The sequence below is a fragment of the Rutidosis leptorrhynchoides genome, chromosome 8, assembly GCF_046630445.1.
Source record: "Rutidosis leptorrhynchoides isolate AG116_Rl617_1_P2 chromosome 8, CSIRO_AGI_Rlap_v1, whole genome shotgun sequence".
In the NCBI taxonomy this organism is placed as follows: domain Eukaryota; kingdom Viridiplantae; phylum Streptophyta; class Magnoliopsida; order Asterales; family Asteraceae; genus Rutidosis; species Rutidosis leptorrhynchoides.
The window spans coordinates 371,706,824-371,778,912 of NC_092340.1; positions in this window are offsets into that span (position 1 = coordinate 371,706,824).

Below are 72,089 nucleotides of genomic sequence, written 5' to 3' on the forward strand. Positions count from 1 at the left end.
GAGAATACTAATCAACGATATTCTTGTGTTTTGAAGGAACAATGCCTCCTCGCCATGTATCTTGCCATGAAACACCCGAACAAGCTCTACAACGAATGATAGCCACCGCTGTGGATGTGTTCATGGCCGGTCACTCATCCAACAACAATAACAATAACAACAACCACAACAACAACAACAATGGAGCCGGTAATTCAAATGAGGGATGCTCCTATAAAGCTTTCATGGGGTGCAAACCTCACACCTTTGATGGAACCGGGGGACCGGTTGTGCTCACCCGATGGTTTGAGCAAACGGAAGCCGTCTTTAGCATAAGCGGTTGTCGAGACCAAGACAAGGTCAAGTACTCCACTCACACTTTCGCCGGTGTCGCGCTCACTTAGTGGAACACCTATGTACAATAGGTGGGTACCGATGAAGCCCACGCCCTCTCTTGGGCCGATTTAAGGGAAAAGATGAATATCGAATATTTTCCTCGTGAAAAAACCCGAAGGCTCGAACAAGAGCTAAGAACTTTAAAAGCGGTCGGAAACGATCTCGAGGCCTACAATCAACGATTTTTCGAACTAGCCTTGATGTGCCCCAACCTTGTGAACCCCGAGTCTCTAAGGGTTGAACTTTACATGGATGGTCTTCCAAAGAGCATCAAACACGGGGTAATGTCATTCAAACCCGCTAATCATCAAGAAGCTTTGAAGATGGCCCACAAATTGATAGAAACGGTAGACAAAATTGTAGTACCGGCACCTAAGGTCGAGGATAAAGCGGGTGGCAACAAAAGAAAGTGGGAAGCCCCCCAATCAAGCAACAACAACAACTTCGCCAAGAAGTCTTTCACCTCCGACAGCAAGAAGGGTTATGCCAGAAACCTACCTCTTTGCAACAAATGCAACAAGCATCACTTTGGTGAATGAGGCAAGCTAAATTGCCATCGGTGCAAAGGAATTGGTCATAAGGCCAATGATTGTAAAAGTGTCGCCCCCGTCTCTCGAAAGGGGCCCAATATGTAGTGACCCGAACTTTTCCATGTTTATTTATATTAATTGAATTTGATAATTACATGATTAAGTGTTTCCAACATGTTAAGTAATCAAACTTGTTAAGACGTGATTAATTGAAATAGGTTTCATATAGACAATTGACCACCCAAGTTAACCGGTGATTCACGAACGTTAAAACTTGTAAAAACTATATGATGACATATATATGGTTACATATATAGTTAACATGATATTATGATAAGTAAGTATCTCATTAGGTATTTTAACAATGAGTTATATACATAAAATTGAGTTTATTGAATTAAGAAACTCGAAACGATATATATAACGATTATCGTTATAAAAACGTCTTACTAAATACATATGAATCATATTAAGATATTGATACACTATGTTTAATCATGATAAATGATAAGTAAACATGTCATTAAGTGTATTAACAATGAACTACATATGTAAAAATAAGACTACTAACTTAATGATTTCGAAACGAGACATATATGTAACGATTATCGTTGTAACAACATTGAACTGTATATATATCATACTAAGATATATTAATATATCATAATATCATGATAATGTAATAATTTAACATTTATTTAGATATAATAAACAATGGGTTAACAACATTTAACAAGATCGTTAATCTAAAGGTTTCAAAACAACATTTACATGTAACGATTAATGATGACTTAACGACTCAGTTAAAATGTATATACATGTAGTATTTTAATATGTATTCATACACTTTTGAAAGACTTCAAGATACTTATCAAAATACTTCTACTTAACAAAAATGCTTACAATTACATCCTCGTTCAGTTTCATCAACAATTCTACACGTATGCACCCGTATTCGTACTCGTACAATACACAGCTTTTAGATGTATGTACTATTGGTATATACACTCCAATTATCAGCTCTTAGTAGTCCGTGTGAGTCACCTAACACATGTGGGAACCATCATTTGGCAACTAGCATGAAATATCTCATAAAATTACAAAAATATTAGTAATCATTCATGACTTATTTACATGTAAACAAAATTACACATCCTTTATATCTAATCCATATACCAACGACCAAAAACACCTACAAACACTTTCATTCTTCAATTTTCTTCATCTAATTGATCTCTCTCAAGTTCTATCTTCAAGTTCTAAGTGTTCTTCATAAATTCTATAAGTTCTAGTTTCATAAAATCAAGAATACTTCCAAGTTTGCTAGCTTACTTCCAATCTTGTAAAGTGATCATCCAACCTCAAGAAATCTTTCTTATTTACTATAAGATATCTTTATAATACAAGGTAATACTCATATTCAAACTTTGATTCAATTTCTATAACTATAACAATCTTATTTCAAGTGGAAATCTTACTTGAACTTGTTTTCGTGTCATGAATGTGCTTCAAGAACTTTCAAGCCATCCAAGGATCCTTTGAAGCTAGATCTATTTTTATTATTTCCAGTAGGTTTATCCACAAAACCTGAGGTAGTAATGATGTTCATAACATCATTCGATTCATATATATAAAACTACCTTATTCGAAGGTTTAAACTTGAAATCACTAGAACATAGTTTAGTTAATTCTAAACTTGTTCTCAAACAAAAGTTAATCCTTCTAACTTGACTTTTAAAATCAACTAAACACATGTTCTATATCTATATGATATGCTAACTTAATGATTTAAAACCTGGAAACACGAAAAACACCGTAAAACTGGACATACGCCATCGTAGTAACACCGCGGGCTGTTTTGGGTTTGATAATTAAAAACTATGATAAACTTTGATTTAAAAGTTGTTATTCTATGAAAATGATTTTTCTTATGAACATGAAACTATATCCAAAAATCATGGTTAAACTCAAAGTGGAAATATGTTTTTCAAAATGGTCATCAAGACGTCGTTCTTTCGACTGAAATGACTACCTCTTAAAAAAACGACTTGTAACTTATATTTCCGACTATAAACCTATACTTTTTCTGTTTAGAATCATAAAATAGAGTTCAATATGAAACCATAGCAATTTGATTCACTCAAAACGGATTTAAAACGAAGAAATTATGGGTAAAACAAGATTGGATATTTTTCTGATTGTTGTAGCTACGGGAAATATTGTAACAATTCTATACAAATCATATCCTAGCTAACTTATATTATATTATACATGTATTCTAATATATTATGTAATCTTGGGATACCATAGACACGTATGCAGATGTTTTGACATATCATATCGACCCATGTATATATATTATTTGGAACAACCATAGACACTCTATATGCAGGAATGTTTGAGTTAGTTATACAGGGTTGAGGTTGATTCCAAAAATATATATACTTTGAGTTGTGATCTAGCCTGAGACGTGTATACACAAGGTCGTGGATTGGGTCAAGATAATATATATCAATTTATTTTCTGTACATCTAACTATGAACAACTAGTTGTAGGTTACTAACAAGGACAGCTGACTTAATAAACTTAAAACATTAAAACATATTAAAAATGTTGTAAATATATTTTGAACATACTTTGATATATATGTACATATTTGTTATAGGTTCGTGAATCGACCAGTGGCCAAGTCTTACTTCCCGACGAAGTAAAAATCTGTGAAAGTGAGTTATAGTCCCACTTTTAAAAATCTAATATTTTGGGATGAGAATACATGCAGTTTTATAAATGTTTTACGAAATAGACACAAGTAAATGAAACTACATTATATGGGTGAATGATTGAAGCCGAATATGCCCCTTTTTTGCTTGGTAGCCTAAGAATTAGTAAACCGATCTACTAATTGACGCGAATCCTAAAGATAGATCTATTGGGCCTAACGAACCCCATCCAAAGTACCGGATGCTTTAGTACTTCGAATTCGTTTTTATCATGTCCGAAGGATTTCCCGGAATGATAGGGGATATTCTTATATGCATCTTGTTAATGTCGGTTACCAGGTGTTCACCATATGAATGAATTTTATCTCTATGTATGGGATGTATATTGAAATATGAAATCTTATGGTCTATTATTATGATTTGATAATATATAGGTTAAACCTATAACTCACCAACATTTTTGTTGACGTTTTAAGCATGTTTATTCTCAGGTGATTATTAAGAGCTTCCGCTGTTGCATACTAAAATAAGGACAAGATTTGGAGTCCATGCTTGTATGATATTATGTAAAACCTGCATTCAAGAAACTTATTTTTGATGTAATATATTCTTATTGTAAACCATTATGTAATGGTCGTGTGTAAATGGTATATTTAGATTATCATTATTTGATAATCTACGTAATGCTTTTTAAACTTTTATAGATAAAATAAAGGTTATGGTTGTTTTAAAAATGAATGCAGTCTTTGAAAAACGTCTCATATAGAGGTCAAAACCTCGCAATGAAATCAATTAATATGGAGCGTTTATAACAAATATGAACGAGATATTTCAGTTGGTATCCGAGCGTTGGTCTTAGAGAACCAGAAATTTGCATTAGTGTGTCTTATCGAGTTTGTTAGGATACATTAGTGAGTCTGGACTTCGACCGTGTTTTCTTTAAAAACGATTGCTTAACACTTTTGTTGGAAACTATATATTATTAACATGTAATTATGTGATATATTAACCTCTTAATGTGTTTGATATTGTGTGATAGATGTATACCACTAGTACAAATCCCATCGATTTACCTAATAATAATGAAGAGTCGAATATATTTTGGGAAGATTCACAAATTCCCGAAGAGGAACCGGAAGAAGAGGAACCGGAAGAGGAGGAACCGGAAGAGGAGAAACCGGAAGAAGAGGAACCGGAAGAGGAGGAATCGAAAGATGAGGAACCGGAAAAAGAAGAGGTTCCGGAGGAAGAAATATTGATACCTAAAGTAAATCGATTAAATAAAAGAAAATCCTCAACCAACAGACTAAAGTTAATAATGGTCAATGGTGTTTCCGCCGAGGAAGTAAAATATTGGGAAGATTACCAATTTTCCGATGAATCAGATCCCGACGAGGATTCCGATGATGTTATAGAAATTACCTCTACCCAATTTAATAAAGCAAAAGAAAATAATAAGGGAAAAGGTATAAAAATAGAGAAACCTGATTCCAACCCCGATGAACTTTATATGTATCGGCAACGTCCGTACTTCCTAAATTGTAACAATAACTCGGGAACCTCTAAACCACCAGGTTTTCCTAAACCATTGTGGAAAATGACGGCTCGTATTAGAGGAACACCATATATCCCTAGAAAATTAGGAAAATGAACTAAGTCTGAAGAAGAAGAAGACACCAGTGATTCAGATTAGAGGGTTGTAATCATGTTGTGTATTATATGTATTGTAGTGTGCTTGTACTTTTATGTTCTATGTAAAAAAATTTCTTGTATTGTTTGTTAATTATCTTTTACGAATCTAATAATTGTCTATTTTACAGTATAAAAATAAAATGAACGTTAAGGGTAGACAACCGAATATTTTAGAAGACCTACCAGAGGATATGATTGAGGAAATCTTGTCTAGAGTCGGTCAGAATTCATCAGCACATTTAGTTATGGCGAAATTAACTTGTCAAACATTTGAAAGACTTTCCAGAAATGCCTTAGTTTATAAAAGGCTTTTCCTTTGATAGGTGGGGTATATCACATTGGGGAGACCGTAAGTTACGCCGTGTTTTCTTTAAAGTGTTAAATGCAGGGAACCCAAATGTAATTTTATGCTACGGGTTAAGAACCTATTTTAACTCAACATATCCCAACATAGGATTTCGTGAATTAGAAAGAGCTTCTAACATGCAACATAAAGAAGCATGTTATGCTTATGGGTTAGTGATGTTCGCTTCTTACCAAAGTGAGAAAAAGAACATCGGATTGCAACTTTTAAATAAAACCTTCCCACAAGTGACGGATTCAGTAGTTGGGGTGAGAAACAAGGTTTTTAGATTATTACGGGGCTGTTGGACATTACGAAACCCTCGTCCTTTTGACAACATTACAACATGCTGCCTAGCCAATGGTCATAATGGTTATTTACCACAAGACCAAGGATGGGAAGTTGTCTTAGTAAAACCAGAATGCATGACTTATTTCTGGACTTATGAATTACGTGTCTTTATTTCCTCTGCTGATCAACTTGTGTATTAACTAGGTTTATCTTCAAGACTGTCCTGTATCAAAGTGTACTATATTTCATGTTATATGTAATATAGCGAAGTTGTAAGTTTGAAGAATATTTGTATGTGATATATTATTATAATCAGTTTTTCATATGGAATTGTAGTAGTTGAATTCTATATTAGCTACTAAGTATGAACTTAACGGGTAGGTAGTACCCGAATTTAAACTTATAAAACGCTAATATGAAGAAAAAGCTTTTATAAATGAGTTCATATTAGGCTACGAAATAATAATGACTACTCTTAATATTATGTATGATTAACTCGATTCAGTTGGCTATTTTGAAGGAAATGGCACCGACTACTCGACACACCATGAATATGAGCGAAGAGGAATTTCGTACCTTTCTTGCTGCAAACATAGCCGCAGTACAGGCTGCGCTACATACCAACAATAACTCTGAATCTAGCAATGCAGCTAACGGCACAAGAAATCGTGTAGGATGCTCCTACAAAGAATTCACTGCCTGCAAACCTTTGGAATTTGATGGAACTGAAGGACCAATTGGATTGAAACAGTGGACCGAGAAAGTCGAATCGGTGTTTACCATAAGTAAGTGTACTGAAGAGGAAAAAGTTAAGTACGCTACGCATACCTTCACAGGTACTGCATTAATGTGGTGGAACACCTATCTTGAACAGGTAGGACAAAATGCTGCTTACGCACTACCGTGGTCGGAATTCAAGCAATTGATGAACGAGCAGTACCGTCCTAGAAATAAAGTCAATAAACTCAAGGCAGAACTTAGAGAGTTACGAACACAAGGGTTCGACGTTACCACATATGAACGACGATTCACAGAGTTGTGTCTATTGTGTCCGGGAGCATTCGAAGATGAAGAAGAGAAGATCGACGCATTTGTAAAAGGGTTACCAGTAAGGCTTCAAGAAGATGTGAGTTCACACGAGCCCGCTTCTATACAAAAGGCAAGTCGAATGGCTCATAAACTCATAAATCAGATTGAGGGAAGAATTAAAGAGCAGGCGGCCGAAGAAGCCAACACGAAACAACTCAAGAGGAAGTGGGAGGAAAACGGTGACAAGAGTCACCAGTACAACAACAATAACAATTACAACCACAATCGTAACAACTATTCCAACAACCGCAACAACAATCGCAACAATAACCGCAATCCTAACAATAACTACAACAAACATCCCAACAACAACAACAACTACAACAACCGTTTCAACAACAATAACAATCCCAACAACAACCTCAATAACAACAACGGCAACAAAAACCAAAAACAGCCATGTCATAGGTGTGAAGAAAATCATCAGGGGTTTTGCACGACATTTTGCAACAAGTGTAAAAGAAATGGTCATAGCGCGACAAAATGTGAGGTCTACGGACCAAAGTTTAACAGAACTAAAGGAACAAATAATGTCGGAACAAGTAATGCCGAAACGAATAGTGTCGGAGCAAGTAATACCAACGCTATTTGTTATAAATGTGGAAAACCGGGCCACATTATTAGAAATTTCCCAAATTAGGGGAATACTAATGGGTAGGACCGTGGAAGAGTTTTCAATATTAATGCGGCAGAAGCACAGGAAGACCCGGAGCTTGTTACGGGTACGTTTCTTATTGACGATAAATCTGCTTATGTTTTATTTGATTCGAGTGCGGATAGAAGCTATATGAGTAGAGAATTTTGTGCTAAATTAATTTGCCCATTGACGCCTTTGGATAGTAAATTTTTACTCGAATTAGCAAACAGTAAATTAATTTCAGCAGATAATATATGTCGGGAGAGAGAAATTAAACTGGGGGATGAAACGTTTAAAATTGATTTAATACCAGTCGAGTTAGAGAGTTTTGATGTAATAATTGGCATGGACTGGTTTAAAAAGGGGAGAGTAGAGGTCGTTTGTTACAAAAATACGATTCGCATTATGCGTTAAAAAGGAAAACCTTTAATGGTGTACGGAGAAAAGAACAACGCGAAATTAAATCTTATTAGTAGTTTGAAGGCGCAAAAACTAATAAGAAAAGGTTGTTATGTCATTCTAGCACACATCGCGGAAGTTAAACCTGAAGAAAAGAACATCAGTGATGTTCCCGTCGCAAAAGAATTTCCCGATGTATTTTCGAAAGAATTACCGGGATTACCCCCGCATCGATCAGTTGAATTTCAAATAGACCTTGTACCAGGAGCTGCACCAATAGCTCGTGCTCCATACAGACTCGCACCCAGTGAAATGAAAGAATTACAAAGTCAGTTACAGGAACTTTTAGAGCGTGGTTTTATTCGACCAAGTACATCACCATGGGGAGCTCCCGTTCTGTTTGTCAAGAAGAAAGATGGTACATTCAGGTTGTGTATCAACTACCGAGAGTTGAACAAAATTACCATCAAGAACCGTTACCCATTACCGAGAATCGACGACTTATTTGATCAACTACACGGCTCGTCGGTTTATTCGAAGATCGATTTACCTTCTGGATATCACCAAATGCGGGTGAAAGAGGATGACATTCCGAAGACTGCTTTTAGGATGCGTTACGGTCATTACGAGTTTATGGTTATGTCGATTGGATTGACTAACGCACCAGCTGTGTTCATAGACCGCATGAACCGAGTGTATGGGCCATATCTTGACAAGTTTGTCATTGTTTTCATCGATGACATACTTATTTACTCGAAGAATGATCAAGAGCATGAAGAACATTTGAGAAAAGTGCTAGAGTTGCCAAGAAAAGAAAAAGTGTACGCTAAGTTTTCAAAGTGTGCATTTTGGTTGGAAGAATTTCAATTCATCGCTCATATAGTGAACAAATAAGGTATTCAGGTGGATCCAGCAAAGATTGAAACCGTTGAAAAGTGGGAAACCCCGAAAACTCCGAAACACATACGCCAATTTTTAGGGCTAGCTGGTTATTACAGGAGATTCATCCAAGATTTTTCCAAAATAGCAAAACCCTTGACTGCATTAACGCATAAAGGGAGGAAATTTGAATGGAAGGATGAACAAGAAAAAGCGTTTCAATTGTTGAAGAAAAAGTTAACTACGGCACCTATATTGTCATTACCTAAAGGGAATGTTGATTTTGTGATATATTGTGACGCCTCAAAGCAAGGTCTCGGTTGTGTATTAATGCAACGAACGAAAGTAATTGCTTATGCGTCTAGACAATTGAAGATTCACGAGCAGAATTATACGACGCATGATTTGGAATTAGGCGTGGTTGTTTTTGCATTAAAGACCTGGAGGCACTACTTATATGGGGTTAAAAGTATTATATATACCGACCACAAGAGTCTTCAACACATATTTAATCAAAAACAACTGAACATGACGCAGCGCAGATGGATTGAATTATTGAATGATTACGACTTTGAGATTCGTTATCACCCGGAGAAGGCAAATGTGGTAGCCGACGCCTTGTGCAGAAAGGACAGAGAACCAATTCGAGTAAAAGCTATGAATATAATGATTCACACTAACCTTACTACTCAAATAAAGGAGGCGCAACAAGGAGTTTTAAAAGAGGAAAATTTAAAGGATGAAATACCCAAAGGATCGGAGAAGCATCTTAATATTCGGGAAGACGGAACCCGGTATAGGGCTGAAAGAATTTGGGTACCAAAATTTGGAGATATGAGAGAAATGGTACTTAGAGAAGCTCATAAAACCAGATACTCAATACATCCTGGAACGGGGAAGATGTACAAGGATCTCAAGAAACATTTTTGGTGGCCGGGTATGAAATCCGATGTTGCTAAATACGTAGGAGAATGTTTGACGTGTTCTAAGGTCAAAGCGGAGCATAAGAAACCATCAGGTCTACTTCAACAACCCGAAATCCCGAAATGGAAATGGGAAAACATTACCATGGATTTCATCACTAAATTGCCAAGGACTGCAAGTGGTTTTGATACTATTTGGGTAATAGTTGATCGTCTCACCAAATCAGCACACTTCCTGCCAATAAGATAAGATGACAAGACGGAGAAGTTAACACGATTGTATTTGAAGGAATTCATCTCCAGACATGGAATACCAATCTCTATTATCTCTGATAGGGATGGCAGATTTATTTCAAGATTCTGGCAGACATTACAGCAAGCATTAAGAACTCGTCTAGACATGAGTACTGCTTATCATCCACAAACTGATGGGCAGAGCAAAAGGACAATATAAACGCTTGAAAACATGCTACGAGCATGTGTTATTGATTTCAGAAATAGTTAGGATCGACACCTTCCGTTAGCAGAATTTTCCTACAACAATAGCTACCATTCAAGCATTGAGATGGCGCCGTTTGAAGCACTCTATGGTAGAAAGTGCAGGTCTCCGATTTGTTAGAGTGAAGTGGGGGACAGACAGATTACGGGTCCGGAAATAATACAAGAAACTACCGAGAAGATCATCCAAATTCAACAACGGTTGAAAACCGCCCAAAGTAGACAAAAGAGCTACGCTGACATTAAAAGAAAAGATATAGAATTTGAAATTAGAGAGATGGTCATGCTTAAAGTTGCACCTTGGAAAGGCGTTGTTCGATTTAGTAAACGAGGGAAATTAAACCCAAGGCATATTGGACCATTCAAGGTTATTGATCGTGTCGGACCAGTAGCTTACCGACTTGAGTTACCTCAACAACTCGCGGCTGTACATAACACTTTCCACGTCTCGAATTTGAAGAAATGTTTTGCTAAAGAAGATCTCACTATTCCGTTAGACAAAATCCAAATTAACGAAAAACTTCAATTTATCGAAGAACCCGTCGAAATAACGGATCGTGAGGTTAAAAGACTTAAGCAAAACAAGATACCAATTGTTAAGGTTCTATGGAATGCTCTTAGAGGACCTGAGTTCACCTGGAAACGAGAAGATCAGATGAAGAAGAAATACCCGCACTTATTTCCAGAAGATACGTCAACACCTCCAACTGCTTAAAATTTCGGGACGAAATTTATTTAACGGGTAGGTGCTGTAGTGACCCGAACTTTTCCATGTTTATTTATATTAATTGAATTTTATAATTACATGATTAAGTTTTTTCAACATGTTAAGTAATCAAACTTGTTAAGACGTGATTAATTGAAATAGGTTTCATATAGACAATTGACCACCCAAGTTGACCGGTGATTCACGAACGTTAAAACTTGTAAAAACTAAACGATGACATATATATGGTTACTTATATAGTTAACATGATATTATGATAAGTAAGTATCTCATTAGGTATTTTAACAATGAGTTATATACATAAAATTGAGTTTATTGAATTAAGAAACTCGAAACGATATATATAACGATTATCGTTATAACAACGTCTTACTAAATACATATGAATCATATTAAAATATTGATACACTATGTTTAATCATGATAAATGATAAGTAAACATGTCATTAAGTGTATTAACAATGAACTACATATGTAAAAACAAGACTACTAACTTAATGATTTCGAAACGAGACAAATATGTAACGATTATCGTTGTAACAACATTTAACTGTATATATATCATACTAAGATATATTAATATATCATAACATCATGATAATGTAATAATTTAACATCTCTTTAGATATAATAAACAATGGGTTAACAACATTTTACAAGATCGTTAACCTAAAGGTTTCAAAACAACATTTACATGTAACGACTAACGATGACTTAACGACTCAGTTAAAATGTATATACATGTAGTGTTTTAATATGTATTCATACACTTTTGAAAGACTTCAAGACACTTATCAAAATACTTCTACTTAAGAAAAATGCTTACAATTATATCCTCGTTCAGTTTCATCAACAATTCTACTCGTATGAACCCGTATTCGTACTCGTACAATACACAGCTTTTAGATGTATGTACTATTGGTATATACACTCCAATGATCAGCTCTTAGCAGTCCATGTGAGTCACCTAACACATGTGGGAACCATCATTTGGCAACTAGCATGAAATATCTCATAAAATTACAAAAAATATTAGTAATCATTCATGACTTATTTACATGTAAACAAAATTACACATCCTTTATATCTAATCCATATACCAACGACCAAAAACACCTACAAACACTTTCATTCTTCAATTTTCTTCATCTAATTGATCTCTCTCAAGTTCTATCTTCAAGTTCTAAGTGTTCTTCATAAATTCTATAAGTTCTAGTTTCATAAAATCAAGAATACTTCCAAGTTTGCTAGCTTACTTCCAATCTTGTAAAGTGATCATCCAACCTCAAGAAATCTTTCTTATTTACTGTAAGATATCTTTCTAATACAAGGTAATACTCATATTCAAACTTTGATTCAATTTCTATAACTATAACAATCTTATTTCGAGTGGAAATCTTACTTGAACTTGTTTTCGTGTCATGAATGTGCTTCAAGAACTTTCAAGCCATCTAAGGATCCTTTGAAGCTAGATCTATTTTTCTCATTTCCAGTAGGTTTATCCACAAAACCTGAGGTAGTAATGATGTTCATAACATCATTCGATTCATATATATAAAACTACCTTATTCGAAGGTTTAAACTTGAAATCACTAGAACATAGTTTAGTTAATTCTAAACTTGTTCGCAAACAAAAGTTAATCCTTCTAACTTGACTTTTAAAATCAACTAAACACATGTCCTATATCTATATTATATTCTAACTTAATGATTTAAAACCTAGAAACACGAAAAACACCGTAAAACTGGACATACGCCGTCGTAGTAACACCGCGAGCTGTTTTGGGTTTGATAATTAAAAACTATGATAAACTTTGATTTAAAATTTGTTCTTCTGGGAAAATGATTTTTCTTATGAACATGAAACTATATCCAAAAATCATGGTTAAACTCAAAGTGAAAATATGTGTTTCAAAATGGTCATCAAGACGTCGTTCTTTCGACTGAAATGACTACCTCTTACAAAAATGACTTGTAACTTATATTTCCGACTATAAACCTATACTTTTTCTATTTAGATTCATAAAATAGAGTTCAATATGAAACTATAGCAATTTGATTCACTCGAAACGGATTTAAAACGAAGAAGTTATGGGTAAAACAAGATTGGATATTTTTTTGATTGTTGTAGCTACGGGAAATATTGTAACAATTCTATACAAATTATATTATAGCTAACTTATATTGTATTATACATGTATTCTAATCTATTATATAATCTTGGGATACCATAGACACGTATGCAGATGTTTTGACATATCATATCGACCCATGTATATTTATTATTTGGAACAACCATAGACACTCTATATGCAGTAATGTTTGAGTTAGCTATACAGGGTTGAGGTTGATTCTAAAAATATATATACTTTGAGTTATGATCTAGCCTAAGACATGTATACACTGGGTCGTGGATTGGGTCAAGATAATATATATCAATTTATTTTCTGTACATCTAACTATGGACAAATAGTTGTAGGTTACTAACGAGGACAGCTGACTTAATAAACTTAAAACATTAAAACGTATTAAAAATGTTGTAAATATATTTTGAACATACTTTGATATATATGTACATATTTGTTATAGGTTCATGAATCGACCAGTGGCCAAGTCTTACTTCCCGACGAAGTAAAAATCTGTGAAAGTGAGTTATAGTCCCACTTTTAAAAATCTAATATTTTGGGATGAGGATACATGCAGTTTTATAAATGTTTTACGAAATAGACACAAGTAAATGAAACTACATTATATGGGTGAATGATCGAAGCTGAATATGCCCCTTTTTGCTTGGTAGCCTAAGAATTAGTAAACCGATCTACTAATTGATGCGAATCCTAAAGATAGATCTATTGGGCCTAACGAACCCCATCCAAAGTACCGGATGCTTTAGTACTTCGAATTCGTTTTTATCATGTCCGAAGCATTTCCCGGAATTATAGGGGATATTCTTATATGCATCTTGTTAATGTCGGTTACCAGGTGTTCACCATATGAATGAATTTTATCTCTATGTATGGGATGTATATTGAAATATGAAATCTTGTGGTCTATTATTATGATTTGATAACATATAGGTTAAACCTATAACTCACCAACATTTTTGTTGATGTTTTAAGCATGTTTATTCTCATGTGATTATTAAGAGCTTCTACTGTTGCATACTAAAATAAGGACAAGATTTGGAGTCTATGCTTGTATGATATTATGTAAAAACTGCATTCAAGAAACTTATTTTTGATGTAATATATTCTTATTGTAAACCATTATGTAATGGTCGTGTGTAAACGGTATATTTTAGATTATCATTATTTGATAATCTACGTAATGCTTTTTAAACCTTTATAGATAAAATAAAGGTTATAGTTGTTTTAAAAATGAATGCAGTCTTTGAAAAACGTCTCATATAGAGGTCAAAACCTCGCAACGAAATCAATTAATATGGAACGTTTATAATCAATATGAACGGGAAATTTCACAATACACCAAAGACGGTCACTTGTTACGAATGTGGTCAAACGGGTCATTATAGAAATGCATGCCTAAAGAAGAAAGATAACCCCAATACGCGCGGCCGAGCTTTCAACATTAACACCGAGGAAGCCTGAGATAACAATGAACTAGTCACGGGTACGTTTCTTCTCAATAATTCTTATGTCTCTTGCTTATTCGATTCGGGTGCCGATAAGAGTTTTGTATCCAAGAATTTGACTCATTCTTTTAGCACTCCACCACTCCCACTAGATACTACTTATACCATTGAAGTGGCCAACGGGAAACTATTGAGTGCCGACAAATTTTATCGGGGGTGTACGTTGAACTTAATGGGTAAAGAGTTTGAAATTGACTTGATACCTATAGAACTAGGGAGCTTCGATGTAATCATTGGTATGGATTGGTTAGCTAAAACAAAATCTCACATCCTTTGCGATCTTAAAGCGATTCAAATTCCTATCGAGAATGGTGAACCCTTGATTGTCTATGGCGATAAGAGTTGCACCGGACTCAACCTCGTCTCGTGCCTTAAAGTTGAAAAATACCTTCGTAAAGGTTGTTTCGCGATTCTAGTCCATGTTAAGAAAGTCGAGATCGACGAGAAGCATATCGATAATGTGCCAATTGTTAGTGACTTTTCCGATGTATTTCCCGACGAATTGCCGGGCCTTCCACCTCATCGACCGGTAGAATTCCAAATCGATCTTAGTCCGGGAGCAGCACCCGTAGCACGTGCACCGTATAGACTTGCTCCATCCGAGATTCAAGAATTACAAAGTCAAATCCAAGAACTTCTTGACCGTGGTTTTATCCAACCTAGCCATTCACCATGGGGCGCTCCGATTTTGTTCGTTAAGAAGAAAGATGGATCCCTACGAATGTGCATTGATTATCATGAACTAAACAAATTGACGGTTAATAACCGATATCCTCTTCCTCACATTGATGACCTCTTTGATCAACTACAAGGGTCTTGTGTATATTCAAAAATTGATCTCCGCTCGGGTTATCATCAACTAAGGGTTAAGGGGGAAGATGTCTCCAAAACCGCTTTCTGGACTCGTTATGGTAGTTATGAATTTCTTGTAATACCATTTGGTCTCACTAACACACCGGTAGTGTTCATGGACCTCATGAACCGTGTGTGCAAACCGTATCTCGACAAATTCGTTATCATGTTCATCGATGATATTTTGGTCTATTCTAAAAGCGAAGAAGAGCACGAACAACATCTCCGACTTGTGCTTGAACTCTTGAGACAAGAACGACTCTATGCCAAATTCTCCAAGTGTGAATTTTGGTTAAAGGAAGTTCAATTTCTTGGTCATGTTGTAAGTGATCAAGGTATTAAGGTCGATCCATCAAAAATTGAAGCCATTAGCAAATGGGAAACTCCTACTACTCCTACTCACATTCGTCAATTCTTGGGTCTCGCCGGATACTATCGTAGATTCATCAAAGATTTCTCCTTGGTTGCTCGTCCTCTAACCGCGTTAACTCACAAGGGAAATAAATTCATTTGGGCAACCGAACAAGAATTCGCATTTCAAATCTTGAAGACAAAGCTAATCACCGCTCCTATCTTGTCACTTCCCGAAGGCAATGATGATTTTGTTGTATATTACGATGCCTCGAAACATGGTTTTGGGTGTGTATTAATGCAACAAAGAAGGTAATTGCATATGCCTCTTGACAACTAAAAATTCATGAACGGAACTACACGACACATGATCTCGAACTCAGAGCCGTTGTCTTTGCACTTAAAATGTGGAGACACTATCTTTATAGAACCAAGAGTACTATCTTCACCGATCACAAAAGCCTCCAACACATCTTCGACCAAAAGCAACTAAACATGAGACAACGAAGGTGGATTGAAACTTTGAATGATTATGATTGTGAGTTTCGTTACCATCCCGAAAAGGCGAATGTAGTAGCCGATGCCTTAAATCGAAAGGAAAGAATCATGCCTCTTCGTGTCCGAGCCTTAAACATCACCATTCACACCAACCTCAATAGCCAAATTCGTGTAGCCCAATATGAGGCTCTCAAGGATGAAAACATTTCTCTCAAACATTTAAACGTCCTTGCCTCTCGATTAAAAGCCATTTCGCCGGAAGAATTTGGGTGCCTAGTTATGGGGAGTTACGAAGCCTTAATCTAGACGAAGCCCATGAGTCAAGATACTCGATTCATCCTGGTGCCAATAAGATGTACCACGACCTTAAAGAACAATGTTGGTGGCCGAACATTAAAAGGGATGTTGCTACTTATGTTGCAAAGTGTTTGACTTGTTCCAAAGTCAAAGCCGAACACCAAAGGCCATCCGGGTTACTTCAACAACCCGAAATCCCGCAATGGAAGTGGGAAAGAATAACGATGGACTTTATCACAAAACTACCAAGAACGACGAGCGGTTATGATACCATTTGGGTTATTGTTGACCGTCTCACTAAATCCGCCCACTTCCTAGCGATGAAGGAAACCGACAAAATGGAGAAACTTGCACAACTTTACATTAAAGAGATCGTAGCCCGTCACGGTGTACCTTTATCGATTATTTCGGACCGAAATGGCCGTTTTGTTTCTAGATTTTGGCGTACCTTACAAGAAGCGCTGGGAACGCGTTTAGACTTGAGCACCGCATATCATCCACAAACCGACGGACAAAGCGAACGCATAATCCAAACATTGGAAGACATGTTACGAGCTTGCATTGTCGATTTTGGAAAAGCTTGGGACAAGCATTTACCACTAGCCGAGTTCTCTTACAACAATAGTTATCACGCGAGTATTAAAGCCGCACCTTTTGAAGTGTTATATGGCCGCAAATGTCGTTCTCCTCTTTGTTGGGCCGAATTAGGCGACACACAAATCACCGGAACCAAACTCATTCATGAAACAACCGAGAAGATCGTTCAAATCCGAGATAGGCTCCGGACGGCCCGTTGTCGTCAAAAGAGCTATACCGACAAAAGACGCAACGACCTCGAATTTTAAGTCGATGACCGCGTAATGTTAAAAGTTGCCCCTTGGAAAGGTGTAATCCATTTCGGGAAACGCGGGAAACTAAATCCGCGGTATATTGGTCCTTTCGAAATCTTGGAGCGTGTTGGAACCGTTGCTTATCGTTTAGATCTTCTGCCTCAACTGAACTCCGTCCATCCTACTTTCCATGTATCGAACTTGAAGAAGTGTTTTGCCGAACCCGAACTCATCATCTCTCTCGAGGAGCTTACTATTGATGACAAACTTCATTTTGTGGAGGAACCGATTGAAATTGTGGACACCTCCGTCAAGACGCTAAAACAAAGTATAATCCCGATCGTTAAGGTCCGTTGGAATGCCAAAAGGGGACCCGAGTTTACTTGGGAAAGACAAGATCAAATGCAAAGGAAATACCCTCATTTATTAGTGGATTCGGAAACGCAAGATCTCGAAGAAGAAACAACGACTACTACGCCTACTTAAATTTCGGGACGAAATTTCTTTTAAGGAGTAGGTAATGTATAACAACCCTCACTTTTCGACTTCCGATTTTACTAAAATACCTAGAGTTGTTATATACGAATAAATTTAACGTTGACCGAATAAACGTACGCTTAAAATAAATAATATAATTATAAATATTATAAATAAGATTATGATATATAATATAACATAATTACATCAATGAATATATATATAATATTTATATTACTTTTGTTATTTAGTTAATAGAATATATAATTAACTAAATAATACATAATATTATAACATTTATAAAACTAATAAAAACTATAAATTAATAATCATAAATTTTAATTTTTATAAAAACTAAATATAATAATAATTTTTATATAAAATTCGTATTTAATAATTAAACAAATATAGAAATAAAATGTTAAATGTTCTTAGAAATATATTAAACAAATTTTTTTTAGAATTTTAAACAAAAAAAAAAATCAAAACTATATCTACTTTTAATAAATAAATACAAAAGTACAAACTACTTTTTCTTTTAAGATTTACTTTTAATAAAAATACAAACTACTTTTATTTTAAGATTTACTTTTAATAAAAATACAAACTACTTTTTCTTATTTTAACTTTTAAGATTTACTTTTAATAAAAATACAAAATACTTTTTCTTATTTTAACTTTTAAGATTTTACTTTTAATAAAAATACAAACTACTTTTTCTTATTTTAACTTTTAAGATTTTAATTTTAATAAAAATACAAACTACTTTTTTTTTATTTTAACTTTTAAAATTTACTTTTAATAAAAATACAAAATACTTTTTCTTATTTTAACTTTTAAGATTTTACTTTTAATAAAAATACAAACTACTTTTTCTTATTTTAACTTTTAAGATTTACTTTTAATAAAAATACAAAATACTTTTTTCTTATTTTAACTTTTAAGATTTTACTTTTAATAAAAATACAAACTACTTTTTCTTATTTTAACTTTTATGATTTTACTTTTAATAAAAATACAAACTACTTTTTCTTATTTTAACTTTTAAGATTTTACTTTTAATAAAAATACAAACTACTTTTTCTTATTTTAACTTTTAAGATTTTACTTTTAATAAAAATACAAACTACTTTTTCTTATTTTAACTTTTAAAATTTACTTTTAATAAAAATACAAAATACCTTTTCTTATTTTAACTTTTAAGATTTTACTTTTAATAAAAATACAAACTACTTTTTCTTATTTTAACTTTTAAGATTTTACTTTTAATAAAAATACAAACTACTTTTTCTTATTTTAACTTTTAAGATTTACTTTTAATAAAAATACAAAATAATTTTTCTTATTTTAACTTTTAAGATTTACTTATTTTATTTTAATTTTTTTTACCTAACATTTTCAACTATAAATACCACATACATTTCTCATTTCAAACTTACACCTTAATCTCTCATTTCTCTCTTAAAGAACTACTTCTAGTTGATATCTCGGTCACTTACTTGCTTTACTTTCCTTTCTTGCGTGGAATACTTCAACTGCTATTTAAGGTGAGTTTCATTTGCTCCCTTTTTATATATATTTTTGGGCTGAGAATACATGCGCTGATTTATAAATGTTTTACGAAATAGGCACAAGTACTAAAACTAATTCTATGTGGGTTTAAACCAGAAATATACCTTTAGCTTGGTAACATTAAACTACTTGTCTATGTACGGTAGGCGTGAATCCTAAAGATAGATCTATTGGGTCTGACAAACCCCATCCTGACTATGGGATGCTTTAGTACTTCGAGGTTATTTTAAACACACCTGATCTGGTGTACTTCAGAGGGTAAAACATGAACGTTAAGGCTTGTTACCGGGTGCCTACAACTTATAGAATGCTTTTATACACTTGCTAGTGTACGGATATTTATGAAACTAAAATCTTGTGGCCTATTATTATAACGGAAATGATTGATTTTGATAAACTAATGAACTCACCAACCTTTTTGGTTGACACTTTAAGCATGTTTTGTCTCAGGTGACGAATAAGATAATTGCCATGATTGCTACCTGATGAATTGAATGCTGCTACATGGAGTCTTCATTTCATTACATTTACTTTGCATTAAGACTATTATTATTATTTCAGTTTAAATTTGATGTAAAACTTTTAATGCTTCTGCTGTTTTATTAATAAATGTTTTATTCAAAATGTCTCATATAGAGTCGTTCTCGTTTATACAACTGTGATTTGATATAATTAGTCACAAATACCCTAGGCCCTAATTTGGGGGTGTGACAGATTGGTATCAGAGCCAGGTTGTTGTAGAGAACCAGGATTGCATTTTATGTGTGCCTTATACAATTAGGTACCTTAGCAATGTAGGACTACAACTTTCCTTGACCATAGTGCCTTTAATTGTTGCCTTTAATTGATAAATGCTACACTATACCTTAGAAACTATACTTAAATCTTAAGATTATAACATACACGATAATGTGAAATTACTCGAACGTCAACGCTACTTAAGGCCTAGGGTGATCCTTGGTACCACTATGGGACGCTTGTGGATTTCGAATGCCAAACTTAGATTTTGGTCGAGAATTCCTGGGCCAACCGGTAACAATTGATCATTCAAGTGACTCGGCGGTGGCATAGATGTTTGGGTATGGTGCATAATATCAAACCTGACTATAGTGATCATACAACACTTAGTCACTTACGCACTTAATAAGTGGTGAACTTATTAAGAACAACTCACCTAGTCATCTATCCTGGTTTTGTGTATTACATATGTATTACATGAAATATTATCCAAGGTTTTTGAAACTCCTATAATTCATACTCAAACGTATATAACTCCCTGTTATATCACGAACCTATATGCCTTATGCCTTTATGCATCGGTTTGCGAACCGGGAAATGTCATTGGGTTATCACAGTATACGAATTGAAAGTCTTTAATCGAAATATTATTAGATTACATACTTATCATTTTATAATCTCGACACGTCATACTGCCATTATTAGAGTATAGACAAATCATATCTTAGCATATCTATTCCCAATAGACCTTGTCTAACACTTTTCCTAAATTTCCTCCGTAAATTACGGAAATCTTTCTGCTATATATACGTATTCAAGGAGATGAATATATCATTCAATATTCAACACCCATTTCATATCAAACCCTATTCCAAACACATAATATGGATTTCTCACCTAATTCCTCAAGTTCTTCTAGCTCCAAAGATAGCGTGACAGGAGCACACCCACCGATCAATTACCGTAATTTCTTTAGAAAATGGGGATGGGTTCGCGAAATACTCACCCTATGGAGAAATGAAGAAGGTACTCCTTATCACGAGCCAAACTTACCACCAAACGTCAGAGTACTCGATCCTCTTACTGGCGAACCTGTTCGCAATACCGTTTTCACTCTTTTCGCAAGGATTTTCTGCCTCGAAGGTCGACTCGATGTAACCAACGACAATATTCGTCCTCTACTCTCGAATTCTAACCAGAAAGGGTTATTAGAAGAAGTTAGAAGACTTCGAACTAAATATCAAGAATTGACAAACCTTACAGAGGAATGGGTAGAACAAATCCATAGACTCGAGCGTAAAGTAGAAACCCTGGAGGAAATAGTGCGCGATTTGGTAGCTAGGCTCACACTTACTAACCAAGTACCACAAGCAGCACCAACAGCAGCACCAGCACCAGCACCAACACCACCAGTACTATCAGCATCACCACCAACAGCATCAGCTTCACCAACAACAACATCAGCATCCCACGTCTCAACATCATAATCGGTACCTCAAACATCGACATCATACGCCCATAGATACTAAGGAATATTAGTAATAATGAGTTGAGATGTATTGACTCATTCTTCCTGAAGAATTATATATGTATACTTTATATATATATGGTTTGGAACAATAATAAATCTTTTCGTACTAAACTATTACGTGTGAATCTTAACTAGTATGTACTACTTGGTTAATTCATATCACTAATATGCTATGATGTACATCCTTCGTTAATGACTTAACAATCATTAATCACTGCTTCAGTACAATAAACTCCATTTCATAATAAACTAAGTGTATTATTCAAATGCATGTGTGATTTTACACTCCTATTTTTCGATGTACTCGAAAATTTCTCGAAAACATCATTTGTGCCTTATGAATTTCACAAGAAATCCACGAGCATCAACATCATTTACTGAGGTATATTAATAACAATGAACGATGAAGTATTGATTCATAACTTCATTAAAGAAATATTCCGCGACGATTATGTAATCTCTAAAGTTTTGGAGATTATTTATTCTCGTTTCAACCGTAAATCAAATGAGTTTAATATTATATTAACTTATTAAATCCATAATTACATCTGAAGAAAATATATATGTATGTATATTTTCATAAAGATTGTATTTAAAAATTCTTTTGTACAAACTGTTAATTGTGAAAATATTTTAACGGGTAGGTAATACCCAAGAAATATCTAACATTTACATTAATATATTACATTGTACATTCTTCAAAATCCTTGAAAACATATCAGATTGATAATCAATGATTCAGATCAGTTAACCTTGAGAATGCTGATGAAGCAGCAAAAGCTGTAGATGGCCTTAATGACCAGAAGCTTGATAATAAAGAATTGTGTGTTGGAAAATCTCAAAAGAATATCTGGTATTGAAAGACGGATTGAGCAAAACATGAAGGAGACCAAGGACAAATCCCAAGGACTAAACCTATAACCAAAGAATCTAGATGATTCGATTTCTGAAGGAAATCACAGAAGATCTTTTTACGCATTCTAAATCCTTACAGAAGAATTTCTTCATTATCCATCGATTTTAGAAATTCTAAAATATCATCATATCTTTCGTTATAAATATCCTCGATATTTCTAAAGATATCTTCATAACGATTCTTGTCCGCAATTAATTATCTCTTTGCAATATCTTTATTACATCATAAAGGAAAACTGTTTAAGTTTCTATATTTCGTAAAATTTAAATTCAAATTTTGAATGATTTGAAGTAGTGTTGAGAATTGAAGCATGAGTTAGTATAATATAATGACGTCAGGCCAACATGATTATATTACAGTAAGTCATGCTAAATTTTTAATGGAAGATGATGATTCATAGACTTTATAATCATCATTTGCCATGTTACACGACTCTTACATTCTACTTAATCTCTGAACATATCAAGCAAATATATTCTTGATAGTTCTATCCTCAGTAATTCTGGTAATTTACCAAATCAAATCGTGATATTACGCTTAGAACAGTAGGTCCATTCGAAACTTCATACCTACAAATTCTGGACCATTACTCGCTTTACTTAGAGTCGAGAGGAGAATAAAAAGGCAAAGAGCTCCGACATATAAGGGAAAATATGTAGCCCGATAACGATACCGAAATTACAAACCGTGTATATCAATACGTATTGTAACGTAAAGACATGGGAGAATTAAAAACACTATAACCCCAAGGTAATAGTAGAAGAAAACAAATTCCTCTAGTGGTAAATGAAAAAGAAGAATGACTGAAATGATAGTCAAAAAAATATCCAAGATAAGAACTGGATGGAGCATTCTCACAATCTTTGGAAGTATGAATTGAGGAAGAAAGTATAGAAGTGGTGAAGATAATGAAACGGAAGAAGCTAATTTATAGCAAAATTCCAAACACAGCAATTGAAGCAATTCACCTCATTTAATCAAAGAAAATTTCAAATTCCTTAATTACCGGAGAATCAAATCTTATGGATTACGAAGATTTCCTTTAATCCCTTGAATTCCAAAAATCAATCGTGACTACGTCAAAAGTTAAGGCGAACATTTAATTTCTCATTCACTCTTTTACAATAGCTTCGTTTATACGCTTCCTATAATCAAATCGTTTTATCCATATTATCCAGTAGTGATAAAACTTTATTTTTTTCAACTTATATTCATCATTACAATATTCTTGTTGTAAACAATGATGATCTCTATCAAACTTCATGACTATAATTTTCATGAACTACTCTCTGTTTTGTCTACCCTAATATTGTGACATAAACACTCAAAGTTTTAAATAAGCTCAATACTATTCATAACACATTTCATGTGTTCAGTTTACTAAAATGCTCGTATAACACCATCATCCCTTTTGAGGATAACCTAGTCAAATGACACTCTTATTAATCCTTTAGATAACCTCCGCATTAATGATAAAATGCACTTTATAGAAGAACCTGTAAGAAATTATGGTTCGTATTATTTAAATGCATGAAACAGAACAATATTCTATCCGTTGAAATTCACGAAAGGCCCCGAACCTACCTGGGAACGTGAAGACCAGATAAAACGTAAATATCCTCGTTTAGGTACGAACAACGCTGATTGATGGCAAAAACTAAATTTCGGGACGAAATTTCTTTTAACGGGTAGGTACTATAACAACCCTCACTTTTCGACTTCCGATTTTACTAAAATACCTAGAGTTGTTATATACGAATAAATTTAACGTTGACCGAATAAACGTACGCTTAAAATAAATAATATAATTATAAATATTATAAATAAGATTATGATATATAATATAACATAATTACATCAATGAATATATATATAATATTTATATTACTTTTGTTATTTAGTTAATAGAATATATAATTAACTAAATAATACATAATATTATAACATTTATAAAACTAATAAAAACTATAAATTAATAATCATAAATTTTAATTTTTATAAAAACTAAATATAATAATAATTTTTATATAAAATTCGTATTTAATAATTAAACAAATATAGAAATAAAATGTTAAATGTTCTTAGAAATATATTAAACAAATTTTTTTTAGAATTTTATACAAAAAAAAAAATCAAAACTATATCTACTTTTAATAAATAAATACAAAAGTACAAACTACTTTTTCTTTTAAGATTTACTTTTAATAAAAATACAAACTACTTTTATTTTAAGATTTACTTTTAATAAAAATACAAACTACTTTTTCTTATTTTAACTTTTAAGATTTACTTTTAATAAAAATACAAAATACTTTTTCTTATTTTAACTTTTAAGATTTTACTTTTAATAAAAATACAAACTACTTTTTCTTATTTTAACTTTTAAGATTTTAATTTTAATAAAAATACAAACTACTTTTTTTTTATTTTAACTTTTAAAATTTACTTTTAATAAAAATACAAAATACTTTTTCTTATTTTAACTTTTAAGATTTTACTTTTAATAAAAATACAAACTACTTTTTCTTATTTTAACTTTTAAGATTTACTTTTAATAAAAATACAAAATACTTTTTTCTTATTTTAACTTTTAAGATTTTACTTTTAATAAAAATACAAACTACTTTTTCTTATTTTAACTTTTATGATTTTACTTTTAATAAAAATACAAACTACTTTTTCTTATTTTAACTTTTAAGATTTTACTTTTAATAAAAATACAAACTACTTTTTCTTATTTTAACTTTTAAGATTTTACTTTTAATAAAAATACAAACTACTTTTTCTTATTTTAACTTTTAAAATTTACTTTTAATAAAAATACAAAATACCTTTTCTTATTTTAACTTTTAAGATTTTACTTTTAATAAAAATACAAACTACTTTTTCTTATTTTAACTTTTAAGATTTTACTTTTAATAAAAATACAAACTACTTTTTCTTATTTTAACTTTTAAGATTTACTTTTAATAAAAATACAAAATAATTTTTCTTATTTTAACTTTTAAGATTTACTTATTTTATTTTAATTTTTTTTACCTAACATTTTCAACTATAAATACCACATACATTTCTCATTTCAAACTTACACCTTAATCTCTCATTTCTCTCTTAAAGAACTACTTCTAGTTGATATCTCGGTCACTTACTTGCTTTACTTTCCTTTCTTGCGTGGAATACTTCAACTGCTATTTAAGGTGAGTTTCATTTGCTCCCTTTTTATATATATTTTTGGGCTGAGAATACATGCGCTGATTTATAAATGTTTTACGAAATAGGCACAAGTACTAAAACTAATTCTATGTGGGTTTAAACCAGAAATATACCTTTAGCTTGGTAACATTAAACTACTTGTCTATGTACGGTAGGCGTGAATCCTAAAGATAGATCTATTGGGTCTGACAAACCCCATCCTGACTATGGGATGCTTTAGTACTTCGAGGTTATTTTAAACACACCTGATCTGGTGTACTTCAGAGGGTAAAACATGAACGTTAAGGCTTGTTACCGGGTGCCTACAACTTATAGAATGCTTTTATACACTTGCTAGTGTACGGATATTTATGAAACTAAAATCTTGTGGCCTATTATTATAACGGAAATGATTGATTTTGATAAACTAATGAACTCACCAACCTTTTTGGTTGACACTTTAAGCATGTTTTGTCTCAGGTGACGAATAAGATAATTGCCATGATTGCTACCTGATGAATTGAATGCTGCTACATGGAGTCTTCATTTCATTACATTTACTTTGCATTAAGACTATTATTATTATTTCAGTTTAAATTTGATGTAAAACTTTTAATGCTTCTGCTGTTTTATTAATAAATGTTTTATTCAAAATGTCTCATATAGAGTCGTTCTCGTTTATACAACTGTGATTTGATATAATTAGTCACAAATACCCTAGGCCCTAATTTGGGGGTGTGACATAATGAAACATCCCGCCTTTTTTCGTTTACTTTCCGTTTATTTATTTAAAGTCCGTTATATGATTATAACGTCTTCCGTTAAAACGCATTTTAAAATAACTCGTTTAGGTAATACACGCACCCGCTTTAAACTTGAGGGACCAATGTTGCCATTTGACCAAAGGTGTTACTAGGTCAAAGAGTCAACTCCTCCCTCATCCATTCATTATCCATTTCCTTTTCCATTTTTCTTAATACTTTCAACATTTCTCTCAAAACTTCAATTCAAAGATTCATCATCCATTTTCAAGTTAGCAATCAAACATCAAAACAAATTACATATTTGGAATCCTTGCATCTTCCTCTTCAATTCCATACCGATTTCATCAAGTTTGGGCAACTTTTTAAAATCACTAGATTCTTTGTTCTTGATGTTTTTAACTTATAAAAGTGTTAATTAGTGTCTATGGCTCAAGTCTAACATGAATATATGATTTGTATGCTTGTTCTTGTCATTTTGATGTAACTAGCTTAAACTTGAAATGGGTGTGCTTTATCTTGAGATTTGGTTGCTTAAATGTTGTTAGATGTTAAAAGTGCATGTATTAAATGTGTTACTAACATCATTAGCTTCATTTTAGTATATAGGTTGACTTGGAAAAGTCTCATTAACATGATTAAGGATTTTATGATTTTTGGTTAGGGTTTGGTAGCTTTAAATGTGAATTTTGATGCATTAAAAGCCTTGCAATGTTGTCGTTAAGTGTTTAGTAGTATTGTATGTTTAATTACCTATGAAACGACGTATTATATGTGTGCATTTAATTCCCAAATCATAAATGTGCATTTATGAACTTGAAAGTATTTATGATGAACATTAAATGAGTATTCAACTTGGATTTTGATTTTTTCAAATGATGGATTTGATTGATGAAACATGTTTAGTTGTATTCCTCGTCAAATTACCTTTCCAACGATGTATGGTATGCGTTTTAAGTGTTTACGGGTTGTGATTTGTGCTTAATTGAAGTTGGTTGAGACTTGAACAATTGAAACTGACCAGGCACCAGTTCACGTTGATTGTCGCGGCGCGGCCCTCATTTGTCTCGGCGCGGCAATGGCTGTGTTCAGGGACTAATCAACTTTACAATTTTTTGTTTAATTCCAACTATGCTACGCACCTCCGATTGGCATGTAACTTGTTCTAACATGCTTATATATGATTAAAAACCTCAGAAAAATAGTTCGGGACCCAACCCGAACGTGTTGACTTTTTCGTTGACTTTGATTTGACCAAAGTTGACTTTTGTCCAAACTTAACCAATGCTTGTTTAAACCGTTCTAATCTTCTTGTATACTTATATCTTGCATGAAACTTGACAATTTGATTCACATGCTATATAATCGAGTCGTAACGAGCCATATGACTAATTGAACAACTTTGACCCATCGTGTTTACCGTTATTGATACATGTAGTGACCCAAACTTTTCCATGTTTATATATATTAATTAAGATTGATATTTACATGACTAAATGTTTCCAACGTGTTAAGCAATCAAACTTGTTAAGACTTGATTAAATGAAATAAGTTTCATATAGACAATTGATCACCCATGTTGACCGACGATTCACGAACGTTACAAAATTGTAAAAACTACATGTTGTGGTATATATATAGACATATATATATGGTTGACATAAGATTATGATGAGTAAGTATCGCACTAAGTATATTAACAATGTGTGATATACATAAGAAATGAGATTACTAAGTTAAGAAACTCGAAATGATATATATAACGATTATCGTTATGATAACGTCTACTAAATACATATGTATCATATTAAGATATTGATACACTATATTTAACATGATAAAATGATATTTAAATATATCATTAAGTGTGTTAACAATGAACTACATATGTAAAAACAAGACTACTAACCCAAGAATTACGAAACGAGACTTATATGTAACGATTATCGTTGTAACGATATTTTAATGTATATATCATATTAAGAGATATTCATACATCATAATATCATGATAATATAATAATTTAACATCTCATTTGATATAATAAACATTGGGTTAACAACATTAATTGAGATCGTTAACTTAAAGGTTTCAAAACAACACTTACATGTAACGACTAACGAAGACTTAACGACTTCATTAGAATGTATATACATGTTGTGTTTTCATATGTATTCTTACACTTTTGAAAGACTTCAGGACACATATCAAAATACTTCTACTTAACAAAAATGCTTACAATTACATCCTCGTTCAGTTTCATCAACAATTCTACTCGTATGCACCCGTATTCGTACTCGTACAATACACAGCTTTTAGATGTATGTACTATTGGTATATACACTCCAATTATCAGCTCTTAGCAGCCCATGTGAGTCACCTAACACATGTGGGAACCATCATTTGGCAACTAGCATGAAATATCTCATAAAATTACAAAAATATGAGTAATCATTCATGACTTATTTACATGAAAACAAAATTACACATCCTTTATATCTAATCCATATACCAACGACTAAAAACACCTACAAACACTTTCATTCTTCAATTTTATTCATCTAAGTGATCTCTCTCAAGTTCTATCTTCAAGTTCTAAGTGTTCTTCATAAATTCCATAAGTATAGTTTCATAAAAATCAAGAATACTTCCAAGTTTGCAAGTCTACTTCCAAGCTTTCTAATCCATTCCAAGTAATCATCTAAGATCAAGGAACCTTTGTTATTTATAGTAGGTTATCTTTCTAATTCAAGGTAATATTCATATTCAAACTTTGATTCAATTTCTACAACTATAACAATCTTATTTCGAGTGAAAATCTTACTTGAACTGTTTTCGTGTCATGATTCTGTTTCAAGAACTTTCAAGCCATCCAAGGATCCTTTGAAGCTAGATCCATTTTTCTCATTTCCAGTGGTTTTATCCAGAAAACTTGAGGTAGTAATGATGTTCATAACATCATTCGATTCATACATATAAAGCTATCTTATTCGAAGGTTTAAACTTGTAATCACTAGAACATAGTTTAGTTAATTCTAAACTTGTTCGCAAACAAAAGTTAATCCTTCTAACTTGACTTTTAAAATCAACTAAACAAATGTTCTATATCTGTATGATATGCTAACTTAATGATTTAAAACCTGGAAACACGATGAACACCATAAAATCGGATATACGCCGTCGTAGTGAAATCGGGGGCTGTTTTGGTTTGGATAATTAAAAACTATGATAAACTTTGATTTAAAATTTGTTCTTTTGGGAAAATGATTTTTCTTATGAACATGAAACTATATCCAAAAATCATGGTTAAACTCAAAGTGGAAGTATGTTTTCCAAAATGGTCATCTAGACGTCGTTCTTTCGACTGAAATGACTACCTTTACAAAAACGACTTGTAACCTATAATTCTGACTATAAACTTATACTTTTTCTGTATATATTCATAAAGTTAAGTTCAATATGAAACCATAGCAATTTTATTCACTCGAAACGGATTTAAAATGAAGAAGTTATGGGTAAAACAAGATTGGTTATTTTTGCTTGTTGTAGCTACGTGAAAATTGGTAACAAATCTATATTAATCATATCCTAGCTAACTTATATTGTATTATACATGTATTCTAATATATTATGTAATCTTGGGATACCATAGACACGTATGCAAATGTTTTGACATATCATATCGACCCATCTATATATATTATTTGGAACAACCATAGACACTCTATATGCAGTAATGTTGGAGTTAGCTATACAGGGTTGAAGTTGATTCCAAAAATATATATAGTTTGAGTTGTGATCAAGCCTGAGACATGTATACTGGGTCGTGGATTGATTAAAGATAATATATATCGATTTATTTCTGTACATCTACTTATGGACAACTAGTTGTAGGTTACTAACAAGGACAGCTGACTTAATAAACTTAAAACAGTAAAACGTATTAAAAATGTTGTAAATATATTTTAAACATACTTTGATATATATATGTACATATTTGTTATAGGTTGGTGAATCGACCAGTGGCTAAGTCTTACTTCCCGACGAAGTAAAAATCTGTGAAAGTGAGTTATAGTCCCACTTTTAAAATCTAATATTTTTGGGATGAGAATACATGCATGTTTTATAAATGATTTACAAAACAGACACAAGTACGTGAAACTACATTCTATGGTTGAATTATCAAAATCGAATATGCCCCTTTTTATTAAGTCTGGTAATCTAAGAATTAGGGAACAGACACCCTAATTGACGCGAATCCTAAAGATAGATCTATTGGGCCTAACAAACCCATCCAAAGTACCGGATGCTTTAGTACTTCGAAATTTATATCATATCTGAAGGGTGTCCCGGAATGATGGGGATATTCTTATATATGCATCTTGTTAATGTCGGTTACCAGGTGTTCACCATATGAATGATTTTTATCTCTATGTATGGGATGTATATTGAAATATGAAATTTTGTGGTCTATTATTATTATTTGATAATATATAGGTTAAACCTATAACTCACCAACATTTTTGTTGACATTTTAAGCATGTTTATTCTCAGGTGATTATTAAGAGCTTCTGCTGTTGCATACTAAAATAAGGACAAGATTTGGAGTCCATGCTTGTATTATATTATGTAAAAACTGCATTCAAGAAACTTATTTTTGATGTAATATATTCTTATTGTAAACCATTATGTAATGGTCGTGTGTAAACGATATATTTTAGATTATCATTATTTGATAATCTACGTAATGCTTTTAAACCTTTATCGATAAAATAAAGGTTATGGTTGTTTTAAAAATGAATGCAGTCTTTGAAAAATGTCTCATATAGAGGTCAAAACCTCGCGACGAAATCAATTAATATGGAACGTTTATAATCAATATGAACGGGACATTTCAGTTGGTATCCGAGCGTTGGTCTTAGAGAACCAGAAAATTGCATTAGTGTGTCTTACCGAGTTTGTTAGGATGCATTAGTGAGTCTGGACTTCGACCGTGTTTTTCTTCAAAAACGATTGCTTAACATTTTTTTTGTTAGAAACTATATATTATTAACATGTAAATATTATGTGATATATTAATCTCTTAACGTGTTTGATATTGTGTGATAGATGTCTACCTCTAGTACAAATCTCATTGATTCACCTAATAATAATGAAGAGTCGAATATATTTTGGAAAGATTCACAAATTCCCGAAGAGGAACCGGAAGAGGAGGAACCGGAAGAGGAGGAACCGGAAGAAGAGGAACCAGAAGAGGATGAATCGAAAGAGGAGGAACCAGAAGAAGAAAAGGTTCCGGAGGAAGAAATATTGATACCTATAGTAAATCGATTAAATAAAAGAAAATCCTCAACCAACGGACCAAAGTTAATAATGGTCAATGGTGTTTCCGCCGAGGAAGCAAAATATTGGGAAGATTACCAATTTTCCGATGAATCGGATCCCGATGAGGATTCCGATGATGTTATAGAAATTACCTTGACCCAATTTAATAAAGCGAAAGAAAATAATAAGGGAAAAGGTATAAAAATAGAGAAACCCGATTCCAATCCCGATGAACTTTATATGTATCGACAACATCCGTATTTCCTAAAATGTAACAATGACCCAGGAACCTCTAAACCACCAGGTTTTTCTAAACCATTATGGAAAACGACGGCTCGTATTAGAGGAACACCATATATTCCTAGAAAATTAGGAAAACGAACCAAGTCCGAAGAAGAAGAAACCAGTGATTCAGATTAGAAGGTTGTAATCATGTTGTGTATTATATGTATTGTAGTGTGCTTGTACTTTTATGTTCTATATAAAAATTGCTTGTATTGTTTGTTAATTATCTTTTACGAATCTAATCCTTGTCTATTTTACAGTATAAAAACAAAATGGACGTTAAGGGTAGACAACCAAATATTTTAGAAGACCTACCAGAGGATATGATTGAGGAAATCTTGTCTAGAGTCGGTCAGAATTCATCAGCACATTTAGTTATGGCGAAATTAACTTGCCAAACATTTGAAAGACTTTCCAGAAATGCCTTAGTTTATAAAAGGCTTTCCTTTGATAGGTGGGGTATATCACATTGGGGAGACCGTAAGTTACGCCGTGTTTTCTTTAAAGCGTTAAATGCGGGGAACCCAAATGCAATTTTACGCTACGGGGTTAAGAACCTATTTTGACTCAACATATCCCAACATAGGATTTCGTGAATTAGAAAGAGTTTCTAACATGCAACATAAAGAAGCATGTTATGCTTACGGGTTAGTGATGTTTGCTTCTTACCAAAGTGAGAAAAAGAACATCAGATTGCAACTTTTAAATAAAACCTTCCCACAAGTGACGAATTCAGTAGTTGGGGTGAGAAACAAGGTTTTTAGATTATTACGAGGCTGTTGGACATTACGAAACCCTCGTCCTTTTGATGAGATTACAACATGCTGCCTAGCTAATGGTCATAACGGTTATTTTCCACAAGGCCAAGGATGGGAATTCGTCTTAGTAAAACCAGAATGCATGACTTGTTTCTGGACTTATGAATTACGTGTCTTTATTTCCTTTGCTGAACAACTTGCGTATTAACTAGATTTATCTTCAAAACTGTCCTGTATCATAGTGTACTATATTTCATGTTATATGTAATATAGCGAAGTTGTAAGTTTGAAGAATATTTGTATGTGATATATTATTATAATCAGTTTTTCATATGGAATTGTAGTAGTTGAATTGTATATTAGCTACTAAGTATGAACTTAACGGGTAGGTAGTACCCGAATTTAAAATTATAAAACGCTAATATGAAGAAAAAGCTTTTATAAATGAGTTCATATTATGCTACGAGATACTATTGACTACTCTTAATATTCTGTATGATTAAATTGTTTCATTTGACTATTTTGAAGGAAATGGCACCGACTACTCGACACACCTTGAATATGAGCGAAGAGGAATTTCGTACCTTTCTTCCTTCAAACATGGCCGCAGTACAGGCCGTGCTACATACCAACAATAACTCTGAATCTAGCAATGCAGCTAACGACGCAAGAAATTGTGTAGGATGCTCCTACAAAGAATTCACTGCCTGCAAACCTTTGGAATTTGATGGAACCGAAGGACCAATTGGATTGAAACGGTGGACCGAGAAAGTCGAATCGGTGTTTGCCATAAGTAAGTGTACTGAAGGAGACAAAGTGAAGTACGCTACGCATACCTTCACAGGTATTGCGTTAACATGGTGGAATACCTATCTAGAGCAAGTGGGACAAGATGCTGCTTACGCGCTACCATGGTCAGCATTCAAGCACTTGATGAACGAGAAGTACCGTCCCAGAACCGAGGTCAATAAGCTCAAGTCAGAACTTAGAGGGTTACGAACACAGGGATTCGATATTACTTTGTACGAAAGACGATTCACATAATTGTGCCTATTGTGTCTGAGAGCGTTCGAAGATGAGGAAGAGAAGATCGACGCGTTTGTGAAAGGTTTACCGGAGAGGATCAAAGAAGATATAAGTTCACACGAGCCTGCCTCCATACAAAAGGCATGTAGAATGGCTCACAAACTAGTGAACCAGATTGAGGGAAGAATTAAAGAACAGGCGGCCGAAGAGGCCAACGTGAAGTTAGTCAAAAGAAATTGGGAGGAAAATGGTGATAAGAGTCACCAAAACAACAACAACTATCCCAACAATCGCAACATCAATCGCAACTACAACAAATGGTACAACAACAACAACAACTACAACAATCATCCCAACAACAATAACAACCGCAACAACAACAACAATCAGAAGCAGCTATGCCAAAGGTGTGAAAAGTATCACTCGGGGTTTTGCACCAAAATTTGCAACAAGTGTAAAAGAAATGGTCATAGCGCGGCGAAGTGTGAGGTCTACGGACCAGGGGTTAACAGAACGACAGGAGCAAATGGTGTCGGAACGAGTAATGGCAGAGCAAGTAGTGTCGGAGCAAGTTATGCCAATGTAGTTTGTTATAAATGTGGAAAACCAGGACACTTTATTAGAAATTGCCCGAAACAGGAGAACACGAATGGACAAGGCCGCGGAAGAGTTTTCAATATTAATGCGGCAGAGGCACAAGAAGACCCGGAGCTTGTTACCGGTACGTTTCTTATTGACAATAAATTTGCTTACGTTTTATTTGATTCGGGTGCGGATAGAAGCTATATGAGTAGAGATTTTTGTGCTAAATTAAGTTGTCCATTGACGTCGTTGGATAGTAAATTTTTACTCGAATTAGCAAACGGTAAATTAATTTCAGCAGATTATATATGCCAGAATCGAGAAATTAAACTGGGTAGCGAAATATTTAAGATTGATTTGATACCAGTAGAGTTAGGGTGTTTTGATGTAATAGTTGGCATGGACTGGCTGAAGGAGATGAAAGCAGAGATCGTATGTTACAAAAATGCAATTCGCATTGTACGAGAAGAAGGAGAACCCTTAATGGTGTACGGAGAAAAGGGCAACACGAAGCTACATCTTATTAGTTATTTGAAGGCACAAAAACTAATAAGAAAAGGTTGCTATGCTGTTCTAGCACACATCGAAAAGTACAAACTGAAGAAAAGAGCATCAGTGATGTTCCCGTCGCAAAAGAATTTCCCGATGTATTTTTGAAAGAATTACCGGGATTACCCCCACTTCGATCCGTTGAATTTCAAATAGACCTTGTACCAGGAGCTGCACCAATAGCTCGTGCTCCATACAGACTCGCACCCAGCGAAATGAAAGAATTACAAAGTTAGTTACAGGAACTTTTAGAGCGTGGTTTCATTCGACCAAGTACATCATCATGGGGAGCTCCTATTCTGTTTGTGAAGAAGAAAGATGGTACATTCAGGTTGTGTATCAACTACCGAGAGTTGATCAAACTTACCATCAAGAACTGCTACCCACTACCGAGAATCGACGACTTATTTGATCAACTACAAGGCTCGTCTATTTATTCAAAGATCGTTTTACGTTCTGGATATCATCAAATGCAAGTAAAGGAGGATGATATTCCAAAAACTGCTTTTAGGACGCGTTATGGTCATTACGAGTTTATGGTTATGCCATTTGGATTGACTAACGCACCAGCTGTGTTCATGGACCTTATGAACCGAGTGTGTGGGCCATATCTTGACAAGTTTGTCATTGTTTTCATCGATGACATACTTATTTACTCAAAGAATGATCAAGAGCACGAAGAACATTTGAGAAAAGTGCTAGAAGTATTGAGGAAAGAAAAACTGTACGCTAAGTTTTCAAAGTGTGCATTTTGGTTGGAAGAAGTTCAATTCCTCGGTCACATAGTGAACAAAGAAGGTATCCAGGTGGACCCGGCAAAGATCGAAACCGTTGAAAAGTGGGAAACCCCGAAAACTCCGAAACACATACGCTAGTTTTTAGGACTAGCTGGTTACTACAGAAGGTTCATCCAAGACTTTTCCAGAATAGCAAAACCCTTAACTGCATTAACGCATAAAGGGAAGAAATTTGAATGGAAAGATGAGCAAGAGAAAGCGTTTCAATTGTTAAAGAAAAAGTTAACTACGGCACCTATATTGTCATTACCTGAAGGGAATGATGATTTTGTGATATATTGTGACGCCTTAAAGCAAGGTCTCGGTTGTGTATTAAATCAACGAACGAAAGTAATTGCTTATGCGTCTAGACAATTGAAGATTCACGAACAGAATTATACGACACATGATTTGGAATTAGGCGTGGTTGTTTTTGCATTAAAGACTTGGAGGCACTACTTATGTGGGGTCAAAAGTATTATATATACCGACCACAAAAGTCTTCAACACATATTTAATCAGAAACAACTGAATATGAGGCAGCGTAGGTGGATTGAATTGTTGAATGATTACGACTTTGAGATTCGTTACCACCCGGGGAAGGCAAATGTGGTAGCCGTCGTCTTGAGCAGAAAGGACAGTGAACCCATTCGAGTAAAAGCTATGAATATAATGATTCACACTAACCGTACTACTCAAATAAAGGAGGTGCAACAAGGAGTTTTAAAAGAGGGAAATTTAAAGGATGAAATACCCAAAGGATCGGAGAAGCATCTTAATATTCGGGAAGATGGAACCCGGTATAGGGCTGAAAGAATTTGGGTACCAAAATTTGGAGATATGAGAGAAATGGTACTTAGAGAAGCTCATAAAACCAGATACTCAATATATCCTGGAACGGGGAAGATGTACAAGGATCTCAAGAAACATTTTTGGTGGCCAGGTATGAAAGCCGATGTTGCTAAATACGTAGGGGAATGTTTGACGTGTTCTAAGTTCAAAGCAGAGCATCAGAAACCATCAGGTCTACTTCAACAACCCGAAATCTCGGAATGGAAATGGGAAAACATTACCATGGATTTCATCACTAAATTGCCAAGGACTGCAAATGGTTTTGATACTATTTGGGTAATAGTTGATCGTCTCACCAAATCAGCACACTTCCTGCCAATAAGAGAAGATGACAAGATGGAGAAGTTAGCACGACTGTATTTGAAGGAAGTCGTCTCCAGACATGGAATACCAATCTCTATTATCTCTGATAGGGATGGCAGATTTATTTCAAGATTCTGGCAGACATTACAGCAAGCATTAGGAACTCGTCTAGACATGAGTACTGCCTATCATCCACAAACTGATGGGCAGAGTGAAAGGACGATACAAACGCTTGAAGACATGCTACGAGCATGTGTTATTGATTTCGGAAACAGTTAGGATCGACACCTACCGTTAGCAGAATTTTCCTACAACAACAGTTATCATTCTAGTATTGAGATGGCGCCGTTTGAGGCACTTTATGGTAGAAAGTGCAGGTCTCCGATTTGTTGGAATGAAGTGGGGAATAGACAGATTACGGGTCCGGAGATAATACAAGAAACTACCGAGAAAATCATCCAAATTCAACAATGATTGAAAACCGCCTAGAGTCGACAAAAGAGCTACGCGGACAGTAAAAGAAAAGATATAGAGTTTGAAATTGGAGAAATGGTCATGCTTAAGGTTTTACCTTGGAAAGGCGTTGTTCGATTTGGTAAACGGGGGAAACTAAATCCAAGGTACATTGGACCATTCAAGATTATAGATCGTGTCGGACCAGTAGCTTACCAACTGGAGCTACCTCAACAACTCGCGACTGTACATAACACTTTTCACATCTCGAATTTGAAGAAATGTTTTGCTAAAGAAGATCTCACTATTCCGTTGGACGAAATCCAAATCAATGAAAAACTTCAATTCATTGAAGAACCCGTCAAAATAATGGATCGTGAGGTTAAGAGACTTAAGCAAAACAAGATACCGATTGTTAAGATTCGATGGAATGCTCATAGAGAACCTGAGTTCTCCTGGGAGTGTGAAGATCAGATGAAGAATAAATACCCGCATCTATTTCCAGAAGATTCGTCAACACCTTCAACAGCTTAAAATTTCGGGACGAAATTTATTTAACGGGTAGGTACTGTAGTGACCCGAACTTTTCCATGTTTATATATATTAATTGAGATTGATATTTACATGACTAAATGTTTCCAACGTGTTAAGCAATCAAACTTGTTAAGACTTGATTAAATGAAATAAGTTTCATATAGACAATTGATCACCCATGTTAACCGGCGATTCACGAACGTTACAAAATTGTAAAAACTACATGTTGTGGTATATATATAGACATATATATATGGTTGACATAAGATTATGATGAGTAATTATCGCACTAAGTATATTAACAATGTGTGATATACATAAGAAATGAGATTACTAAGTTAAGAAACTCGAAATGATATATATAACGATTATCGTTATGATAACGTCTACTAAATACATATGTATCATATTAAGATATTATTACACTATATTTAACATGATAAAATGATATTTAAATATATCATTAAGTGTGTTAACAATGAACTACATATGTAAAAACAAGACTACTAACCCAAGAATTACGAAACGAGACTTATATGTAACGATTATCGTTGTAACGATATTTTAATGTATATATCATATTAAGGGATATTCATACATCATAATATCATGATAATATAATAATTTAACATCTCATTTGATATAATAAACATTGAGTTAACAACATTAATTGAGATCGTTAACTTAAAGGTTTCAAAACAACACTTAATTGTAACGACTAACGAAGACTTAACAACTCCATTAGAATGTATATACATATTGTGTTTTGATATGTATTCTTACACTTTTGAAAGACTTCAAGACACATATCAAAATACTTCTACTTAACAAAAATGCTTACAATTACATCCTCGTTCAGTTTCATCAACAATTCTACTCGTATGCACCCGTATTCGTACTCGTACAATACACAGCTTTTAGATGTATGTACTATTGGTATATACACTCCAATGATCAGCTCTTAGCAGCCCATGTGAGTCACCTAACACATGTGGGAACCATAATTTGGCAAATAGCATGAAATATCTCATAAAATTACAAAAATATGAGTAATCATTCATGACTTATTTACATGAAAACAAAATTACACATCCTTTATATCTAATCCATATACCAATGACCAAAAACACCTACAAACACTTTCATTCTTCAACTTTCTTCATCTAAGTGATCTCTCTAAAGTTCTATCTTCAAGTTCTAAGTGTTCTTCATAAATTCCATAAGTATAGTTTCATAAAAATCAAGAATACTTCCAAGTTTGCAAGTCTACTTCCAAGCTTTCTAATCCATTCCAAGTAGTCATCTAAGATCAAGGAACCTTTGTTATTTATAGTAGGTTATCTTTCTAATTCAAGGTAATATTCATATTCAAACTTTGATTCAATTTCTACAACTATAACAATCTTATTTCGAGTGAAAATCTTACTTGAACTGTTTTTGTGTCATGATTATGTTTCAAGAACTTTCAAGCCATCCAAGGATCCTTTGAAGCTAGATCTATTTTTCACATTTCTAGTGGTTTTATCCAGAAAACTTGAGGTAGTAATGATGTTCATAACATCATTCGATTCATACATATAAAGCTATCTTATTCGAAGGTTTAAACTTGTAATCACTAGAACATAGTTTAGTTAATTCTAAACTTGTTCGCAAACAAAAGTTAATCCTTCTAACTTGACTTTTAAAATCAACTAAATAAATGTTCTATATCTATATGATATGCTAACTTAATAATATAGAACCTGGAAACACGATGAACACCATAAAATCGGATATACGCCGTCGTAGTGAAACCGGGGGCTGTTTTGGTTTGGATAATTAAAAACTATGATAAACTTTGATTTAAAAGTTGTTCTTCTGGGAAAATGATTTTTCTTATGGACATGAAACTTTATCCAAAAATCTTGGTTAAACTCAAAGTGGAAGTATGTTTTCCAAAATGGTCATCTAGACGTCGTTCTTTCGACTGAAATGACTACCTTTACAAAAATGACTTGTAACCTGTAATTCTGACTATAAACTTATACTTTTTCTGTATAGATTCATAAAGTTAAGTTCAATATGAAACCATAGCAATTTTATTCACTCAAAACGGATTTAAAATGAAGAAGTTATGGGTAAAACAAGATTGGTTATTTTTGCTTGTTGTAGCTACGTGAAAATTGGTAACAAATCTATATTAATCATATCCTAGCTAACTTATATTGTATTATACATGTATTCTAATATATTATGTAATCTTGGGATACCATAGACACGTATGCAAATGTTTTGACATATCATATCGACCCATATATATATATTATTTGGAACAACCATAGACACTCTATATGCAGTAATGTTGGAGTTAGCTATACAGGGTTGAAGTTGATTCCAAAAATATATATAGTTTGAGTTGTGATCAAGCCTGAGACGTGTATACACTGGGTCGTGGATTGATTAAAGATAATATATATCGATTTATTTCTGTACATCTACTTATGGACAACTAGTTGTAGGTTACTAACAAGGACAGCTGACTTAATAAACTTAAAACAGTAAAACGTATTAAAAATGTTGTAAATATATTTTGAACATACTTTGATATATATATATGTACATATTTGTTATAGGTTGGTGAATCGACCAGTGGCTAAGTCTTACTTCCCGACGAAGTAAAAATCTGTGAAAGTGAGTTATAGTCCCACTTTTAAAATCTAATATTTTTGGGATGAGAATACATGCATGTTTTATAAATGATTTATAAAACAGACACAAGTACGTGAAACTACATTCTATGGTTGAATTATCGAAATCGAATATGCCCCTTTTTATTAAGTCTGGTAATCTAAGAATTAGGGAACAGACACCCTAATTGACGCGAATCCTAAAGATAGATCTATTGGGCCTAACAAACCCCATCCAAAGTACCGGATGCTTTAGTACTTCGAAATTTATATCATATCCGAAGGGTGTCCTGGAATGATGGGGATATTCTTATATATGCATCTTGTTAATGTCGGTTACCAGGTGTTCACCATATGAATGATTTTTATCTCTATGTATGGGATGTATATTGAAATATGAAATCTTGTGGTCTATTATTATGATTTGATAATATATAGGTTAAACCTATAACTCACCAACATTTTTGTTGACGTTTTAAGCACGTTTATTCTCAGGTGATTATTAAGAGCTTCTGCTGTTGCATACTAAAATAAGGATAAGATTTGGAGTCTATGCTTGTATGATATTATGTAAAAACTGCATTCAAGAAACTTATTTTTGATGTAATATATTCTTATTGTAAACCATTATGTAATGGTCGTGTGTAAACGGTATATTTTAGATTATCATTATTTGATAATCTACGTAATGCTTTTAAACCTTTATCGATAAAATAAAGGTTATGGTTGTTTTAAAAATGAATGCAGTCTTTGAAAAACGTCTCATATAGAGGTCAAAACCTCGCGACGAAATCAATTAATATGGAACGTTTATAATCAATATGAACGGGACATTTCAATACAACCTACTTGTTTAGCTCAAGACTAGCAATTGTACTTGCACACGTTTACTTGTGAAGTACTTTATTACTCGTGCACTCAAGGTGAGATCATAGTCCTACTTTTACTCTTTTAAACTTACATTTGGGATGAGAAAAGATAAACGTTCCGTCTTACAAACTGAACACAAGTACGAAAACAAACATTCTACATACGAGTTAGAAAAAAAATCCTCAATTCGATTATCATTAGTTACACTTGCCGGGTGTAAGCGAGAACTTATGTTGTATGGCCATATGGGTTTGACAAACCCTCATTCGGATGGTTCGCTACCGTTATTGGATGAAATATATTTTCGAGAAACAGTGTATGTTCTAACACTATTGTGATGGGGTTCTATGGATGGAAAGTTAAGCTGTGATAATTGGGTGCTCGTGATAACAAATTTTAGAATGGTTTACTATTATTTCAATGTTATAAATCTTGTGGTTCATTTGTACTTACTTAATTACTTAAACCTATGATTTCACCCACGTTTTCGTTGACAGATTTCTATGTTTTTCTCAGGTCCTTGAACGTTTTGTGATACATGTTTCCGCTCATTATTTTGATACTTGCATTGGATGTCGAGTATATATGCATACATGGAGCGTCTTTTGGCTACTTTTAAATTGTGTCGCATAGGTTTCATTTGTACTTATAACGTAACTTATGGTTAAACTATTCTTGTAAACTTTGAAACAATCTTTACATTTGAAATGAATGCGACATATTTTTGGTCAAACGTTGTTTTAAAGACTTATGACCACGTAACGGGTCCTAAGTAGACGGCGCCATCAATGACGATTTTGTTAGGTCGCTACAGATGGTATCAGAGCGTTGGTTGTAGGGATTTAGAGTTCATTGGTGTCAACCCCGAGTCATATGGTACATTAGTGAGTTTAGACTACAACCAGCATATAGACTTGAAGTAGGGATTACTTGACTACTTGTTCATTTATACTCGAACTCTTCTATTCATATCTAACTTTTATTCCATCTTAATCTCACGTTGTTTAATTTGATTGACACGCCACCTTGAATTAGTGAAATAATGTCGAATGTACATATGAATTAGGGTAATATAATTGCTGGGATTATATTACAGTGACTCATATGAACGTTCCGACATTACGACATAAAGAATTTAAGGTGAGTCAAGGAAAATTTTCTCTTCATCCTTATTCCATATCACGGTTAGTATTATTGAGAATACTAATCAACGATATTCTTGTGTTTTGAAGGAACAATGCCTCCTCGTCGTGTACCACGCCATGAAACACCCGAACAAGCTCTACAACGAATGATAGCCATCGCCGTGGATGCGGTCATGGCCGGTCATTCATCCAACAATAATAACAATAACAACAACCACAACAACAACAACAATGGAGCCGGTAATTCAAACGAGGGATGCTCCTATAAAGCTTTCATGGGGTGCAAACCTCACACCTTCGATGGAACCGGGGGACCGGTTGTGCTCACCCGATGGTTTGAGCAAACGGAAGCCGTCTTTAGCATAAGCGGTTGTCGGAACCAAGACAAGGTCAAGTACTCCACTCACACTTTCGCCGGTGTCGCGCTCACTTGGTGGAACACCTATGTACAATCGGTGGGTACCGATGAAGCCCACGCCCTCTCTTGGGCCGATTTAAGGGAAAAGATGATCATCGAATATTTTCCTCGTGAAGAAACCCGAAGGCTCGAACAAGAGCTAAGAACTTTAAAAGCGGTCGGAAACGATCTCAAGGCCTACAATCAACGATTTTCCGAACTAGCCTTGATGTGCCCAAACCTTGTGAACCCCGAGTCTCTAAGGGTTGAACTTTACATGGATGGTCTTCCAAAGAGCATCAAACACGGGGTAATGTCATCCAAACCTGCTAATCATCAAGAAGCTTTGAAGATGGCCCGCAAATTGATAGAAACGGTGGACAAAATTGTAGTACCAACACCTAAGGTCGAGGATAAAGTGGGTGGTAACAAAAGAAAGTGGGAAGCCCCCCAATCAAGTAACAACAACAACAACTTCGCCAAGAAGTCTTTCACCTTCAACGGTAAGAAGGGTTATGCCGGAAACCTACCTCATTGCAACAAATGCAACAAGCATCACTTTGGTGAATGTGGCAAGCTAAATTGCCGTCGGTGCCAAGGAATTGGTCATAAGGCCAACGATTGTAAAAGTGCCGCCCCTGTCGCTCGAAAGGGGCCCAATACACCAAAGACGGTCACTTGTTACGAATGTGGTCAAACGGGTCATTACAGAAATGCATGCCCAAAGAATAAAGATAACCCCAATACGCGTGGCCGAGCTTTCAACATTAACACCAAGGAAGCCCGAGATGACAATGAACTAGTCACGGGTACGTTTCTTCTCAACAATTCTTATGTCTCTTGCTTATTCGATTCGGGTGCCGATAAGAGTTTTGTATCCAAGACTTTGACTCATTCTTTTAGCACTCCACCACTCCCACTAGATACTACTTATACCATTGAAGTGGCCAACGGGAAACTATTGAGTGCCGACAAATTTTATCGGGGGTGTACGTTGAACTTAATGGGTAAAGAGTTTGAAATTGACTTGATACCTATAGAACTAGGGGGCTACGATGTAATCATTGGTATGGATTGGTTAGCCAAAACGAAATCTCACATCCCTTACAATCTTAAAGCGATTCAAATTCCTATCGAGAATGGTGAACCCTTGATTGTCTATGGCGATAAGAGTTGCACCGGACTCAACCTCGTCTCGTGCCTTAAAGTTGAAAAATACCTTTGTAAAGGTTGTTTCGCGATTCTATCCCATGTTAAGAAAGTCGAGATCGACGAGAAGCATATCGATGATGTGCCAATTGTTAGTGACTTTTTCGATGTATTTCCCGACGAATTGCCAGGCCTTCCACCTCATCGACCGGTAGAATTCCAAATTGATCTTATTCCGGGAACCACACCTGTAGCACGTGCACCGTATAGACTTGCTCCATCCGAGATGCAAGAATTACAAAGTCAAATCCAAGAACTACTTGACCGTGGTTTTATTCAACCTAGCCATTCACCATGGGGCGCTCCGATTTTGTTCGTTAAGAAGAAAGATGGATCCCTACAAATGTGCATTGATTATCGTGAACTAAACAAATTGACGGTTAAGAACCGATATCCTCTTCCTCGCATTGATGACCTTTTTGATCAACTACAAGGGTCTTGTGTATATTCAAAAATCGATCTCCGCTCGGGTTATCATCAACTAAGGGTTAAGGGGGAAGATGTGTCCAAAACCGCTTTCCGGACTCGTTATGGTAGTTATGAATTTCTTGCAATGCTATTTGATCTCACTAACTCACCGGCGGTGTTCATAGACCTCATGAACCGTGTGTGCAAACAGTATATCGACAAATTTGTTATCGTGTTCATCGATGATATTTTGGTCTATTCTAAAAGCGAAGAAGAGCACGAACAACATCTGCGACTTGTGCTTGAACTCTTGAGACAAGAACGACTCTATGCCAAATTATCCAAGTGTGAATTTTGGTTGAACGTAGTTCAATTTCTTGGTCATGTTGTAAGTGATCAAGGTATTAAGGTCGATCCATCAAAAATCGAAGTCATTAGCAAATGGGAAACTCCTACTACTCCTGGTGCGCACATAATCACATATAGTTACAATACTGGTCACAGACTCATTACACAGTCTAATTATAAGCATGGCACGGATTACTATACTTGTCACTATATAATCACATCCATAAAGATAATCCCATTCACCTAGAAGCACAAGTACTCAGTTGTCTTATATCACTGAGTCTTCTCCGTTCCTTTATTACCTGAGAATATCATATCTCAAGTTAGCACATATCCAATTAATAATATCATCAATTTATACTCTAAACAACATCATATAGCTTAATATATCAATATATGACAAGTTTATATAATTTCCCATTCAAGTGCAACTATCGCAAACGTGCAAAACGAGGCATACACGCTATCCCGTCATTTTGACCAAAATTAAAGTTTGATTCAGTGTTTTAAAACTTCACCATTAGAAAGTACATCTCATTACATTTCCAACGGTAGTTTATTCATAAAAACGGAGTTACGGTTTGAAAGTTACGGCCAAAACAAGTTTTTCAAAAAGCTGACAGACTGCTACCGCCCGGTTGCACCTGCAACCGCCCGGTGGCACCTGCAACCGCCCGAATGCACCTGCAACCGCTCGGTTGCACCAGAAATAACTCGGATACACCCCATAACCGTACGGATGCATCCTGCAACCGTACGGGAGCTGTTCATCAGTACGTGATACTATTTTGAGCCCCAAATCTCGTTTTTGCACTATTTTGACACTACAAATCACTTAGAAAACATATATAACTCATACAAAAACGTTTTCTAACATCAATTTGACATAAAACAACACTTCAAATGCAAGATTTGATTCAAAACCCACTTTGACATAAAAACTAAGAAAATCACTGATTTTAACTCGAATTAGAACATGAAATCGCTTGTAAAATACCTTATGATGTTACTGAAATCACAAGGAATGATTTCTAGCTTAAAAATGAGATCAAGAACACAAGATTTGGGATTAGGAATTTTAGGGTTTGGGAGTATTTGTGTGTAGGTGTTTTAATTTCCAAAAATGGAAATAAAGAGAAGTAGAAGAGGTTTTAACCCAACAAGGGTTTCTTCACTTTGAAGAATCCTACTCCGTGTCTCACATGGGTATTTACCAGTTATTCAAGAAATACGAAATCCTTAATAACTTGTTCGTTTTAAGTCCAAATCACAAAAGGAAATATGTTCTGTGACCCTTGTCACAAAACGCACATTATCCCATATACAATAATTATAAAACACATAATTATTAAAATCACTATTATAGCACAGAAGGGTAAATAAGTCATTACCTACTAGGCCTAAAGGTAGGATGTTACAGAACTCATGACCTCTCCCTATCCCATGACACAAAGTACATGGGGAGAACCGTTTCCTTTTCATTCTTTATTTCTACAGAGAAATAGGTCTGAATGTCTGACGTGCTTCGTTGCATCTATTTTGTAGTTATTGTTGACGGCAGTTTGTTATCATATCTAGTTAATATATCATGTGTTTGCATACAGTTACAAACAATTTTAAGCCCATTCCATTCATTTACGGACCATTTAATGATACGCGTACTCCCGCGCCCAGCGCTCGAGCGTATCACGTACTGGTGCACGCGCATTTAATTAAGCTCTGCTCAATGCCGCATGCAAAATGGAGCGCACAACACTGTTTTGCTTAGTGCGCATGAAAACAATCTTATCTTTATTTAACTTACGATCTTATCCTTATTTAATCGTATTCCTTTTCCACTTATGATCCCGTTAGTTATGGAAGTTAGTTAAAAGGGATCTAGACTTTATTAAGGATATGTAGGTATAGGGTTTTACTATAAATATAAACCCTAACTTCATTCATTCGACACTCATGTTTTGGATACTCGACTAACGATTACATTGAAACATCAATCTACGGTAACAGGTATGTTCCATGAACATAAACCCTATGAAACCACTTTACAGCCAATGTTACGGTTGAACCAACAATGGTGGGAACGTTTTAACCACCCTCTTGAAGATAATCATCTCAACTAGGGTTATTCACGTTAATCTGGACCAGAAAGTTAAAACTACAAAGTCCTTAAACGCTTATCCGTTACAATCAATGTGTATCCAATCCTTCCATTGGATACATGTTCAACCACCATTAGGATCCATAAGTAGTTACATGTTATGCTAATCATGGATAATTACAAAAGATCTAATCTCCAATTATTGGGCATGTCGGTTTGTTAACATTAATTAGTCGAAAAACACTAAAATTTTTTTAATTTTTTTACTCCTCAAATTTTATAATAGAAAAGTTATTAGTTATTTCAGCAATATATGGTACTTCAGGGGAAGTCATGTATATTTAATATTATGATAATTATATCTGTATACTCAGGCATAATATAGGGATATAAATGGTAATTTTAAATCAGTTCATATTTTTTGCTTAAAAACAAAGCTCCATTAGTAGCACGTGAAATTTTTGTTTTGAATATAATTTATTACATTTAATTTAAAAAATTATTCCGAGTTCAATGCACAAGGCGGCGAAACCTAACTCGCGACGAAGAAAAAGATAAATCTCGGCAAAAATTTTGGTATGTTTTGTTTAATAAGTTTTGTATTAAATAGAACAATTACATTTTATAACCCTGATAAATTACCTTTTACACCCTCAAATTACATTTCTATCTCTCAAGTAAGTTATAATTATAAAAGCATCCCCTCAAAACTACAAGCAAAATTACATATTTAAAACACAAAACTACAATTCATGTTTTCACTATCATAGAGATTGGTAATTATTAACTAGTTAATACCATAAAATTACAACGGATACGTGATGATCCATCATATTCATATGTTTTATAAAATTAGACACTAAATTAGTACATGCTTTTATTATACAGTTTTATTAACTCTGCATAAAAGTTCGATGATTATATTATTTGTAACACCGTACCTTTTTGTATTCACATCAGAAGTATTTAAACAAACATGATATTTATAATTATATATACATTAAAACATATCATTAATGTATATTACATAAACCACCTAGTGTTACGTTCGAAAACAGTTAAATATTACAAATAGAGACAGAGTTTGGACGTGTTAAACATAGCCAAAAGTATCACTAACTATCTCCCGACTCTAGCATGCAAAACAATAAACCATGCATGGGAGAAATTACTGGGAATTAGCACGAAGCTAAGTGAATGAGAAGACCAACATGAATATAATCATAACAACAACAAGCCCATCAAGCAGAATACATCCAACTATGCGAACACTTCATTGTAAACGAATACGTCATTGCTAGAGGACCGGCTCCCTTTGCGGGGTCTATAACATTAGTGGATCAGACTGGGCTTACCGATAGTGGTTGCTATTGAAACACAATATAATCCGCCTGATGCAACAAATCCTTTGATTACATTATACTATCATTTACAATAGCAGTTGGACTCAACCGTTACGTCAAAGTTGATCTCTCTTGTCTCAACGTCAAAGACTGCAAAGACTACGACTTGACGGCAATGACGGCAAAACCACAGTGAACATATCAGTTATCACTAATTACATTATTAATCGTATACATAAAAATCAAGTCATCACTATGCCAACATGGATCATAATAACTACTGTAACTACACTTGTTACGTAGGATAATACCCACAAAGGTATTACCCACTCACTAGTTACCAGCAAGAACTCAGAGATCTAATGTTACTGAGTCTCCACTTCCACTTTATCACCTAAGAACATCATACACTAAGTTATTATACTTTTCTAAATCATGTCTATCATGATATAGCTTGAAACAATTAAACACATCACATGGGTCGAGATTGCACCTGACCTATTCGCAAACGCCACAACTGGTGCACCAGTGACCCGAAACACATATCAAAATCATCATTTCATACTATAACCTAATTTATATAACTTTATGTTCCATATTTGACATGTTTGCATAATTTCCCATTCAATAGCAAAACCAGTGCGCGCGTAAAACAAGGCATATACGCTACAATATGTTACGACACCATTTGAAGTTTGTTTTACTATTTTAAACCTTTATCATTGAAAATTAGACTTTGTTACGTTTCCAAAGACAGTTTATTTGTCAAAAACGGAGTTACGTTTTAAAAGTTACGACAATTTTAAACTTCACAAAAAGCTGACATCTCGTTCGCGCGGACGACAATATCAACAAGCTGTTTTTTGGAGTTTTTACACCCAAAAACGATTCTAGCTTGTTTTAGATCGATATAATGGTATATAAACATCATTTAGCAAGTACATAAGTTATATCAGATGATGATGTAGCGTGAGGGTACGAAATAGTATTATTTTTAATACAAAATACTACAAAATATGACACAAGTTTTATTAATTTACGGATGGGATATACCTAAACCTTGCTACAACACTATAGGCAGTGTACCTAATCGTAGAGTAGTGTAGTTTTTAGTAAGTCCGGTTCGTTCCACAGGGAGCTGGTGAAGTTAACGCTATATTATTAAGTTTATTTGTAAAAATATATATATAAATAAGTAGTAGTATTATTATAAAATGGGGGTTTTACCGTTTAATGACCGGTTTGTCGATTTTAAGCGTAAAAATAAATGACAAAAATTAAAGTGCGTAAAATAAATTGCGATAAATAAAATGACAGAAAATAAAATTGCGAGTAATAAAATGACAGTAAATAAAGATACGATGAGAAATATAATAAAAGAATTATGCTTATTTAAACTTCCGTAATCATGATGTTTGACGTGTTGATTTTAATTTATTACCATGGGTTAATTGTCCTTTGTCCTGGTTTATTTGATACGTCTATCTGGTTTTTGTCCATAATAGTCCATCGGTCATAAATATAAAGTGCGAGTATCCTCGTCAAATTACCCTTATACCCGAAGTCAAATATTCCAACTGATTAAGGATTTAAACTGTGACGCAGTTATCACTTCTGTCAACAATTACACCAGTTATCACTGTATGTAATTCACCCCTGTTTTAATTAGTTTATGAATATTAATTCATCCACTTGATCAGAATGAATAATCAATTACCCAACCCAATTGATTAATTAAATGATTATAACAGATTCCATATGAACATCACTAAATAGGACAACCATAATCATTATTAATTATTAGGTTAATTAATTTGAAGATAGGTTCGACAGACTCCAATGAGTTGTCACTCAATTAGACAATACCCCCCATCTATTAATAGTCAATAGTTCAATTTCCACAAGTGTCGGTCTTTTGCCCAAACCTTAATTATGGTACAAAGCCCAATTACCCAATTTTAGTAATTAGCCCAACATCATGATTACTTCGTTTTAAATAAGCATAATAATAACTTAGCTACGAGACATTAATGTAAAAAGGTTGAACATAACTTACAATGATTAAAAATAGCGTAGCGTTACACGGACAGAATTTCGACTTACACACTCAAATGATCTCTATCATAAATCTTATTATTATCATAATTTAAACTTAAAATTAAGATTATTGTTATATCTTATTACATTAACATTATGATAGAGAATTATAAATATAGATATTGATATTTGATATAGAAAAGTAAGAAAAAGATAGAGAAATTGATCGAAAAAAAAGAAGTCTTACTTCATCGTAATACATCGTTGCCTTTTTATAGGCAAATTAGAATTGAAATTTTCATTTACGACCCCTGAACTATGCTCAAATAACAACTTTTTATTATTTAATATTATTCTTATTATGAATTATTTAAATATTATATTTTATTCTTGTGCATAGTTGACTCGTAATTTTTACACCGTTGCGTCGAGCGCTGAAAGTTGGTTCATGCCTCGGTTCCGGATTTTCGAACGTCCTTTCGTATAATTTAATATCTTGTACTTTGCGTTTTGTAACTTGTACTCTTGTCATTTTTAGATGTTCTTCATCAATAATTTGAACCTTTTTGATTGTATCTTGTACTTTTGAGCTTTTTGGACGTTTTGGTCTTTCAAATCTTCGTTTTTGTCTTTAAATCTTCATTTTCGAGCAATTTGCGTCTTTCATCTTCGCACTTATTTATTTAACTATTACAACTAAAAATAAGGAAATTACATTTAAAAACTTTACATATTGGAACGATATTGCTACTAAATATATGTTCATTTGGAACACTATCAAATATCCCCACACTTGAGCGTTGCTTGTCCTCAAGCAATACAGAACTTGAAATAAAAACATACATGAATCACTTTTTTATTCATCACATTTTGTACATCAGTGATTTTGATATAGCGGTATAAACAATGACAGTAATGATGGTTAAAGGTGGGTGTGTCATCCACAGTTGCCTTGGGTTTAGGTCAACAACACTTGCAATCAAATAGCCGATTTACTTTCGGTTTCCAAAGCAAAGTGCACATTTGAAAGGCGGTTTACAGTCCCACATGACTATAAAAATTTAGATCCTTTAAGGAAATTGGATCTTTATGAAAACATTTAATCTTTTGAAAATTCAAGCTAGATTTTACCCTAGATAAGTTTTCTGATTTGATCCACCATTGGTGTTGCAAAATATATTTGTGGATCAATATTTTGGCTAAAAACATTTAGGTTCGTGTAATCCACTGCTATCCCGGTATCGGAAAGCACACATCCAGTTTACTTGTTCCGTATATTACCTTTCGGCAAACTACCGTCCGGTTGTAAAGGAAAGCGATGAACAAGAAACTGTTAAGGCAATGTCCCGTGACATGCAGATGATTATGGTCTTTTAACGTGTCGGATGCTAGAACTATCCTTGGTAGGAGCGATAGTAAAGATCATCCTATGATTTTTCGGTCTGGCACAAGGTCCTGTCTCCGACCATGCTATGCAACCACCGTTCTTACGGTTGACACCCGATTTGGTTCAGGTGACCTAATGAATTCCAGGTGAATTTCTTAGGATTTTACGTTCAATGGTAATGAACGCATTGAAAATGGTTTTTCAGAAAACAAATCGGTTTGCATTTTTGATCAAAATATTTTCTCGTTCAAGCTCGAGTTTAGATATCATTGAATTCCATGAGTTTGTAATTCTCAATCTTTAAAGTCAATCTCAAGGATTGAGTAATATCAGGCTTAAAAGCTGATTTTTGATCTTTTAAGGAGATTATCCTTTCTGGGGATCTGATTCATTAGTCTTATCCAGCTAATTTGCACGGTGCCCCCCCATTGTACGAGATAAATCCTTCTCATGGTTAGGATAAATCTGACCACATGGCGACCCTGTTTGATGCTGAGGTCCGTGGATTTCCTGCTGATTTTAGAGATGACTTTTCTAGATTTTCGTCAACCTACAGCTGGTCTGGACGACAACTTCATGACCTAAATCAAGAAGCGCGTTTCTTTTTCGGAAGACTTTACTTCCTTCAAATGATGGAATTGATTCATCGTGTAGATCCATCTCTTCTTTTCTTTCATCGGATAAAACAGTTGATTATCGTTCAAAACAAAAGTATTTTCAATTGTTTGTACAAAAATATGTGATAGATAGTTTTTAATTGAATAACTTGGTACATTCTCCCCACACTTAGTTTCTTTCTTTGCCTTTTTATTCTCCTTTATTCCATTTTAAATGAATTCAAGCATTTTAGGTTGTTTCTCAATTTATGTCCTTTTCGAGGTAACGATAATTTCGGTATTAACACCTAGTTTTCATCGTTCATAAATATGTATAAACATGATTTTGAGTTCATTTAGTTGAAAATTTTTCAAATTTTTACAAAATTTGGCAAATAAACTAAGTGCAAACCCGAGAGAATTTATAACCCTTCCCCACACTTGAGATCATGCAATGCCCTCATTTGCATGAAATCAGACTATAATTTAAATTCATGAGGGTGATTAGTGTAGAAAAGTGATTAAAAATACCCAGTTTGTAAGCATATTATTTTACATCACATTTGATATTTTGCTTCTTGTCGTCAAAATCAGTAGCTATTGCTGAACTTAATGTTAGTCTTTGAAAGTGCGTTGTTCTACCCTGTTTTGTACATAATATAAAATACAAACATATATATACATATTTTTGAAGTTGGGTATATTACCCTACGTTCAAAAATTTATAAAGTCTAATATCTTTTTGGCATACTTTAGATCAATAAAATTAAAAATAATGATAACAAAATTTGCCGTCCCACCCTCGGGTAAAGCAATTTCGGCTTAATGACCTAGTCTTCAACTCACGACGAATTTTAGAAATCATTTTTTCAACTTAATGAATTAAAGTAAATTTTGTTTTTAAATATCACACAAAACTTAAAAGCATATTAATTTCATATAAAACCTAAAAAAAACAAAAATTCAGAATGGGGGGAGAAAACTAGTTCTTTAGTGTCTGCTAGCGGAAAAGACCAATCGGATTCCATTCTCGGAACTACACGAGAACAGAACAACTAACTCTAGATAACATTTTCTTAGAACATTTGAATCTCCCCACACTTAGGTAACTGTGGTGTCGAAATTGTGATTAACTTCATCGTCAATTTCTTTTGGTCCATAATCAACTTGCATATCCGTGACTTTTTCTTTAAGCCATTGGTCGGATTCCTGTGTAATATCCACAATTTCAACTAGTTTCTCCTTTTCTTTAGGTGATAGATTGGATACTAAACGGTTACATAACTTAAAGTTCCCCTTGGTTCTAGCATCGCGAATCCGTTTAATAAGTTTCTTCATTGAACTATTAATAACGGGATCATTTAATTTCGTATCAACAACGGGGTTCTTTGTTATCATGTCATCATTAGGTGTTACTTCATTTTCCCCACACTTAGGCGTTTCATTATTGCTAAGTATTACCGTTGGAGTTGGTAAAACCACATGGTTCTTACCAATTGTTTTTACTGGTTCAACGGTTTTGGCTGGTGGAGATTTAGACTTTCGAATCATAAAGGTGATCGATTTGTCACCACTACTAAGTGTCATTCTTCCATTTCCTACATCAAATAACGCCCCGGTGGACGCTAAGAATGGTCGTCCTAAAATTAGAGGAATGTTTGAGTCCTCTTCTATGTCAATGACAATGAATTCGACTAGAAAGGTTAAATTACCTACTTGAATGGGTAGGTTGTCAGCAATTCCAACTGGGTGCTTAATGGTTTGATCAAAGAGTCGAACACTCATATCCGTTGGACTTAACTCACCTACCCCTAATCTCTTATATAATGAAAGAGACATAACACTCACACTTGCACCTAAATCTGCTAGTGCATCATACATGACACAATCACTAAGTAGACAAGGAACAATAAATTCACCCGGATCACCTACCCTAGGTGGAGGTTTTGGTGGAACTGTCTTCACCGGGTTTATATTTACGGCTTTTGTTTCTTGCACTTTCTTATTCTTTTTCTTCTTCTTCTTTCCAGAGGTATCACAATCTTTATTACCTATCACTTGCTCATACTCAACTCCTTTTCTTGGAAACGGGATGGGTGGTTTGTATGGTGCCACCACTGGCTTTACATACTCGGGTGGTGGTGGTGTAACTTCTTCATTGTTACTCTCATCTAAAACCTTCCCATCTTCTGATGCTGGTTTTTCAGAATTCGTTGAAACCATATTAACATTCTCATTCCGAGGATTTACTTCAGTATTACTCGGTAGCTTTCCTTGTTCCCTCTCACTCATCATGCTAGCAAGAGTACCTACGTGTTTTTCAAGATTCAAAATGGAAGCTTGTTGAGTTCTTAATGACTGATCAAATCTCTCGTTCGTTTGGGTTTGAGATGTAATGAATTGTGTTTGAGATTCAATCAGCTTTGCCATCATTTCTTCTAGATTTGGCTTTTTCTCTTCGGGTTGTTGTGGTGGTTTATACAAGCTAGGTCTTTGTTGATTGAAAGTGTTGTTTTGAGTCGGTTGGTTATTCGGACCTTGTTGGTTATACGAGTTATTGTCGGGTCCTTTTGGATTGTAAAGAATGTTTTGATTTCGATTTAAGTTTAGCCTTGGCGGTTGATAATTATTTTGATAATTATTTCCCGGCCTTTGGTTCATATAGGAAACATTCTCTCGTTGTTCCATCGTTGGTTCAATGTGACAATCTTTCAATAAGTGTGGTCCACCGCATTGCTCACAACTGATTCGTATTGCGTGAATATCTTTATTCATCTTTTCCATTCGTCTTTCGAAAGCATCTATTTTTGCGGAAACGGAATCAAAGTCATGGCTAGAATCGGCTCTAGCCACTTTAGATGATCGAAAGATATCTTTTTCTTGATGCCACTCATGTGAGTGGGAGGCTGTGCTATCAATGATCTTGTAAGCTTCAGTTGCGGTTTTCTTCATAATGGATCCACCAGCGGTTATGTCGATGTCTTTTCGTGTGGCGATGTCTACGCCTTTATAGAAGATTTGTACTATTTGAAAAGTATCTAATCCGTGTTGAGGACATCCTCTCAACATCCTTCCGAATCTTGTCCACGCCTCATATAATGTTTCATTTGGATTTTGCGCGAACGTAACAATTTCTCCTTGAAGTCTCACGGCTTTGGATGCCGGAAAGAATCGTTTAAGAAATTTTTCAACTAAAACATCCCATGTGTCAATCGCCCCTTCAGGTAACGATTCTAACCAATCTTTGGCTTCTCCCTTTAAAGTCCAGGGAAACAACATGAGATAGATCTGCTCATCTTCCACTTCTCGGATTTTGAATAGTGTACAAATTCTTTTAAACGTACGAAGGTGTTCGTTAGGATCTTCATTCGGTGCACCACTGAATTGGCATTGGTTAGTTACCATGTGTAGAATTTGTCCTTTGATTTCATAATCTGGCGCATTAACTTCTGGCTTAATAATGGCGTGACCTTGGCCAGTGCGCTTAGCTCTCATTCGTTCTTCCATACTTAGAGGTTCTAGATTTTCCATGATTGGAAGTGTTGTATCTGAATCACTAGAGGTTTCTGATTTAATGGTTTCTTCCTCAACAATCTCTGTTTGAATGATTGGTGGTTCCGGAGGAATAATTAATGGATCAGGGTCTCGGAATTGTCCCTGAGTATTCTCCGGATTCTCAATTGTGATATTGGTTTCAAAAACTGGATTATCGGAAATTTGAGTTGAAGTACTCGGTCGACTTGATGACGAGTCTAAAGAAAAATCAACGGCAGCTATATTTGTTAAACGATGTCTTGATCGAGTTACAGGTGGTGAACGTACAAAAGGTGGTGAACGTCTTGCTCGGTGCATTCACTGAATATCCTATTAGTTTTAAAAAGGAAAGAAAAATTATAATAAGTTATCCAACCAATAGACTTTTCTGATTTTGCCCACGTTTCGAATAGCCAAAAGATGCAGCAGAGGGGCAGGATTCGTTTGGTCTCAATATAATTGAGTACTGTTTGGCTCCAATAACCCGGTCCACGTACAAATCCAACTATTACTACGAACCAGAAAATTTTGATGTCTATTAATTTAACCACTTAAAATAAATGTTCGTAATTTTAAGAAATTTAGATAAGAAGTAGAATAAAAATCTATGTCCTAAAACTAGAATAGCGAGAAATAAGAGAGAAAAAGAGTGCGTCGGAAAAAAAAAAAAATTGAAAAATAAAAATGGTTGAAAAAAATAAAAGGTCAAAAAATAAGAAAATTGTAGCGCGTCTAAAATTAAAAAGGGATTCTAAACGAAAAACGGGAATTACTTAAAAGGATACTAAAATTTTAACACGGCGTCGCAAAATTTTAAGGCACCTAAATCTTAGCCTAAAGAAAAAGCACTTAAGGGATTTTACGGCAAAGCCTAAAAATCTAAAAGTATAAAAATAACTATGGCAAAACTAAACTTAATACTAAAAGTTGTGGCTATAGTCTAAAAATCTAAAGGTAATAAAACTAAAAAAAAAAAATTTTTTTTATAGACAAAATTTTAAAAATATATATATATTTTTTTTAATAATTTTTTTGTTTACGTTTTTTTTTTTTTTTACGTTTTTTTTTTTTTTTTTTTTAAACGAATTTTTTTTTCTAAAAAAAAACGTTTTTTTTTTTTTACAATTTTTTTTTTTTTTTTTTTAAAATTTTTTTTAAAAAAAAAAAACGATTTTTTTTTTTTTTTTACAAATTTTTTTTTTTAAAACGAATTTTTTTTTCTTTTAAAAAAAAATGATTTTTTTTTTACACAAATTTTTTTTTTTTTTTTTTTTAAAAACGAAATTTTTTTTTTTTTTAAAAAAAAACGATTTTTTTTTTTTAAAAAAAAAAACGATTTTTTTTACAAATTAATAATTTTTTTATAATTATAATTTTTTTTTCAAAACTTTTTTTTTTAATTCATTTACTATTCATGAATAGTAAATGAAAATAAATTAATTAATTTACTATTCACATGAAAGCGACATGATAGCAATTATTAATTATAAGTTACATAATATACCCCTGAAGTATTTAATAAATACGACTTTTTTAAAATTTACGTATAAATTTTTGATTCTTAAATATTATTATATTATTATATTCTATTTCAATATTATTATATTATTATATTCTATTTCAATATTATTATATTATTATATTTTATTTCAATATTATTATAATTAAAAATATAGCGTTTTAGCGCTCCCCGGCAGCGGCGCCAAAAACTTGATGATGTAGCGTGAGGGTACGAAATAGTATTATTTTTAATACAAAATACTACAAAATATGACACAAGTTTTATTAATTTACGGATGGGATATACCTAAACCTTGCTACAACACTATAGGCAGTGTACCTAATCGTAGAGTAGTGTAGTTTTTAGTAAGTCCGGTTCGTTCCACAGGGAGCTGGTGAAGTTAACGCTATATTATTAAGTTTATTTGTAAAAATATATATATAAATAAGTAGTAGTATTATTATAAAATGGGGGTTTTACCGTTTAATGACCGGTTTGTCGATTTTAAGCGTAAAAATAAATGACAAAAATTAAAGTGCGTAAAATAAATTGCGATAAATAAAATGACAGAAAATAAAATTGCGAGTAATAAAATGACAGTAAATAAAGATACGATGAGAAATATAATAAAAGAATTATGCTTATTTAAACTTCCGTAATCATGATGTTTGACGTGTTGATTTTAATTTATTACCATGGGTTAATTGTCCTTTGTCCTGGTTTATTTGATACGTCTATCTGGTTTTTGTCCATAATAGTCCATCGGTCATAAATATAAAGTGCGAGTATCCTCGTCAAATTACCCTTATACCCGAAGTCAAATATTCCAACTGATTAAGGATTTAAACTGTGACGCAGTTATCACTTCTGTCAACAATTACACCAGTTATCACTGTATGTAATTCACCCCTGTTTTAATTAGTTTATGAATATTAATTCATCCACTTGATCAGAATGAATAATCAATTACCCAACCCAATTGATTAATTAAATGATTATAACAGATTCCATATGAACATCACTAAATAGGACAACCATAATCATTATTAATTATTAGGTTAATTAATTTGAAGATAGGTTCGACAGACTCCAATGAGTTGTCACTCAATTAGACAATACCCCCCATCTATTAATAGTCAATAGTTCAATTTCCACAAGTGTCGGTCTTTTGCCCAAACCTTAATTATGGTACAAAGCCCAATTACCCAATTTTAGTAATTAGCCCAACATCATGATTACTTCGTTTTAAATAAGCATAATAATAACTTAGCTACGAGACATTAATGTAAAAAGGTTGAACATAACTTACAATGATTAAAAATAGCGTAGCGTTACACGGACAGAATTTCGACTTACACACTCAAATGATCTCTATCATAAATCTTATTATTATCATAATTTAAACTTAAAATTAAGATTATTGTTATATCTTATTACATTAACATTATGATAGAGAATTATAAATATAGATATTGATATTTGATATAGAAAAGTAAGAAAAAGATAGAGAAATTGATCGAAAAAAAAGAAGTCTTACTTCATCGTAATACATCGTTGCCTTTTTATAGGCAAATTAGAATTGAAATTTTCATTTACGACCCCTGAACTATGCTCAAATAACAACTTTTTATTATTTAATATTATTCTTATTATGAATTATTTAAATATTATATTTTATTCTTGTGCATAGTTGACTCGTAATTTTTACACCGTTGCGTCGAGCGCTGAAAGTTGGTTCATGCCTCGGTTCCGGATTTTCGAACGTCCTTTCGTATAATTTAATATCTTGTACTTTGCGTTTTGTAACTTGTACTCTTGTCATTTTTAGACGTTCTTCATCAATAATTTGAACCTTTTTGATTGTATCTTGTACTTTTGAGCTTTTTGGACGTTTTGGTCTTTCAAATCTTCGTTTTTGTCTTTAAATCTTCATTTTCGAGCAATTTGCGTCTTTCATCTTCGCACTTATTTATTTAACTATTACAACTAAAAATAAGGAAATTACATTTAAAAACTTTACATATTGGAACGATATTGCTACTAAATATATGTTCATTTGGAACACTATCATCAGACATCAAACAAGCATCATAAACACATTTCATACAAGAATCAAACCATATTTATCATTTATTAAATTAACTTAACAAAACCCATCTTAAAATTATTCAAATCAATATGGTTTACATGTTTTCTGGATTCGAAATAACATAAGGATGGATTCACCAAATTAAAGACTTGAAGATTGCAATACAGATTTGATGTATTAGAAGATGAATCAAGGACTTAGGGTTTTGGTTTGTGAAACAAGGATGCATTTGTTATAACTTTTCAAAGAAGGAAATGAAATAGAATCAAATGTACGTAAATCAAAGAGGTTACTTCAAGTGAAGGAAACCCATACCATGTGACAACCCAGAAATTTCTGACCAAATTTAAACTTAATCTTTATATGTTTCCGACACGATAAGCAAAGTCTGTAATGTATATTCATGTAAGCAATTACCCTTTGACTGTACTCGACGATTCACGAACATTTATGTGCATATAGATATGTATATATAATGTGTATATATATATATATATATATATATATATATATATATATATATATATATATATATATAGTTATATTAATTGAAAATGTTAACAAAGTATTAGACGTATGATACTTTAAATGAACGTATTTGTTTCAATATATGTTTAATATATTTATCGATGAAATTAAAAGATAATATCAAATGATTGAATTATCAGATACATTGTAATATGATTACGGGTCTATGTTATGAGGTCCAATGTGATTTAAGAAATCTATCATTTTTGACAACATTCGGAAAATGGTAAAGTGATTTATAAGTGAGAACAAATGTGTCAATTAACGGGAACTAGACAAGGATTAGTGGAGTTTCCTGTACAATTTCCTATATAGGTGTTAACTAGTTAACTTTCATATTATTTAGGGTGAAAGTGAAATTTGGGAATATAGATAACTTAGGAAATAGATATCGAAAAGCTAAGTAAATCGACATTTTACATTAAGATGGTTTCATACGCTTATATTAATCATTGGACTTTATCCCACGTTTCACTAACAAACGGCAATTTAAAAAAAAAAACTTGAAACCTATTATGAGTATATTTAATTCTACTTTTCTAAAACGTTTTATGATATAATGATTTCTATTATTTTAACCTTTTAACAAAATGATTCTTAAAAATATTTAGTTTTGGAAAATAAAATTATCATATTTAATTAATTTAGTTTCAAATGTACAAAAACGTTTTCAGTTTAAAAAGAACTTTATTACTAAAAAGTATATAACTTTTATAAATATCTAGAACCACTTTTGACAACTCATTACTTAACCAGTATGATAAAGATAACGATATTTATATTTTATTTTATTAAATATATATAACGATTTAAATTAATATTATATATATTTATACGCGTATTATACGTACATAGTTTTATACTTTTTAACTTTACCTTTACTTTACTTTTACTTTACTTTAACTTTAATAATTTACTTTAATAATTCATACTTTAATAATTCACTTTAATAATTCATACTTTAATAATTCACTTTAATAATTCATACTTTAATAATTCACTTTAATAATTCAAAAATCTATTATAAATACAATTCAATAGGTTTCATTATTTCATAGAAACTTGAAAATATATTTCTCTAAACTCTCTCAATTGATTTACATATATATATTTACTTCACATTATTATTAGTATTATACATAAAATATTACGACGAGGTCATGAGCGAGTTATTTCAAAACGGGTTTTTCAAGCGGAATGGAATTAAGAAAATTATGGGTTATAGCTATGGAGGTGATGGGTATTATTCGGGGGTATACTCGTGAGGGTAATCTAGTGTTTATCATCTCCGTTGCGTCTACGTACCTTTCCTGCAATACTGAATCTCAATATTGATACGTGAGCACTCATAACTTAACTTTTATATATTATTAGTGTATCCCTGACTAGTGCTCGAGTATATAGGATCATGCATGCTTGTATGTTTATTATTGTCGTTAGATAAGTTATGTTGAATCCTGAATTAGATACATATGCTACTGAGATAAGGTATATGATATGCATGTCGTTGGAAAGCTAGCGAAAAATTAAGAACTTTTTCTTTAGAACTCGTGTGATTTTGATGAACGGATTAAAAGATATAGTCAACTGAATTATTATTAATTTTAGTATATTTATTGTTAAAATGATTATTATTACTATCGTCGTTATTATCGTCGTTATAATTATTATCTAATAATAATTATTATTATTATCAATATCATTATCGTTATAAGTATTATTATTAAGAATTGTCATTTTTATTAGTATTACTACCGTTATTATCATTAAAATTATTATTTAACATTATCATTACTATTATTATTATTATCATTATTATTATTATTATTATTATTATTATTATCATTATTATAAATGCGATATAAAAGAGGATTAAAAACTATTAAACAAATCGATTAGGAAATAATGAGTATGAGTATCATGATGAAATTAAAATATGGTAAGATACAGTAAAACCTCTATAATTTAATACTCGATAAATTAATAACCTCGATAAAATTAATAATTTGTCCGGTCCCAACTTGGGACCAGTACAAATTTGGACCTCAATCGATAAAATAATAAGATAATAATTTTTTTGAAATCCCAATGTTAATATATTGGTCCCAGCGAAACTATAAATTAATAATTACTATTTTTTTTTTGAAATCCCAATATACATTGAACTTGACAAGTTCATTAATGTGTGAATGTACATACATGAAAATTTTGAAGGTCCTTGTTTATGTTTTATTCAAATAGGTTAAGTAACGGACATGATAATTTCGAATGCCGATGCATTAATTTGAGATTTACTCACAAATATAAGCCAATTTTATAAATTCATAATTTATTAATTTATCGATATAATAATATCTCGCTAAATTAATAAAATATCCCGATCCCAATCTTATTAATTTATAGAGGTTTCACTGTATTGATTTAGATAAAAATATCATTTTCAATATTTTTATCATTACTATTACTATTAAAAGTATTATTAATATTAAAACTATCATTTTTACTAAACTTATTATTGTTAATAGAAATATCATTGTTATTATAAAATATCATTTTTATTATCAATTTAGTATTATTATTAATAAAAATTATCATTTTTAATAGAATTATTATTTTTATGAAATATTATTATTATTACAGTTAATATTAAAAAGTTTCGTTATTATTAAGATTATCATGAGTAGAATTATCATTTTATCATAATTAATATCGTCTTTAGAAATATAAATATTGTTATTATTATTATTAGTATAATAATAATAATTATTATTATTATGATATAATACAACTTTTACTTATTATTGTTATTATCAATAACAAATAAATATGTGATACAAAGATATTTTTACCACACGTAATATAATTTACATTAATATTATATACCACTATATTTTTATGATATTAAGTGAACTTTATAAATTATATTACTTAAGATATATACAAGTATATTTTTAGCATATATAAATTTTAATATAAATTTTTATTTATTAATAAATGACTTGTATTATTTTTACTTTAATAAAATCTGATAAATATATTTAAATATATAAAACGACTATTTAAGTTATATAATAAACATGAATAAAATTTTGTAAATCATCTTGAGTCAAATAGACTTTTGTTGACTTTTGCATATCGATCTCGAGCATTAGGATTGCGATACACTATGACCTGACCTAAATTATTAGACAGTTATTGACCAACATATAAATATATATATACTTAATATAGGTTCGTGAATCCGAGACCAACCTTGCACTTGTTCAATGACGTCATATGTATTTTTACTACGAAATACAGTATTGTGAGTTTCATTTGCTCCATTTTTAAATGCTTTTGCAATATATATTTTTGGGACTGAGAATACATGCGCTGCTTTTATAAATGTTTTATGAAATAGACACAAGTAATCGAAACTACATTCTATGGTTGGATTATCGAATCGAATATCACCCCTTTTAGCTTGGTAACCTAAGAATTAGGGAACAGACACCCTAATTGAAGCGAATCCTAAAGGTAGATCTACAGGCACTAACTCCCCCCATACTGGAAAATGGTATGCTTTAGTACTTCGAATTTATATTATACATATGAATTTCTATTTTGGGGATATTCTATATGCATGATGTTAATGTCGGTTACCAGGTGTTCAATCCATATGAATGATTTTTAAAACACTTGCGAGTGTATGATTATTGAATAAAGGAAATCTTGTGGTCTATTAAATTTATGGAAATGATTAATTACGATAAACTAATGAACTCACCAACCTTTTGGTTGACACTTGAAAGCATGTTTATTCTCAGGTTTGAAAGAAATCTTCCGCTGTGCATTTGCTCATTTTAGAGATATTACTTGGAGTCATTCATGGCATATTTCAAAAGACGTTGCATTCAAGTCGTTGAGTTTAATAAAGATTTTTATTAAGTAAATGACAGATTAGGTCATTTATAGTTTGGATATTATGAAATGGTATGCATGCCAGTCAACTTTCGATGTGATGAAAGTTTATCTTTTAAAAACGAATGCAATGTTTGTAAAATGTATCATATAGAGGTCAAATAACTCGCGATATAATCAACTATTGTAATTCGTTTATAATCAATATGAATGGGTTGTTAAAGTTGGTATCAGAGCGGTGGTCTTAGCGAACCAGGTCATGCATTAGTGTGTCTAACTGATAGTTGATAAGATGCATTAGTGAGTCTGGACTTCGACCTTAGCTGCATGTCAAAAAGTTTTGATTATCATTTCTTATCTGAAATTACCTGCTTATCATCCTTAGGAAATTACCTGCTTATCATTCTTAGTCTAGACACATCTTACTGCATTAATAGCATGAATAGTGTATAGACAAAAATTCATATCTTATCGTATCTGCTAATTCATATCTTAACGTATCTGTTACTGTAAACTTTTCCTGGTATTTTTCAAAGATTCCTCAGTAAATTATGGGATTTTGGTACTACATATACATATGCAAATTATGTATTGAAGAATACCAATCTAAATCCTATAATCTATCTCATATCAAAAATCATTCCCCTAATTATACAAGATGGATCACGTATCTAGTTCAAATTCTTTAGATTCCGGCAACTATTTCGATATGGAGTTTCACTCAAGCTCCGAAAGCAGTGTGATCGGAATGGATCAACCAATTAGCCATCATCTATTCTGGATGAATTGGGGATGGGTTCGTAGCCTACTTAATCATTGGAGACAAGAAGAAGGCGATCCCATCCATCCACCACATTGCCCTCTTGGCGATGAACCTGAAGCACTTATCGGTGAACCTATTCGAAACACCATTTTCTCTCTCATTTCCAGAGTATCTCGTCATGATTATATACTGTCCCAAATTCTAGATCTTATTCATCCGCTCGTCCGAACCGACAACCACCTCGGTGTAATAGAAGAAGTTAACGAGCTTTGCGCTCGAGTATTGGCTTTGGAGAATATGGTGCAAAGATTACAAGCACCATCAGCAACACCAGTACCACCAACAACATCCACATCGCAAGCCTCAATACCACAAGCACCAACAGCATCACTGGCATCAACTGTACCACCATCATCAACATCAACAGTATCATTACCACCACCAACAATAATATCCGCATCTCATGATTCACCATCACCATCTGTACCTCGAGCATCAACGTCATACTCACCATAGATACTAAGGAGTACCTGATAATGCTAAAAACGAACATATATTTCATAGTATTATCCATCAAGAAAGACAAGCTTTTGTTTGCAATTGTTCTATTTACAAGTAATATTCGTTTAAATAATAAAAGGTGAAGACAAAATACAGATTCGACGAATTGAAGACGCACACGACCAAAAAGCTCAAAAGTACAAAGTACAATCAAAGTGGTTCAAATTATTGATGAGAAACGGCTCAAAATTACAGAGTACAAGACGCGAAACGCAAAGTACAAGATATTAAATTGTATGCAAGGACGTTCGAAAATCCGAAACCGGGACCAGAGTCAACTCTCAACGCTCGACGCAACGAACTAAAAATTACAAGTCAACTATGCAAATGAATATAATATAATATATAATTAATTCTTAAAATTATATATATATATATATATATATATATATATATATATATATATATATATATATATATATATATATATATATATATATATATTATATTATTATATAAAACCGTCGGCAAGAAGAAAACAACCAAAGTTGAGCTTTCCCAGGGGTCCATGCGATCGCATGGCATGGTAGTTATAAACCCATGCGATCGCATGGTGAACAATATCACGTGACATCCTATAAATTTCGCAGTTTTTGGTTGAACTTAACACACCTTTTTCTTATCTCTCAATCTCACGTATATATATATATATATATATATATATATATATATATATATATATATATATATATATTATAATTTTAATTTTAATTTTAATAAGGGTATGTTAGCGAATGTTGTACGGGTGTAAGTCAAAATTCTGTCCGTGTAATGCTACGCTATTATTAATCATTGTAAGTTATATTCAACCTTTTTAAATTAATGTCTCGTAGCTAAGTTATTATTATGCTTATTTAAGCCGAAGTAATCGTGATGTTGGGCTAAATATTAAAATTGGGTAATTGGGCTTTGTACCATAATTGGGGTTTGGACAAAAGAACGACGCTTGTGGAAATTAGACTATGAGTTATTAATGGGATTTATATTTGTTTAATTAAATGATAGTTTGTTAATTTAATATAAAGATTTACAATTGGACGTACCTATAAATAACCACATACACTCGATCAGACACGATGGGCAGGATATTTATAAGTACTAATAATCGTTCATTTAACCGGACACGGGAATGGATTAATAGTCAATGGACTTATTAAAACAGGGGTGAATTATATACGAGGACACTTGGTGTAATTATAGTTTAAATCCCCAATTAGTTGGAATATTTGACTTCGGATATAAGGATAATTTGACGAGGACACTCGCACTTTATATTTATGACTGATGGACTGTTATGGACAAAAACCAGACGGACATATTGAATAATCCAGGACAAAGGACAATTAACCCATGGTAATAAACTAAAATCAACACGTCAAACATCATGATTACGAAATTTTAAATAAGCATAATTCCTTTATTTCATATTTAATTGCACTTTTAATTATCGCACTTTTATTTACTGTCATTGTATTTAATTGCACTTTTAATTATCGTATTTTTTAATTATCGCAACTTTATTTATTGTCATTTTATTTTATCGCAATATCATTATCATTATTTAATTTACGCTTTAAATTAAGTTATATTTATTTTTAATATTTTACAATAGGTTTTAACTGCGACTAAAGTTTTAAAATCGACAAACCGGTCATTAAACGGTAAAAACCCCCTTTTTATAATAATAATACTACTTATATATATATATATTTATATTTTTACAAATATAGTTTTAAAAATATAGCGTTAAACTTGGCTAAGATCCCTGTGGAACGAAGCGGACTTACTAAAAACTACACTACTGTACGATTAGGTACACTGCCTATAAGTGTTTTAGCAAGGTTTAGGTATATCCACTCTATAAATAAATAAATAACTTGTGTAAAATTGTATCGTATTTAATAGTTTTTCGTAGTAAAAACATAACTATTTTGTACCCACCTCGCATAACATCAAGTATTTTTGGCGCCGCTGCCGGGGAATCTACTTAAACGCCGGAAGCGAAACGCTATATATATATAAAAAAAAAATTAGTTTACTTTTGTAAAAATACGCTTTTGTAAAAATACGTTTTAATTATTAAAAATACAAAAATATAAAAAGAAAAACAACATATATATATTTTTAAGAGTTTGTTTAAAATATATAAAATTATAAAGTTTTTATTTTTATTTAAAAATTAAGTTTTTATTTAATTTTTATATATATTTTGTATAAATTAAAACAAAAAATATATATATATATATATATATATATATATATATATATATATATAAGTGTACGAGGCCCGGTACTGTAGCAGCCCAATATATGGCCCAGTTTTCTAGTTCATGCGACCGCATGAATCCATAGGCTATAACTCATACGATCGCATGAGGGTTACTGACACGCCACATCTCACCTGGTACAGCAATAATTACGGTATATTATTATTAATTATTACTAATTAACCCTAATTAGGGTATTGTTATTTTATTATTTAGTTTTATTTTGTATTTTTAGTTTTAAATTTAGTTTATTATATATATAAAACTAATACTTTTATATAAATAATATAAAAATAATATTTTTATAAAAATTGTATTTTTATAAACTTTAAGTTTTATTTTTATATTTTCGTATCTTTTTAGTCGTTTAATCATAAGTTGTATATTTTTCGCTCGTAATTAGTTTTTAATTTAGTTTTTGCCGTAGCTATTTTTATTTCTATATTTTTAGGTTTTGTCGTAAAATCCCTTAAGTGCTTTTTCTTTACACTAAGATTTAAGTGCTTTAGAATTTTGCGACGCCGTTTTAAAATTTTAGTACATTTTTAAGTTATTGCCGTTTTGGATATAGAATTCCTTTTAAGCTTTAATACCTTTAGACACAACTTTTAATTCTTAGTTTTTAGACTTTTAAGTTTCGACGCGCTAGGCTTTATTTTCTTTTTATTATTTTTCGACGCTTATTTTCTTATTTTTATTTTTCGACGTTTTTCGACGCACTTTTTTTCTTTCTTATTTTTCGCCGCTCTAGTTTTTAGGACATAGAATTTTCTATTTCTTCTCTAAAATTTCTTTAAACTTCGAAGAAAAATCATTTTAAGCGGTTAAATTGATAGACATACAAAATTTTCTGTTTCATAGTAATAGTTGGATGTGTTAGTGGCGAGTTGTGGGCTTCCGATTTAAAGGGTCCTGGCTACCTGCTGCATCTATTGGCTATTCGAAACGTGGGCAAAATCAGAAAAGTATATAATTTTTATTTTTATAACTAATAGGATATTCAGTGAATGCACCGAGCAAAACGTTCACCACCTTTCATACGTTCACCACCTGTAACTCGATCAAGACATCTAGCCAATATTGTCGCCGTTGATTTTTCTTTAGAATCGTCATCAAGTCGACCAAGTACTCCAATTCAAATTTCCGATAATCCATTTTTTGAACCCGACCTCACAAATGAGAATATGGAGGATATTCAGGGACAATTCAGAGATCCTGAACCACTAATCTTTCCTCCGGAACCACCAATCATTCAAACAGATATTGTCGAGGAACAACCCATTAAATCAGAATCCTCTAGTGATTCAGATTCAACAAATTCAATCATGGAAAATCTGGAACCTCTAAGTATGGAAGACCGAATGAGAGCTAAACGCACTGGCCAAGGTCAAGCAATTACTCAACTAGACATTAATGCGCCAGATTATGAAATCAAAGGACAAATCTTACACATGGTAACTAATCAATGCCAATTTAGTGGTGCGCCGAAGGAAGATCTAAATGAACATCTTCGAACCTTTAATAGGATCTGTACTTTATTCAAAATCTGAGAAGTGGAGGATGAATAGATATATCTCATGTTATTTCCCTGGACTTTAAAAGGAGAAGCCAAAGATTGGTTAGAATCGTTACCTGAAGGGGCGATTGATACATGGGATGTTTTAGTTGAAAAATTTCTTAAACAATTCTTTCCGGCATCTAAAGCCGTGAGACTTCAAGGAGAAATTGTTACGTTCACGCAAAAGCCAAATGAAACTCTATATGAAGCGTGGACAAGATTTGGAAAGTTATTGAGAGGATGTCCGCAACATGGTTTAGACACTTGTCAAATAGTACAAATATTCTACCAAGGATGCGACATCACTACACGAAAAGACATCGATATAGCAGCTGCTGGTTCCATTATGTAGAAAATCGTAACTGACGCTTACAAAATTATTGATAACACTGCTTCCCACTCACATGTGTGGCATCAAGAAAAAGATATCGTTAGATCATCTAAAGCTGCTAGAGCCGATTCTAGCCATGACATTGATTCCATTTCTGCAAAGATAGATGCTGTCGAGAGACGAATGGAAAAGATGACTAAAGATATCCACTCAATAAGAATTAGTTGTGAGCAGTGTGGAGGACCACATTTGACAAAAGATTGTCTCAGTATTGAACAAACAATGGAACAAAGAGAGAATGTTTCATACATGAACCAAAGGCCTGGAAATAATTATCAGAATAATTATCAACCGCCAAGACCAATCTACAATCAAAACCAGAATTATAACCGAAATGTTCCATACAACAACCAACAAGGTCCTAGCAATCAACAAGTATCTAATAATACTTACAATCAGCAAAGACCTATTTTTCAAAACAAACCAGCACAAATCGATGATAAAAAGCCAAATTTAGAAGATATGATGTCGAAGCTAGTTGAATCTCAAACGCAGTTTTTCACATCCCAGAAACAAACGAATGAACAAAATGCCCAAGCATTTAGAAATCAACAAGCTTCTATTCAAAATTTGGAACAAGAAGTAAGCAACCTAGCAAGGTTAATAGGTGAAAGAAAACCGGGAAGTCTACCTAGTGATACAAATGCTAACCCCCGGAATGAAACAGCTAAAGCCATTACCACAAGAAGTGGTATTACACTTAAACCACCTGAAATACCTGTAATTTCTGATGACGCTATTCCTACTCCACAAGAACCACAATCTGAGCAAGATAAGGAAACAAAACCGGTAGTTGAAAAGGTTAATGAAGATAACACAGTTAAGGCTAAACCTTATGTTAAACCATACTAACCACCACTTCCTTACCCGAGTAAAATGAGAAAAGAAAGACTTGAAGCCGAGCAATCCAAATTCTTGGATATGTTTAAACAAATAAATGTCAATCTTCCTTTCATTGATGTAATTTCAGGAATGCCAAGATATGCTAAATGCTTGAAAGATCTAATCACAAATAGAAAGAAAATGGAAGAACTCTCGGCTGTTACTATGAATGATAATTATTCTGCAGTGCTGTTGAATAAGATACCAGAAAAATTATCTGATCCAGAAAGTTTCACAATTCCATGTTTTCTGGGTAGTCTTAGTTCAATAGAAGCATTGGCAGATTTAGGTGCTAGTATAAATCTAATGCCATATTCACTATACGCTAAACTAGACCTTGGAGAATTGAAACCAACATGAATAAGCATACAACTAGCCGATCGATCAGTAAAATATCCTAGTGGGATAATAGAGAACATGCTAGTTAAAGTTGGTACTTTAGTATTTCCAGTAGATTTTGTTATTCTAGACATGGAAGAAGATTCTCGAGTTCCTCTCATATTAGGAAGACCATTCTTAAACACGGCCAAAGCAATAATAGACGTGTTCGGTAAGAAACTGACCCTAAGTATAGAGGACGAGAGTGTTACCTTTTCAGTTGATAGAGCCATGCAACAACCGCAATCTGCAGATGATACATGTTATTATATTCAAACTATAGATTCACATGCAGAATTGTTAGAAGAATTTCCAGAATTACAAGGAACAGGAGAATGTTCTTTAGGAGAAGGAACTGAACAAATTGATGAAGCTGAAATGTTAGCTACACTTATCGCTAATGGATATGAACCTACAACAGAAGAAATTCAAATGCTAAAAGAAGAAGACAGATATCGATATAAATCATCGATAGAAGAACCACCGACATTAGAGTTAAAGCCTCTTCCAAACCATTTGGAATATGCTTATTTACATGGTGAATCTGAATTACCTGTAATAATATCGTCTTCTCTTACTGAAAATGAAAAATCTCAACTCATTTCTGCACTAAAAGCTCATAAACCAGCTATTGCATGGAAGATTCATGATATTAAAGGCATAAGTCCTTCGTATTGCACACATAAAATCCTTATGGAAGAAGGTCATAAAACGTATGTGCAACGCCAAAGAAGACTAAATCCTAATATGCAAGATGTTGTTAAGAAAGAAATTATTAAACTACTTGATGCAGGTTTAATTTATCCAATCTCTGATATTTCATGGGTAAGCCCAGTTCAATGCGTGCATAAGAAGGGTGGCATGACTGTCATCACAAATGAGAAAAATGAGCTTATTCCTACTAGGACTGTAACAGGATGGTGTGTTTGTATTGATTATAGAAAATTAAATGACGCCACCAGAAAAGATCACTTTCCCTTACCTTTCATTGATCAAATGTTGGAAAGATTAGTCGGGAAT